At 44.2% G+C, this 68081-nt stretch overlaps 7 non-coding genes across 7 annotated transcripts; 2 read left to right on the plus strand and 5 right to left on the minus strand.

Moving 5' to 3' along the window:
• The first annotated feature begins 1502 nt into the window (after positions 1 to 1502).
• trnaq-uug (transfer RNA glutamine (anticodon UUG)) lies at positions 1503 to 1574 on the plus strand. Its single transcript has one exon. It is a non-coding gene; the product is annotated as a tRNA-Gln (tRNA).
• Positions 1575 to 5583: 4009 nt separating this feature from the next.
• Positions 5584 to 5655, plus strand: trnap-agg (transfer RNA proline (anticodon AGG)). The gene has a single exon. It is a non-coding gene; the product is annotated as a tRNA-Pro (tRNA).
• Positions 5656 to 8211: 2556 nt separating this feature from the next.
• Positions 8212 to 8284, minus strand: trnar-ucg (transfer RNA arginine (anticodon UCG)). Its single transcript has one exon. It is a non-coding gene; the product is annotated as a tRNA-Arg (tRNA).
• Positions 8285 to 38462: 30178 nt separating this feature from the next.
• Positions 38463 to 38545, minus strand: trnal-cag (transfer RNA leucine (anticodon CAG)). The gene has a single exon. It is a non-coding gene; the product is annotated as a tRNA-Leu (tRNA).
• Positions 38546 to 39067: 522 nt separating this feature from the next.
• Positions 39068 to 39149, minus strand: trnas-aga (transfer RNA serine (anticodon AGA)). The gene has a single exon. It is a non-coding gene; the product is annotated as a tRNA-Ser (tRNA).
• A 1405-nt stretch (positions 39150 to 40554) lies between these two features.
• Positions 40555 to 40637, minus strand: trnal-cag (transfer RNA leucine (anticodon CAG)). The gene has a single exon. It is a non-coding gene; the product is annotated as a tRNA-Leu (tRNA).
• A 15351-nt stretch (positions 40638 to 55988) lies between these two features.
• On the minus strand, positions 55989 to 56060 carry trnap-ugg (transfer RNA proline (anticodon UGG)). Its single transcript has one exon. It is a non-coding gene; the product is annotated as a tRNA-Pro (tRNA).
• Positions 56061 to 68081: the final 12021 nt, after the last annotated feature.

Raw genomic sequence — 68081 nt, forward strand, 5'->3', positions numbered from 1 at the left:
ATATTGGGCAGTATAATGAACGCCTGGCATCAAACCGTGTTTCTGCAGACATTAAATCACCTGCCAGCTACACCTGTGTGCAATGCCCTTTTGTTCAACACCAGCCAGGAGAGCAGAAGGACCCTGTGAATGCAAGGGTTTACTCCAGTGTTTATTCAAACCAGGGGTTGCATGGTGACTGTAACGGCCGAATAAGTCTGAGGAGCGTTTTTGTTAGACAGAAAAAACAAAGGCACTGATGATGCAGAGTGACATGACAGTTAAATCTTCATAAATTAATGAGTGTTTCATTAGAATTGTAGTGTGTGTGATCCTGGCTTCGATTGATGTAAAATGTGTCTTTTGGCATGTACATTTTTTTCTGTTTTCCAGAAATGTATTTAAGTTACAATCATCAATTTCACTGTGACTGAGTCTGGCCTGGAGGACCAACTGCTCAGGTAGACACAAGACAGATATTGAATTCTGACCAAACTTTAAGACTCTCACAACCTTACCCAAGCAGCTTCATCAGAACTGATGAAGCTGCTTGGATGAGCAGCGAAACGTCTTCTAGAAAACTCTACAAGTCCAGACGCCTTGCTTCAACCTTCTCTATCGTTTTCCTAATTGTAATTGAAACTTTTTGTTGTTCTTGTTCTAGTTGTCATGCTCCTCTTTCACTTCTTTTGTCTGTTTTTTCTCCACTATCTCCAGGTGACATCAGAGGCCATAAAGCATCACCTGAAGGAGGCAGAGGGGGACTCCTTCCTTGTGTATCTTGGGGAGTCCATACAGGCGTGGAGTGGCTTCCCCAGGATACAGTCGGAAGTAGAGCTTGCGGTTGATGATTTGGTCTCAGTTCTACAATGATTGCTGCTGGGAGTTTGAGCAGACAGCTGTTTACAGGGTCTAAGTTGGAATAAAGATTAATCCTGTAAATGCAAACATCCAATCTACTGAAGTTCAAAGATGTGGGCTCGTCCGGGATTTGAAAACAGGACCTGTGAGGAACTGGAACCACTTCTTCATCTGAACCATGGGGATGCCAATTTATAACACCTGAAACCACCTCCACTGTCTGCACACACAGGAAGTTCACCCTGAATCAATGCTCTCTGTTTCAGTTAACCTGTCTGCACAGAATTATTCTCTGTAACAACATGTAGAGCCCGGATAGTTCAGGCTAATTTTCATATCTGTCCAATGAGAGACAATTATAAGAGGAGAGGTTCTGCTTCTCAGGAGGGTCACACCCTAATACAAGACCACTTCCTGTTATGCAACAAATAAACTTTATGATTCAATGTTGAGCTAATGCCACAGCCACAAAAAGACATTTCTCCCAGCTGCTAGACAGCAAGCCTTATCTAGACATGGAGGACAGCCTCCTCATGGAGGACAGTGATATGCAAAGTGTTCAGTCTTTGTTGACACAAAGAAATCTTTGCACGTATCTTTACCAATGTCAAACTGCTGACAGTCGGCTGGGTAGAGGAGGAGAAGAAGACCCATGAGAAGCAGGTTCCATGGTGTAATGGTTAGCTCTCTGGACTTTGACTCCAGTGATCTGAGTTCAAATCTCAGTGGAACCTTTAGTTTAGTTTGGACAGTAATACTGGTGTCCTTTCTACTTTCTCTAAAAATTCAGGGCTCATTTTGCAGATTTCCAGTCAGCATGTTGTAACTGAATAACAGAGTGTATCAGAAGGAGAAGTTACATAAAGATATAATTTAAATCTCTCTCCTAAATGACACCTTAATCTGGGATTAATAATGAGTATAAAAGTAGCTGAAGACATAATTTAGTATTATAACACATACCTCCTTTATAGGGCTGTCTTGATAACTGCCTCTCATTTCCACCTGTTGTCTGCTCCATTTGCACAACAGCAGCTGAAACTGATCCACAATCAGTGTTGATCCTAACTGGACAGGCTGGTTTCACACAAGTGTGACTGACTTTTTGGGGCAATATTATAACAAATACTTATGAGACAAGATATATAAAAAGAAAGGTCAGTGCATCATGACTTCAGCTCCATTCAAAGCTTTAGGAGGCTTCATGGCCTCCATCACTCCATAAGACTGTTCCATCTGTTCTGCATCTCTGATATGTGCTGGGAGGTGGTGGCTTGGATGTTTCACTGCAGCTCATCTAGTAATAATGTGTAACACATATACACTCAACAAAAATATAAACGCAACACTTTTGTTTTTGCTCCCATGTTTCATGAGATGGACTTGAAGATCTAAACTTCATTCCAGATACACAATATTACCATTCCTCTCAAACATTGTTCACAAATCTGTCTAAATGTGTGATAGTGAGCACTTCTGCTTTGCTGAGATAATCCATCCCACCTCACAGGTGTGCCACATCAAGATGCTGATCTGACATCATGATTAGTGCACAGGTGTACCTCAAACTGCCCACAATAAAAGGCCACCCTGAGCTGTGACAGAAACAAGTTCTTCTTCAAAGATACACAACTCCAACATCTTTGTGAAGTTTGTGGACGACACAACTGTGGTGGGTCTCATCTCCGGTGGAGATGAAACAAACTACAGGAAGATGTTGATGAAGATTCTCAGTCATCCAGGTCATCATACGTAGAGAAGATTGAAGCAAGGCGTCTACAGGAATGAGGTGCACCTTCTGGCCGAGTGGTGCAGAGACCACAACCTCTCCCTGAATGTGGAGAAGACAAAGGAGATGGTTGTGGACTACAGGAGAGCACACAGTCAGCACACCCCTCTGACCATCGACGGGGTTCTTGGGTGTGCACATCACTGAGGACCTCTCCTGGACTAACAACACTGCATCCCTGACCAAGAAGGCACAGCAGCGCCTCTACTTCCTCTGCAAGCTCAAAAGAGCCAGAGCCCCTCCCTCCATCCTGTGCACCTTCTACAGAGGGGCTGTTGAGAGCATCCTGTCCAGCTGCATCACTGTGGTACGGAGCCTGCACCACCACCTGCAGGAAGACGCTTCATCGCATAGTGCTGCTCATAGCTGAGAGGATCATCAGCGTCCCTCTCCCCTCCCTCCAAGACCTCTACGACAGCCGTCTCATCCGAAAGGCCCTCCGCATCACAGGAGACCCCACCCACCCTTTACACCGCTTCTTTAGTCTGCTGCCATCAGGAAAGAGACTGCGCAGCCTCCGGGCCAGGACCAGCAGACTGAGGGACAGCTTCATCCACCAGGCTGTCAGGAAGCTGAACTCTCTCCCTGCTGTGCCCCACTTTCTCCCCCTTCCCTCTACAAAAGAACCCCCCCAAGTTAGGAACTCTGTGCACCAGCCACTTTTCCCTGTGCATTCTCTTGCACCCTAGTCATGTCATCCAGTCTCATATAAGCTGCTTAAACCATTCCTGGACTGTTTACATTATGCCAACTGCACTGTCTTGCACTATACATCTTCTGCACTCTTACTGCATTGTGCCTTCATTTTGTGCCTTGTATTTTGTGTGTGCCTCATTGTAGGTACATTTTTTTACACTTACACAAGTTTTTAGTTATATGTTATATATGGAGTGAAGAGTAACGCAATTTCGATTCTCTGTATGTCCAGCACATATAGCAGATTTGACAATAAAGCTGACTTTGAATTAAAACAAGTGAGTTGTAAAAAAAAAATTCACCCCCCATACAATTGACACTAGAAGAGAACCTATCATTTGAGACCAGAATGTTTTTTTGTACCAGGCTGTAAACATGTTCATTTCTACTGTGAAGTTGGACATTTTAACATGGGAGTCTATGGGTAATAACACACGTGAATTACAATTTTTCACACATGTCGTAAACATTCCAGACTAGTGGTTAAGACCTTCAAAACTCAGTGTGTAACATTGTTGGTAAAAACTGTTTGCTTTGGCATGTTTGTAGAGAAGATTGAAGCAAGGTGTCTGGACTTGTAGAGTTTTCCTGAAGAGGTTTCGCTGCTCATCCAAGCAGCTTCATCAGTTGTTGATCTGTTGGTGGGGAAACATGGTTTATATGTGGTTGCAGACCTCAGTGGGTGGTCTGGATAAAACTCACAAACAATAGCACTAAATGTTTCCATAGTTACCTGTGATGATCTGGCTGCCTGTGCCAGGTGTGTCTAATGACTGGCTAACGACTATGAGACTGCTGGTAGACAGCCCATTGTTCTTGCTGTTAGCATGTGACTTGGAGTGAAACCTCCTGGGAATGGATGAAATAACTGCTTTGTATGTGGTAAAAAGATGAGGCCACCACCTCGAGAAGGTTTTACCAGCTTAACATAGATGGCTTCCTTGACTTCCTCTCTGTCTAAAATGTGAACATTGTTGTTCTCAAAGGAGTGTCCTTTGTCTTTGAGGTGGAGGTGAACAGCTGAGTCTTGTCCTGAGGAGGTGGCTCTCCTGTGCTGAGCCATTCTCCTGTGGAGTGGTTGTTTAGTTTCTCCAGTGTACAGATCAGAGCATTCCTCACTGCACTGGACTGCATATATGATATTGCTGTGTTTCTCCCTGGGAGTTTTATCCTTTGGGTGTACCAGTTTCTGTCTCAGGATTGTCCTCCAGTGGAGACTGCAACTTTAACACAGCGCCTTGGACGAAAAGCAGACTTGCAGAATGAAAGGCAGCATTTCGGAATGAAAAGCATTCCAGAATGAAATTCAAATTTCCGGAATGAAAGGCAGTAATCCAGAATAAGTGGCAGCATTCCAGAATAGACATCAGTATTCTGGAATGATAGGCAGAATTCCCGAATAACACTCTGTATAGTGGAACAGAAGTCAGCAAGACATCATTCTGGAATGAAAAGCATCCCAGAATGGAAGAAAGCATTCCCAAATGAAAGGCAGAAATCTAGAATGAGAGCATCCTGGAATAGACATCCATCCACCCACTCCAGAATGATAGGCAGGATTCTGGAATGGTAGACAAAATTCTGGGATTAAACCCCTAACCCGACAGCGGCCTGTGATGTCATGGAAGCGTGCGTTCCAAAATGGAAGGCAACATTCCAGGACAAAAGTCAGCATAACAGAATGAAAAGCAGATTTGCGGAATGAAAGACACCATTCCAGAATGAAAAGCAGTCCATAATGAAAGACAAAATTTTGGAACGAAATGCAGAAATCGAGAATAAACAGTAGCATTCCAGTATAGACATCAGTATTCCGGAATGATAGGCAGAATTCCCGAATAACATCATAACATCATTTAATCAATAGGGCTCGACCGATTAGCTCGATCCCCATACGGCCAATCTGTGTTTTCATTGTTGAAGCGTGGACATGCCTGTTTCACTTACTGTGTGCTGGTTGGTACATTGGACTCAAGGATTGGTTTTTGAAGACACTCCTCCAAGTGGTGTCTTCAGTTCTGCTACTATTCTGGTTGGGAATCTGAGTTTTATGTGTTCAGGATCTCTGTGGGTGGATCTTGCAGGAAATCAGACTTTTAATCTGAGGGCCCAGGGTTCAAGTCCCTCTTCAGGAGCAACACTATATATTCCTAACCAGAAATCTTTGTACATATCTTTACCAATGTCAAACTAAGAAAAACATGTGCTTTGTGTTGTTCTTCCACCAACTGAAACATGAAAAGCAAGAAGTCACATGTGGCTCGTTGGTCTAGGGGTATGATTCTCGCTTAGGGTGCGAGAGGTCCCGGGTTCAAATCCCGGACGAGCCCTTATCTTTGAAATTCTGTAGATTAGATAGTCTGTCTCATGTTTACATTTACAGGAATAATCTTCAACCCAAATAGGTTCATATTCCAATTTAGACCCTGTAAACAGCAGTCTGCTCAAACTCCTAGAAGCAATCATTCTAGAAGCAAGGCGTCTGGACTTGTAGAGTTTTCTAGAAAGCTTGCTTCAATCTTCTGTACGTATGATGACCTGGATGACTGAGAATATTCATCAACATCATTCTAGAACTGATATTGTTTCTTCAAGAGAAAAGTCTTTGCACTGAGGACTAACGTCGGAAGTAAAGGCTGCACGTAGACATTTTAAGCCAATGATCCCCTCGGCAATAATAAGGAATGTCAACTCACTACTGAATAAGATGGATGAGCTGTTTGCGCTGAACAATCAACAGAGTTACCGTGAGTGCAGCTTATACATCTTCACAGAGATGTGGCTCACTGATATGAGACTGGATGCTAACGTGGATCTACCAGGCTTTACTGCTGTGAGAGCCGACAGAGACATGAACGCTTGCGGGAAGAGCAGAGGTTCATCATATATGTGAATGAACGCCCAGGACATGTCTCAGTGAAAAAGGTACTGTGTTGTCAGGACTTGGAACTGTTAGCCTGCGGCCATATTACTTGCCGAGGGAGCTAAGTCACGTGATCGTGCTCTGTGTTTACGCCCCACCGAGCGCGGATGCATCAGCTGCCTATGAGAAGATACACACAGTAACAGCAAGACTGCAGACAAAGCACCCCGAGGCGTTTATGGTTCTGGTTCACCTGCAGCCACAGTACACCCCCTGGTCAAAAGGATGTCTAAAACCACACGTTCAATCAGGAAGTGGTCACCTGAGGCAGAGGATGGTCTGAGGGACTGCTTTGACACCACTGACTGGGATGTAATGCTAAAAACACATGTTGAGGACATAGGGGAGCAGACTCACTGCACTCAAAAAACTGATTCAAGCCCCTCTTAGAGGTGAAACATTATTATTTTGTTTGTCTTATGAAAATGTTATTCATTCCAACAATACCCAAATGTGTTTAGCAGATGTAACATAAATATATATTTGCTTTGACTCCCGTGGCCCTCTCAAACCGAATGAGTTCAACTAGCAGAGCAAGAGCATGAGCAGGAGATCAGCCTCTGTCCTACCCGCCATCTGCCTCTGCTTGAAACTACTGTTGGTAAGTTTTCTGTCTTCTATTCAATAAGTTTATTATCTTTATGTGAAACAATGTGCATGCCTTAAGATAAATGGACCTTGAGTTTAGGAAGAAATGTCAGTCATTGTTCATGTGAGCTACCCAAGGTCCCCACTGTCTCATGTTTGTATATTTGACTCATTTTCACAGCACTTCATTAGTTTGTTATCATAATCAGCCACCATGTACAGGTGCACCATGTACAGGTGCAGGGAGCTTGGAAATTGGTTAAAACCGAGGGGTCTAGGCCTTTCTTTTTTTTAAAGAGGCTGCACCGTGGCATGTTTAAAAGAGGATGGAACAGATCCAGAGCTCAGACACAGATTTATAAATTGTAAGCTAAAAGTGTCAACTGTGCAGAAGACCTCTTTAAAAAGACGGGATGGAATGCTGTCAGATTGGCAAGTGGCAGGCCGTAAATTTTTAACAATCTCAGTGAGGTGAGATAGTGAGACAGGCTCAAATTTGTCAAAGACAGCAGAGCTGGGAGAAGAGCTGAGGGGTCCTGGGCAGACTGCGAGAGCGGGTGTCTAAATGCTAAAATTTTACCAATACAAAATTCATTAAAAGCCTTGCACAGAGTAGGAGACGGCTCAATACAGACAGCATCACATGGATTCACCAGAGAATCAAACACATTAAAAAGAACCTGAGGCTTATGAGCATTTGCAGACACAAGTGGGGAGAAATATTCTGTCTTTGCAGCTTTAACAGCCTGCTGGTATGATGTGAGATTGTTTTGGAGGAGATCCCACAAAATTTTAGGTTTGTCCTTTTTCCATCTCCTCTCTGCCTGCCTAGATGCGCGTCTGAGCACACGAGTGGACTCGTTGAGCCAAGGCTCTTTCTGCAGCTTGTTGCAGTTTGTTATCGTAATCAGCCACCATGTACAGGTGCATCTCCATAAATGAGAATATTGTGGAAAAGTTCAATATTATAAACTAATGATGTCACACTGTGATCAGATGATGAACTCAAAACACCTGCAAAGCAGACACAATCATGGGGAAGACTGCCGACTGGACAGATGTTGAATAAATAAAAAATAGTCAGCATGGTTATCCTTAGGAGCAATAATGGGAATATGACTCCCATCCATCCCCCTGCACACTGAGGGAACCCATCAAGACAGACAGTTATCAGGACCGTTACCTGGATCAGAGCCTCAATCTCACAGGTGACTGTGCCAAAGAAAAGAGGAGGAAGATGGTCTCAGGTTCTGAGGGCGACTCCAAACTGGCGTAGTAGTGTAGTAGTAGACCCACTAAAGGTTCTAGCAGTGGAAGTGAGTTGTAGATAAACTACAGATACAGGTTGGTGAAGAGGTTTCATACCTGTATACCTCAACCACGAAGGGACTCGAACCCTCAATCTTCTGATCCGAAGTCAGACGCCTTATCCATTAGGCCACGTGGTCTAGCATGTCACACAAAATTTTCTTGGCAGGTCCTGTAGAAACTGTTGTCTCTTCAAATTAAATGTACTGAATGTCGATCTATAGGAGCCAACTACCAAAGTCTTTATGTGTGGAGACATTTACAGACAGCAAAGGATAAGTTAGGAAAGATATATTCATGATTGTGACGGCCACAGGGCCTAGTGCTTGTTGTGTTTGTTCCACTCTGGTTGCAGGGTTCCATCAGGGTGGAGCTGTGTTGATTGCAGAGGCAGAACCCCTGGCCAGTGTTCTGAATGAAGTATTTAGCTCCACCTGATCCTGCACTGCAGTCTCTTCTCTTCTCCTGCATTCACCACCTGCCTCCTGTGTGCTCGGCCGTCTCAGTGTTCGTTTTGGTTGTTTTGCTTTGGTCAAATAAATGAATTGCTTTATTTAATTTAATAGCATGTGTCCGACTATTATTGTGATCAGAACGAGCGGGTCATAACACTGATAAAATAAATTCAGCTTCGATTCAGCTCAGTGTCTGGATCTAGCCCAGATCTCTCCTGGTTGGAGGAGTGCTAGGAGGCTCCTGCAGCCCCCCCCCCCCCCATTGCCTACACACGTTTGACTTCAATTATTTTTTGGGATTTTCCTTCCTGTTTGTTTCCTGTGCACCTAGCATCAGGGCCACCAGTGTGTTTACAAGCATGGACAATTGAAACAGTGTTTATTATTGAACTGCAGTATGATCATGATGGATATGAACGGCCATTTATAATAGTGGGGTTTTGTTAACTGTTTGTCTTTTGTCTGTGTCATTTAAATATATATGGTACTTCAGCAAATCTTCATCTCCCTGTCTCTATTTGACTCACTCCCAGAGCTGCTCCTACACTTCTGAGCCACTAGTCCAACTCAATACTTCCAGATTTGTAGAGATCATATACATGCTACACAACTCAATGTGTGAGTAATCCAAGTATTCATTTTTCCAGCCTCATAATGTGTTTTTTTATGCACATTTTTGTTCAGGCTGTGGGTCATGTTTCCTGTTGATGAAGATTCTCAGTCATCCAGGTCATCATTCATAGAGAAGATTGAAGCAAGGACTTGTAGAGTTTTCGTTCAAAGTCCGCACTGCGCACTGCAAAGTCCGCACTGCAGAGTCCGCACTGCAAAGTCCGCACTGCGCACTGCAAAGTCCGCACTCAAAGTCCGCACTGCGCACTGCAAAGTCCGCACTGCAAAGTCCGCACTGCACACTGCAAAGGCTGCACTGGTCCGCACTGCGCAGTGCAAAGTCCGCACTGCGCACTGCAGAGGCCGTACTGCGCACTGCAAAGTCCGCACTGCACACTGCAAAGGCTGCACTGGTCCGCACTGAGCACTGCAAAGGCAGCACTGCGCACTGCAGAGGCCCCACCAGGGCACACAGTGCAGAGCTGGAGGAGGTGTGTGTAAGAAGGCCACCCCTTCACCCCGAACAAGGGTGTGTAAAAACTGCTCTGGATTGGGATGAGTCTGAATAGAACTTTGTTAGCTTTGTAAAGCTATGCAAAGTCCGCACTGCGCACTGCAAAGTCCGCACTGCGCACTGCAAAGGGTGCACTGCAAAGGCCGCACTGCACACTGCAAAGGCTGCACTGCAAAGTTAGTGCAGCCTTTGCAGTGTGCAGTGAATTTTCCTCCTTAGTCTTTGAAGGAGATCTTGTTTCTGTCACAGCATTTGCCTTAAACATAAGCATCTTGTTTGAAGACAAACTTTGACAAACATTGAAGGCCAGTTTTTGGAGTAGTTGTTTGGTTTCTCCATTGTACAGAACAGAGCATGCCTCACTGCACTGGACTGCATATATCCAGGGGTGGCAGTAAAAAAAAAGCAGCTTCCCTGAGGGGAAACTCAGTGATGCTGTAACCTCTGTTATGCTGACTTTAAAAAAAAAAAAAATAAATACTTTAAAGCCACTGCTTTGTGGCTTTGGTGCACAATGGATAGCGCATTGGACTTCTAGTTAAACACAGGAGAAGTGATTCAAAGGTTGTCGGTTTTGAGTCCCACCAGAAGTGCTTTTTAACTTCCTGTGGCGCCGTCCTTCAGGGTGGATACCTGTTGAAGCAGCTCTCGTCCTGAGAGCTAGAAAAAAAATGAAATGTTCCTTTCAGTTGGATGAATCGACAGAGCAGAGCATCTCCAGTGCTGCTCAGTTTATAGTTTTGGTGTGCTATCCCTGGAAAGGCGATATTTTGGAAGACTTTCTGTTCTGCAAGTTATTGCGCAGATAAAGTCTGTCAATCCAGAGATTAAAGCTGCTCACTGTATGCTGCTGAACATGAGGCACTGCTGGATCACTCTGAGGTGCGATAGGTGTTGCAATGGCTGCAGCACAGCGCTCAATCAGAGGGGAAGAAGAAGGAGCAACATCACTGGAGAGCAGACTGGAGAAGAAGGCAGCGTGGTCAGAGCAGTCAGAAACAGGTGCTGCAGGGTTTCAGCCTTTCTCTGACACACAGGACACAACCAGGTTCAGACCATGTGCTTCATCTGGTGCAGAATGATACAGCTGTAAATCCCTCTGTGCCTCATCTTGAAATCTGTGTCAACACGTGCTGTCTCAACAAGTCTTTAGACCGAGGTGACATTCATGATCAGTATTGAGTATTGTGGTGTATGAGATGAGGGTAATATGTTAAGCTAGTTGTGTAACGACTGTTTAGAAGCTGTGTTCAGCAGTGTCCTCAATCAGCTGTGGATCAGCCATGGTCACAGACATTCACATGTTGTCATCAACTAAATTAGCTGTCAGTGTTCCAGCAGCTCTTTGATGCTAAGTGAGTGCTCTACCATTTGAGCTAATCCCCCTTGCTGGCACGTGCCAATGCCAAACATTGCGCCTTGTCCTGCTGCAATATGGAGCCAAATCTGGGTCATACATTGTCAGCCATGCTGCTACAGTCCTTGTGTGGTGCACCCAAATATGTGCAACCACATTTGGTATTTTGAGAATCAAAAAGCAGGTAAAAACTTGATTTTGTTGATACTTTAACAGTGCTGTAATACTTTAATAAGTAATAAGATCATTATTTTGCATTTATAAAAGGTATGCCTGTGCGAATATGAGTGAATTAAGTGTTATAATGGTAAGTGGAACCTTTGGCATTGTCATTGTCACTCCTCAGTTGTCTACTGCGGACCAACTTCCTGTTTCCTGTTAGAAGCGACCCGGAGAACGAAGCGAGTGCTACAGTGTTTCTTTTGGTAACATTCTATTATTCTCAGGTCAGTGTTTGGTTAAAAATGGTCACGAATGAAAGCCTTAAGCTTCGTATTGATTCTGTATTTGCTGACAGTGATTTCATAATGATTTGGGTAACTTTGAGTAACTTTAAAAATAGTTTGTAGAAGCTAACGATGCAGCTAATTGGAAGGTAGCAGTGGTATAGCCGAGCTGTGGGTAATCTCGCGCTACTTCGAGTAATTATCGCGCTGAAATGCTCCGCTGTAATTTGTATCAAGTATATGTATATAGCACACTTACGTCGCTCCAATTGAATGTATAAGTCTCCTGATGTGTTGATGTGTGATTATAAGATAGAGTTGCATTATTTGTTCAGTGTTAAATGTAATGTTTGATGAAAGAATGAAATATTATTGGGTTTATTTTGGTGCAATGTCCAAGTCTGTATAAACTTGTATGTTTATTTAGTGAGAAATACTGTTATACTGTTTGGTGGGGAAACATGGTTTATATGTGGTTACAGACCTGCTGGAAAAACGGAGGTGGTGGCCTCAGACATCATCTTTCTACCACATACAATGCAGTGATTTCATCCATTCCAGGAAGTTTGCACATACTCACAGCAAGAACAAAGGGCTGTCAACCAGTCCCCCTCCGGCAGTCTCACAGTGGTTAGCCAGTCGTTAGACACACCTGGCCCAGGCAGCCAGAACATCACAGGTAACTATGGAAACATTTAGTGCTATTGTTTTACCCAGACCCACCGACTGAGGTCCTCCACCACATATAAACCATGTTTCCCACCAACAGGTAGAACTGATGAAGCTGCTTGGATGAGCAGCGAAACGTCTTCACGAAAACTCTACAAGTCCAGACGCCTTGCTTCAATCTTCTCTACGTATGATGACCTGGATGACTGAGAATCTTCATCAACAGGAAACATGACCCACAGCCTGAACAAAATGTGCTTAAAAATACACATTATGAGGCTGGAAAAAGAGAAAGACTTCATGAGGATGTTTTAATGGAGATGTATCTCACCCAGTCTCTCATGAAGGAATGTGATTTTAAGTTTCACAAGGTGCCTGGATATATACAGCATTACCAGGTTGATCCATTTGGAGTACATATGTACACAGAGACTGGAGTAAGCATCCTCATGCGGGAAAAAAATGTGGCTGTATATCTAGATGCTACAGGGAATGTGGTATCCAAGGTCCCTAATCAAAGTAAACGACTGCTATACTATGCCCTAACCCTTCCAGGTTGTGGTCAAAATGCACCCCCCTCCCAGTCTGTGAAATGATGACCAATGAACACTCCATCCTACTTTCTGGCTACAGTAGGATGGAGTGAAAAGTATCACAATACACTCAGAAAAGTATCACAATACACAACCCTGGACGTAAAACAGGTTGAAACAGATAACAGTTGGGCACTACTGCAGAGTGTGCTGTTATCATTCAATGGGGAGAGCAGTGACAGCTATTTAGACAGAGCTTTTGCAATGTGTTCTAAATGGAAGACAGAGAAGGACATACAAACATTCACAGTCTTGTGCATATGCTCTGCACATGTGATTAAAGCTGTCAGTAAGGCAATTGGGAAAAAAAACTGCAGATAAGAACTTGAAAAGTTTTGCCACATTTGCATTTGCTAGGTTGCAAAACAGTACTTAAATGGCTGCAGCACTCACCATCTTCCGTTCTCTCTGCCGTGTGTTAAAAGCCAAACACAAGAGCAGTTGTGTCCAGAAACATCTTGAGACATTGCATGACTTGATTAAAACAAACATCATTCCAGACATGGAACAAACAGGAAATGCTGACACACCCCTAGCTCTGGAAGATGACAAACAAAGAAGAAATGTCAACACCATTGTTGGAGGATCTCCCTTTACACATGTGTTTAAGAGCATCTTGGAGGAAGTACAGACAGAAATGGAAGAGGATTCAGAGACCTCACTTCCTGAAGACATTCCCTACTTCTGTCCTGCAGTCCTTGATGCTCTCTTTGACAACTGCCTTGGCATATTTCCCCTTTGGAGTGGTCTCATGTTGAGACATGTGAAAAGGGATGCATGTGACCAAACAACAAATCACAACCAAAACCAGAGACACAAACTGCCACATGGAGAGATGGTTTGGAATAGTTAAACACTGTATTTTGAAAAAGCAGAGGTGCCTGAGGCCAGCAGCATTTGTTAGAATAATGTATGGGTCCTTACAGGGAAGATACAGAGAGCATATCATGTATCATAACTCTGAAAACCTGCTCATTGAAACTATGCTCAATTATGCTATGCTTATATATCATAGCATAAAACACAGGACAGGAGAAGAGCAAGCAGAGCAGAGAGCAGCAACAGAGAATTTGGGTGTAGCTGTTTTTCCTCTGTCCCCTTGGAGCTGTGACTTGTGCAATATGTCACACTAAATAAAGACATTTTTGTGACTGTATTTATGTATTTGTTTCTATTTGTTGTATAAATGTTGTACATTATATACATAAGCTGCATATACACAATACACCCAGTAGGCATATTATGTCAGATTTGGACAAACTTACGTTTGTATTTAAACATCTTTGTTTTCTAACCAGTCCAGTGTACATGAGCACCTCACCTATGGATACAGGGATAGGCTCCAGCCCCCAGTGACCCTGACGAAGCAGGTTCAGATGATGGATAGATGGATGTTGTCCACCAGGAATTAATCGTGGAAGGATGCTGGTGAAATTATTAATAGTCTGACACACTCAAACCAATAATTCAGACTATTAGATATAAAACGAGTCCAGTGTTACCATATATTGCTTTGCAGCAATCAAACTAATAAGATAATGATGTCACGTTGATACAAAGTCAGGCACAAGATTCAAAGGTAAGTAAAGGATCCTATGGAGAGGCTCCTTCCATGCCAACTGTCAGCAGCCAAGCTAGTCGGCCTATATAGGCTGCTTGTTTCTGAGTCTCTTCTGCCACCTGCTGGTCATATAGAATAACAGCATCATTTCTTTAGTTTAATCGTCACAATTTAGTGCATGTATTTGTAAAATGTTTAAGACACTTCAGGTTATTACTTTGATGATTATAAAAAGAAGAAGCAAACATGGTGTCCGTTAGGACAGCATGTGTAAAGACTGACTTGATGTTTCTATAGTTTAGCCTAATTAAAGTTACAGTACATGGTATTATTTGGCTGATGATACATTGTTGTCAAATCTGCAGATCAGATCTGATGCCAGGTGTCACACAGGTGTCTTAATTAGGGCTTAATTAGGCAGCCAGGGCTGTTACCATGGTGACAAGCTGACACACAGAGGCATACAAACTATATACTACTAAACTACTACTACTACTTTTCCACATTCAAATCACACAGTCTGTGTTTTTTATAGTCTTATGGTTTTATTCCAGCCTCTGACCTTTCATATGGTTTATTCACAGACTATTCTTTAAGGTCATGACTTCATACTGCTCTTGTCATTCAGCTGTTTGTTTTTCATTAGTGGGCCAATGCACTAGAGCCCTGTCGCACTGTTCTAGTGCATTGTTCCACTATTGTTATTGCTCATACTTCTTTATTATTCTCCTTCTTCCAGACACATTTTCGGCGCGTAACTAGCCCCACAGCTTTGACGTGAGCGACCTGAAACTTTTACAGGACGTCCGGCTATATCGGGACACCTGTGCTATTTTTCCCAATTCGACGTACGGTTTTCGCATAATTTGTAAAAAACACATGGGCGAATGACATAGACGGTGACTGGGAGAGAGAGAGAGAAATGCAAAAATCACAAAAAGCGCAGGTGGAGTCCTGCTCTCTGTGACTTATGACTTAAATGTAACGCCACTCCAAGTGGAAAAAAAACGCGCGACAGGGTGGAATGTACCATATTCCAAGAGGGGGAGGGGCACTAAGCCTAAATACGTTTAATTTGCATTTTTACAAATTATATTCACGTAAATAAGGTCATATTGCTTCATAATATATCGGCATATCTGGATAATTGATAAATAGTAAGTGGTTTCTGTTGTTATAAGACATGGAATTGTGGTACGTACCTTCATCATGACGTGTCAGCAGGTCGGCTTCATGCAGAGCAGGCAGCTAGCTGCTAGCTAAGGCTAAAAACAGGGAATGATTTGGCGCTGTGTTATCTGCTTTGTGTTTGTAGCTCTCACTCTCAAGTCTTCATTGAGTCATATAAATACTGCTCATAGTCGTAGTCCGGACTTTGTTTGTGGAATTGATGGATGCACCAAAGAATATGGAGTCTACAACTCACTATGGTCACATTCGAAGAAACCACCGCGAACACCTTGAACATGGCAGCAACCATTCACAGGGAGAGAAGACAACAGCAGCTTCATCAGGTGAACAGAACCGTGTGGGCATACAGTCCAGCTGAGCGACGGGGGAAACCAGTGAGCGAACGGATGAAGCAGTGCTGGAAACAGGGTCATGTCTTCCTGTAGACTCTCTGCATCAAGTCAGTCAGAGGTGAGTCCTGTCCAGTTTAATAACAGCATCATGTTTTGTGTGGAGGAACAGTGATTTTCTTTTTAAGGAGGACATCAGGTGTAACCGTCTGACCAGACAAGCTACTGCTGTTATGTTGACTGCAAGAGAAAGCACCATCTTTCACAGGTCTGTCTACATACAACATTATTACATCTGTTTTGATTTGTGGCTCTGTTGATTATCTGCATGTCAAGGACAAGCCTAACTCTCACTGAATGGTGCACATCTGGGCTGATGCCTGCAATTGAAAACATTGTGTTTCAAATATTGTGTATATATATTGAAAATAAAATATACATTTACAGTGACCCTATTAGTCAATGAGCTGCAGCATATTTCTCTATGAGATGTGATGTTTAATAATTCCTTGTATTTGCTCTCTGCTATCTAATTAGGATTTGAATGTACTTTGAATGCCTTAATAATGAGTTAAATAGCATCATTGTTTGGATGTTAATATAATACACTTTGTAATAGAGATTGCATGCTAATAAATTAAAAACATGGACTGCTTGTATTTAATTTGCTCTTATTTCTTGTCTGTTCTGCAGAGGTGTGAATGATGTCTTGGCAGCAATGCAGCAATATCAAGCTCTGTTGGTGACTAGTCTGAGGAGTCAGCTACAAACTGTATTTCAACATCAGGGAAGTGAACTTGAAAAGGAAGCGTTGGCAGTATTGGACCGGATTGAGGATCCATTCACATCTGTTTGGACAGCATACAGGCAGGACAATGTGATTAAGAACAATGTCAAGTGTGTGGAGTCAGAGGAGCTTTCTGTTGGCTATACCGCCTGCTGCAGAAAAAAGGGACAAAAAGGGTTCTTGCCACAGTTCCTGAATGTTTTCATTACATACCTCTGATTACAAGTTCAGAACAGTTATTGTCCCATCCAAAAGTGTTAGAACTGATAGATGAGCCACAAAAATACAGAAGTGGCTCTCTCTATGACATCATAGATGGAGAGCTCATGAAATCACAGCCTTTATTTTCAGCCCCACCTTCTGCTTTACAGATCATTATTTGAAATCTGCAATGCACTTGGATCTCATGCTTCCCAGAATAAGTTGCTGATGTTTTATTATACATTAGGAAACATTCATCCAAAATATGGATCAAAACCTGCTGCAATCCGTCTACTGGCTGTTGCAAAGAAGAGTGAGTTGTCTGATTGTGGAGTGGATGGAATTTTGGGCAGGTTGTATGAGGACTTGAAAATGCTATATGATGGTGTTTATATTCAGACTGCAGCTGGTGAACGTGAAATATCTGGAGCATTAGTGTCGATATGTGGAGACAACATGAGCTTTGTGGATTTAAAGAGGCTGTTGGTTCAGCCTAGAGTAAGTGCCGGCAGTGTGAATGTTCATTTAAGGACACGCAAATGTATTTTGACCAAGACAACTTTGAACTAAGGACACTAGAAAGACATGTTCGGCAGTGCAGTGACATTGAGAAGCAAATACAGAGGATCTTAGGAACAGTTTAAAGACTACATTTGGCATCAACAGGAAGAGCAAGCTGGTAGAATTTCCAGCCTTTAACTTGATTGAACAAACACCTCAGGATATGATGCATGTAATTCTTGAAGGCATTGCTCCATCAGAAATAAAGTGTGTGTTAAACATTCAGTTCTTTTAGGTCAACTAGACTTGGATGCCCTCAATACTGCATTAACTGGATTTCCCTACTCTCCGCTTGATGTCAGAGACAAACCAAGCCCTATAGCTTACAGCACATTAGCTTCAAGTGACAGTAAACTGAAGCAATCCTCAGGCCAAATGACTGTTCATTTATTATTGATACAGCTAAAGATACTGAGTTCTACAAATTCATCCTTGAACTCATAGAAAGTGTTCAGATGGTGTTTGCTCCTGTCATTGGTCTACAGACAATTAGCAGGTTAAAGAAGACTGAACAGCATTTAAAACATCTGAAATGTCTTTTCCCTGATAACAATATTTATATCTGATTCATGCTCCATCGCAGATAGGACTCCTGGGACCGATGGTCCGTCACATGTGCATGAGGTTTGAATCAATACATTGTTTTTTCAAACAGTGGGCTGCAAAGGTCTTTAGTAAGGCATAATCAAATGTATGAGTGTTGTCAAAATGTAAGTCATCCTGAACACCCAATGTTTTTCAATGAGTGTGCATCGGGACCAACTTCAGAAATACGCAGCATGTCATATTTGAAAGAAAAACAAGGGCTTTCCTCGGAAATGATGACACAAACAATGCAGTGTCTGTTGAATGGATTCATCTAAATGGTAATAAATATGTACGGAGAAGACATTACTTGTAACTGCTGTTAATTCCAGTGATTTACCTGAGTTTGGACTCGTGAGCAACATCTATGTAATTAACTGGTCGTTATATTGTTTTGAGCTGCAGCAGCATAATACTGTCTGCTATGATAATAATAAAAAGTTCATTGTTCTTGTTTAGTTTTTCTTAAATTGAGGAGTTGTGTGAATGGTCTTACTCTTATAATAAGTCTTGTTGCTCCACTGGGATTTATTATAAAACATGTTTTCATCTGTTTCTGGTTCTTTTTACCTCAAAATTAGCTGAAATATCAAGAAAAACTTACCATACCTTCCTAAAATGAGATATAAAATCTAATGTAGAACAAGCTTGATGAGATTAATATTCTTTCTGGACAAACATTAAGACTCATTTCCTTGATACAAGGCTTTTTTTACTTTCCTGAAATTCCTTTTTTGCAGTGTAAGAAGGTATATATACTATATATATATATATATATATATATATATATATATATATATATATATAGGGTATAGCTGTATACAGAACACAATATGGCTGCATGAATATAAGATTGGGACGACATGTTGCCACACAAGTGGCTGGCATAGATGTAAGTATTTACCATAACTCAACAACACGCTTCATACCGATGAAGTGTGATGGGATCATTCCACACGGCACACCTGATGAAGGGTTCAGAGCTCCAGTGAACAGCTACCAAATGTAAATGTAGCACTCAGAACCACCTCCAGGACTTTGATCTGCTGGATTAGTCATGGAGGAACCAGGAACAGGACTCACCTGGACATGCAGCTGCTTGTCAGCCCTTTGTTCCATTATATATGAGCCAGCAGAAATGTGTGTGTATGAAAATGTCTACAGCTCCCGAATGGTTAATGCCACACTTTTGTCCAAACACTTGAATTAAAGCAGAAAGTCTGGACTTCACTCACATCTTGACTGTTTCATTTCAGCTTCAATCAGGAGGACTTCTCTGGCCTCCAGAGCTCAGCTCTGGTCCTCTGGTTCCAGCCTTGGTCCTCCACTCACTGTGATCCTTTGTTGTACCAGGTGTAGTTTTGGTGGCTACACATGTGTTCAGAAACTGTTCTGTTGTAGCAGCTGAGCTTTACTCCAATCCACCGTCACCACAAACACTTCCCCCTCTCTGTTCTTCTTCTTCCTCTGCCTCTTCTTCTTCTTCTGTGGTGTTTTCTGGCAGCTGACATCCACACAGTGACATTTCTGCCTCCTCCTGTCTTCAGTCAGACTGTTTCTCTCACAGTCTGTAGAGAGAAGCTGACATTGTTGCACTGATTAACCTCAACCACACACACCTGTGTGAGCCGCACCATCATTCTAACAGTTCCATTGTTACACTGAGTGACAGCAAAGCAGGGAGCCCCCTGCTGGTGATCAGCTGCATGTACCAGAAGCAGACAGAGATTTCTGATATGATGTTAAAGGTGTCACAGAGGAGGATCCGACTGTCTGACCTCTGATTCTTCTGTCAGCATCAGACACATCACAGTTTGATCAGTTTTCAGATCACACACAGCAGCATCAGTAACACTGAGCAGACATTACACACTCCATCAAACACACACACACACTGCTCACTTATAACAGGGATAATAAGTAAAGTTCTTTACAATAAATTCACATTCACATGTTATTATCACTTCACACATGGCACAGTATATATGGCAGAGAGTTAAAGGTGGAATATGTAGTCAGAGTTAATACCAAATATTGACACTAGGTGGCAGCACTTCAGCCTCCATCCACTGCTGCACTACCAGCACCACTCTCAGTGCTTTTTGTTTCCATTGACTGTACAACATGATTCAATCCATGTTATTTATATGACAAACTATGTGTAGTGTTTCTATGTGTGTAGCTGACATGTTGCTCAGCTTCCATTGGACACATATACTAGATGGAAGCTGCAGCAGGATTGGCTGATGACTGATCACAGGTGTGAACAATCAGCCGGTGACGAGTGGAGCAGGAGCAGCTGCCCATGCTGCAGAGACACAAACAGCAGCAGCACTCTGTGACCCATGTCCACTCTGTGTCCTCCAGACAGTCTGGAAACGAGAGGAGACAGAACATTATCATACATGTTGCATAAGTAAAGTCACATGACACTGCCACTGTAAATAAAGGAAATCACATATTTTTAAGACACTTAGAGCATAGAGCCCAAGAAATAATATAATCTAAAGCTCACAAGACACAAGACGAACAGAACAGAACAGAACAAATACTTTATTTATCCCAAACTGGGAAATGTTTTCTATTGCAGCAGCAATGTACAGGGTCAGTATCATCCTATCTGCTGGTAAAAGTCTTTCTCCCCGTCAGGGAATCGAACCCCGGTCTTCCGCAGGACAGGCGGAGATACTATCCACTATACTAACGAGGAATGCTGACAACCACGATCTGTCATAGCAGCAGCCACCTGGTGCGGTCATGTGTCAGCTGGGGTGTGACGGAGTGGCTATGTCAGTAACTGTGGGCAGACTGCAGGTGTGTGTGCACCCAGACACACACAGGTCCCAGCTGAGAGCAGCCGGACCTTCCTGTCCTCCTGTCCATCGCTGTCCAAGGTGAACCGACACCACCAGACCACAGGGCCATTATTTATTTAGCAGGAAAGAAGAAGATGCTCTGCAGCATTCAGGTGTGTTAACACAGTGCAGAGAGAGGAAGACATGAACAATGGTGTCAGAGCAGCAGCTGTTGCTGCATCAACCTGGAAATCAAACTGTTTATATATATGCACAAACTGTACGTTCATAAGTCACATGACATGCACACTGTAAATAAAAAGGAAACCACATATTTTTAAGACTCTTAGAACACAGACAGAAGTATGAATTATATATGGTTACAATCAAAAATAATTGAATGCAAATAAATGATTTTGTGGAATTTAAATCAAAACCTAAAAACACCAGAATCAGCAAATCACATGTTTGCATTACAGTGGTCCCTCCTATAACCAGTTCACCTCTCACCTTGTTTTTCTCTTACAGCTCATTGAGTTCTGGTCCGGATAGTCCATAGACCAGTGTCAGTCCATCTCCAGAATGCAGAATGCTGCTCAAAACAGGTTTGATCTTTGGTTTCATTCTGTAATACTGGACTTATTTCCTACGAAGGTTTGAACTCTGACAGTGTTTAAACAGAGAGAACGGAGTTTAAAGTGTGCAGTGAGGGGTTCACAGCCTTAAAGCATCTAGAATAATCAAACATGGAGCTGACTACTTCCAGAGCTCCGCTGTCATGGCTCTGCAGGAGGCCAGCACCTGGTCGGCCTGTTCGAGGACACCAACCTGTGCGCCATCCACGCCATGAGGCTCACCATCACGCCCAAAGACATCCAGCTGGCCCGCTGCATCCACGGAGAGAGAGCTTGAAGTGTCCGCGGCTCCTCAAACCGTGGACCAGAGAAGTAATGAGCGTCAGTGCTGTTACGGCGAGACTCAACTGGTGAAAACACCGAATACGGCGCAATATGGCAGAGAAATTACCAGTGAGTCGGAAAAGCCACAACCAGAAAATGTCTTGATGCAGAAAGATGTGAGACAAGAGTGGTTATCGGTACGACTTCACCTGGCGACGACTGGCCGAGCAGAAGCGGCTACATGCTACGCTGCGGTGGCCACAGTACTTCCAGACAGGTAGGCTGATCACGTATGAGTTTTTTATTATTAGTATGTTTCATCACTGCGTAGCCAGTTTACTCAGCGTTCAGTTACTTGTTGAGCTGAATGTTTTGCCAGTAGGAGAAGACGCCGTCAGCTTTCACCAGGCTACGTTTGCTAACGTGATGCTAACGTGATGCTAACAGGCTCTGGTCGGCAGCTTTCTGCGTTTTATGCAGGTTTTATTCCATTTACCAGTTTTTCTGAGTGTCTGTTTAATTGGTAATCAAACGAACTTGACGTGGATACTCTGTTGGTAAATATGAAAATAATTATTGAAATGAAACCTGATTGAACCTTATTCAAAAGAATTTCAAAGTTGATTCAAAAAGAATTTTGAACTGAAAAAAATCAACATCAAAACATAAATGTTCAGTTTCAAATTTTAGTGTTTGAATGAATTTTATTTTTTCAGGTGAACAAAACTTATGACCCCGATTTGGCGCCATAGGAGGCGGTCCTTGAACACACCATGAGAACCGCGGAGACTCAATCCAAGGCAGCTCCTCTGCAGGCTGAATGTTCCGCTCGTGTTTTCTGTGTGTGGATGAAAGAGTCCAGATGAGTGTGGGAGCAGCGCTGCAGGCCGACAGTGAAGGAGCTGCTAGCGGACTGTGTCTCTTCATGTTCAGCTCATGTGGAGCTCTGATGATCTCTGCACTTTGCTGCTGGAGAGAGTCCGCGCGCTGCGCAGCGGCTTCTCCCTCTTCTTCCTCTCAGAGATGAAGTCAGACTATCAGAGCTCCATCAGAAGCTGTTTTCCAGCTGAGCCGCATGTTGCTTCAGAGACTCAGAGGACAACCCGACATCTGCTGACGTCACTTTGTCCCAGAGTCCGGCTGTTGCAGCAGCATCAACAGACGCCTCGCTTCAGTCTTCTCCATGACTAAAGCAGGTTGGTATAACTCTACACTCTACTAGAATTCCAAGTGTAGCAGTATTTCAGGGCCTTTCTGATATGAAGTCTCATGTTTTGCCTCGTGGTGGCGTGTTTTATTTTTATTAGGAAGAGTTAACGGAACAGACGAAGAGAGACGACCTTCATCAAGTGTTGGCCCACAGATATGTCAAGGTAAGGGCTAGTTGTATTTGTATTCAATAATTGGGTGTTTTATTTATTATTATTATTTCAATATTTCCTGTGTGTTTTTCAAGATCACAGAGAAAAGAGCAAAACTGGAAACTGCTGCCCTCTGCAACATAAAGGCTGAACACAGTCTTGGTGAGGAGACCATACAGCAGTGGGTTTCCCATGTCAAGCAGCAGTTCTGGGTGAAACGTACAATACTTCACATCTATATGAAGTAAATGAGACTGTCATTGATTGTAGTTCTTGTCTAGTTGTTTTGTTTGACCCATTTAGAGAGAGTCTACTCTCCAGGGTGTATGAAGACCTGAGAGCTGACACTGAGAGCCTCACTGTAACCTGCTTAAAAAGCAAAGCCTACATGGCCACCATGGTGTGCTGGCATACCTAGTTATTTAAACAAAGAAAGAAATATGGCACATGTGTCTTTGTGTTTTCAGATAGCAGGCAGGCAAGACAAACCAAAAGAAAGACAATAACAGAGCTGAAGAAGAAGCTGCATGAAAAGGTCTTACAGTACAACACCCTACTGACCGTTGATCCAGTTGATGTGGACTTCGCTTGTAGTCTGACAGAAGGCTACATCCTGCCTTGGGAGAGACCAGGAGAAGGTATAACTGGTATACACCAACTCCCTATTTTATTTTTAATGTCTATAATGATAAAATAAACATTTTTATTGTAAAGGCAACACCTTCAGGTTGGAGCGGTCCGTCTTTGACCAGGTAATGCTGCTGAAGCGTTGGAGGAGGAGCAAATGATCCTGGTGAAGGAGATGTCTCAGCAGCTCCAGTCCCTCCTCAAGGAAGTGCAACAAGTGGAGTGGCTCAAAGGACAGACTTTGGAAAGCATCACAACTATCAATGGGTCATAATGACTGTATTATGAATTGTGATTTGCAAACATTAGGTGTTTGTATTATATAAAAATATAGTTCACTCATTTCTATTTATGAACACATTAGTTAACGTGCCCAAGCACTTTCATCTTGTGTGATGTATCACTATTTTGTTTTCCTAGGGATCTGGGGGACCTGACAGAGGATGCTGTTCGTGGATTCAATGGTGTCCTTAATCGGAGGTGGCATTCACTTAAGCATCGAGAGGAACAAGCAGCAAATGCACACAGAGGTGCAGCTGCTATTGATGGTGACTGCAGATGCGAGCCACCAGAGGACTTTGAGGACATGGATGACCGTGGGTTCAGTAGCCCGGAGTCTGATGAGGAGGACATGTAATGGACACTGCTAAACTAATGTCTGATGTAGATACACATATGAGCCATGACATTCTATCATTTGATTTCTGACACCTTTTCAGAGCAAGCAGGAACTATTTCTGCACGTTTAAATGATATTTGATGCAGTGCTTTCATTAATAAAGCACATTGATTTGCATGTGTTTGTGTGTTTCTTGTCAGATTCATATGACTAAAATAACATAAAGGTACTTTTCTTATTGGTATTAAATCATTATTATTCAAATATTCAGTACCTTATACTTGCACAGAATGTACCTAATCCATACATACAGTATACAGTACTTATAGATACAGGAAGTATATACAGTAATTACACATTATTCATTGACTTTACACTATTATTCTGGAGATGAAGCAGAGTGACACTGAAAAAGTGTTGTTGGAGGATGAACTAACTTTACCCCAAGAGACATGCAGCTCCCTGTTTCAGATGATGACCCTGACATGAAAATACCATCTCTGCCATTTTTGGGGGCACAGCCTAAACTGAGGCATCTACAAGGTCTTGATGAGCTGAGTAAATGTACATGTGAACCAACACTCTCCTCCTATTCTAAGCCAAGTTAGAGAGCCCCAAACTCACCTTGACCTTTTGACCTCTGGAATCTAAATGGCCATAACTCTGGAATACAGGTGGTCAGCAACAGTGTTCTTGACAGCTCTTGAAGGATTCTATTACATATGTCAGAACCAGATATGTGGCTCTTTCTTTTCGGGTCAAAAAGTGCATAGATGCTTACTGCCTGCATCATTCCCTGCTGTCCTTTGCTGTTATAATTATTATTTATTAACTGATGATATATGGGATTAGAATCCTGCCATAATCTGAACCTGAAAAAAGGTTTTGAAACCTTGAATAATTTTTTGAAAGGCTGAAAAAAAGTTTAGAATCTCTGCAAATATAATTTTGTATTTGAATTTGTATTTTTCATAAGTGCAACATGCTTATTACAGAGTTTTATCATCACATCTGCAGAGATTCCAACAGCACTCACTGCACAAAACATCACATCCTCTCCCACTGACCAGGTATGTTCCCTGTCCCGAGCCAGCGTGAAGACATCTCTCAGCCAGATCAACGCACGCAAAGCTCCTGGTCCTGACAACATACCTGGCCGTGTGCTCAGAGACTGTGCTGAGGAGCTCGCTGAGGTGTTTACAGACATCTTCAACATCTCACTGAGCCAGGCTGTTGTCCCCACCTGCTTCAAAGCCACCACAATCATCCCTGTGCCGAAGAAGTCCACCCCCGCCTGCTTCAATGACTACCGTCCAGTAGCACTCACACCCATCATCATGAAGTGCTTTGAACGGTTAGTCATGAAACACATCAAGACAGCCCTTCCTCCCTCCCTGGACCCCTTCCAGTTTGCATATCGGCCCAACCGGTCAACCAGTGATGCTGTTTCCACAGCACTCCACACAGCTCTCACCCACCTGGAAAATAAAGACTCATACGTTCGAATGCTGTTCATAGACTTCAGCTCAGCATTCAACACCATCATCCCGCAGCAGCTCATCAACAAACTGGACCAGCTGGGGCTGAACTCCTTGCTGTGCAACTGGCTGCTGGACTTCCTCACCGGGAGACCTCAGACAGTGCGGGTCGGCAAAAACACATCCAGCACCATCACAATGAACACCGGGGCTCCCCAAGGATGTGTGCTGAGCCCCCTCCTCTTCACTCTGCTGACCCATGACTGCATGCCAACACACAACTCCAACATCTTTGTGAAGTTTGCGGACGACACAACTGTGGTGGGTCTCATCTCCGGTGGAGATGAAACAAACTACAGGAATGAGGTGAACCTTCTGGCCGAGTGGTGCAGAGACCACAACCTATCCCTGAATGTGGAGAAGACAAAGGAGATGGTTGTGGACTACAGGAGAGCACACAGTCAGCACACCCCTCTGACCATCGACGGTGCTGCTGTGGAGCAGGTGAGCAGCACCAAGTTCCTGGGTGTGCACATCACTGAGGACCTCTCCTGGACTAACAACACTGCATCCCTGACCAAGAAGGCACAGCAGCACCTCTACTTCCTCCGCAAGCTCAAAAGAGCCAGAGCCCCTCCCTCCATCCTGTGCACCTTCTACAGAGGGGCTGTTGAGAGCATCCTGTCCAGCTGCATCACTGTGGTACGGAGCCTGCACCGCCACCTGCAGGAAGACGCTTCATCGCATAGTGAGAGCAGCTGAGAGGATCATCGGCATCCCTCTCCCCTCCCTCCAAGACCTCTACGACAGCCGTCTCACCCGAAAGGCCCTCTGCATCACAGGAGACCCCACCCACCCTTCACACCGCTTCTTTAGTCTGCTGCCATCAGGAAAGATGAGGGACAGCTTCATCCACCAGGCTGTCAGGAAGCTGAACTCTCTCCCTGCTGTGCCCCACTCTCTCCCCCTTCCCTGACACCACTGCACTCTCACTGCATTGTGCCTTCATTTTGTGTGTGCCTTTTTACACTTTATATATATCTTTAGTTTTTAGTTATATGTTATATGTTTCAGAGTGAAGAGTACAATTTCGATTCTCTGTATGTCCAGCACATATAGCAGATTTGACAATAAAGCTGACTTTGACTTTGATTGCGTGTAACGATCAAAGGCACCAAATGCACCACAATAATAATGTGCATATGCATGGTGTCTAGGGACATCTAGGGACCTCAAAGAATATATTTCCAGTATTAAAAATCCATGACAGATGTGATCCTGAGGCCGTCCCCCTTCTGTCCCCTCTGTTTGACCTTGGCTTCATCTTTACCTTGATAGACATAAAAATTCAATGTGTAGCCAGTTTTAGAGTCTGCCAATACAAATAATTTGTAGCCAAATTTTGTTGGTTTGTCCTTCATGTATTGTCTGAATCCAATTCTAGCCTTGCTTGCCACCATACTCTCGTCAATTGTTATGTTCTGCTGAGGCTGGAAAAGAGAATTACAGGCATTCAGTCAAACTGGGGTGTTCCTCTCTTTCTTTCATTCTCTTCATCTTCTGTGACATCAGAAAGATGAAGAGACCAAAAAATGGCCTCAGCATTATGAAGAGCTAACTAACTAACAAGCTAGAAACTCTGCTCTGACACTCAGTGCCACTTACTGTCACGCAAAGGTACTCACTGACACTCACAGGCACTCACAGGAACTAAATATCACTGAAACTCACCAAGTTTCATCAACCAACTACTACCTCCACAAAAGTCGACGCCCACCCACGTTAGCTAGCTAGCGTTGGCGTCATCGCTCGGTTTGTGTCATCACAGGGCAGCTTTCCAACTAGAAATGAACTGAACTGGCTTTCCATACAACACTGTCATGAGGTCCACATTGTCCTGTAATGGAATCCAGAGTCTGAGAGTGTATGACTGGCAACAAATAACAATTTCACTTTGTAGATTAAAGCAACATGTGCTTACACCAGAATCGGTCCTGTCAGCTGATAATAACAGGACTTCCTCCTCCTCCTCAGGTTCAGACAATATGTAGAAGTCCTCTATAAAAACACATAAATTCATTAAGTATGCATGTATCTGTATAGGACCACTGTCCCCTATGGACTAGCAGATGTGAGCATATGAGGAACTGGAACCACTTCTTCATCTGAACCATGGGGATGCCAATTTATAACACCTGAACCCCCTCCACTGTCTGCACACACAGGAAGTTCACCCTGAATCAATGCTCTCTGTTTCAGTTAACCTGTCCGCACAGAATTAGTCTCTGAAACAACATGTAGAGCCCAGATAGCTCAGTCGGAAGAGCATCAGACTTTTAATCTGAGGGTCCAGGGTTCAAGTCCCTGTTCGGGTGGAAAGCCTTGTACTACTAGGATGGCCATGTAGCAGCTCAACTTTACAAGTAGGAGACAGAGTTGGATGTACCCTCTATGTATGTATGTATGTACTTTACAAGTAGGAGACAGAGTTTGATGTACCCTCTATGTAGATGATTTTTTTAGCAAGCACATAACAAACATCAATAAATGTACCCACATGCTGGGAACCACAGGCAGCATGTGGTCCTGACAGCACACAACAGAAAAACCACCATACATACAAAATGGCCGCCTTAAATAGCTGCTGCCACACCTGGAGTCCTCTCCCATCCCCAGATAGGTGATCTCCTTCTCCCTCCATTTTACACTTACCCCACCATACACCTCACACCAAATACAACACATATGTACAATAAATACATGGAATTCCTTCTTATTAAAGGCTAAAAGCTGGTTTAAAACTCATAACTATAATTGCCCTTCAATAAAACGATACCCTCCCCCCCTGCACCTATTTCCTGAGTGGACTGGTCCGGAACTATAAATGCCTGCTTGTTCCAAGAGGGACTCTTTTGACTGTCACCCCTGGCCACAACACAAGGTAAGAGCTCACACACCATCACACATTAGCCCTTAAACATTCAAGTCACATTAACCAACCCACAATCCGATCATTGTATAGTTAATTCAGCATCTGTTTCTTGTGTCTTACAGATAATACCTACAGCTAGTGATGGGTTTTCAAGGCTTTGTTGAAGCTTCGACACCTGATTCAAGAAAAAGGTTCATTACTCGAGGCTTCAATGACACAGTGCTGGAGTAGGACATCTAGTGGTGAATAAAATGAATTGCGGTGTGTGTTATTGGTTCATGGATTGTTTGGGATTTGAATCTCTGTGCACATGCACACTAGTGTAGTCTCGTTCGACCACACTACATGGTTGATGTGCATCCTTTCTTCCCTCCCTCCCTCCCTATCCCTAGCCCAGTAAAACCAGCGCCTAACTGCTGCTGTGATGTCTGCATCCGTGGCAGCAGTGCAGGTGGGGTTTCTTCTCACAGCATCTGAAAGTGACAACACACAAAGACAAAACAAACTGAATTACTCAATTTGTTATATAAGTAGCTACAACACCATCCCGAATTAGCGGCACACTTGTTTAAAAAAGATATAAAGTGGAAGTAAACATAAGGGTGTACTAAATGCCTGAAACACTGGTGATCTTGAGGTGCACTACTGATAAAGTGTCCTAGAAATGTTCACAGACCAACTAGGACAATGGACCTAGGGTTCAGTAATAATACAGTAATGAACCTACATTGTGTGTTAAATATCCTCCCAGATACTAGCAAAATATCTTCTGAGTTTATCTTAGTCCCACAATTTAAATATAATTATATCATTCAAGGTAAGCAAATTAATTTGGGGAGAAAAATGCACTGTAAGGGAAAAATATTTTAACAAAATATGCCATAACTATTGGGACCCCTAAAATATTAGGAATAAAAGGTAATCAAATCTTTTTTTAATTCATATTTTTTATGCAACAGTGACTATAGTCTTTGAAGAAGTATTTTACAACTCCATGCTTCTTTGAGCTATAAACAGTATGTGGCAGTAACAGTATGTCATTTTTCAGCATTTGAAAGACGAGACAAGTGTATTCTGGAAAACGACTTGACCACAACAACTAGGACTAGGAATACCTGGAATCAGATTTCAGTCAGAAAGAGAATTTGGTGTAAGGGGGCTTCAAAAAAGAAAGAGCATCAGAGTGCAGGGCAGCAGTGAAACTATTACAGTGATGAAACGTACCAATGATAACGGCTTTCAGCTGAAGTTTTTCAAATGCAGTCTTGCCATTAGCCCCCCTCCAGCTGACCATTTTGGCAAGGTCATTTTTCATGGCCCCTTTTTAAAATTTGAAAAACTGTGTCTTTGAGGCTGGCACCCCCAACCAACCCAAGGGTTGTAGCCTAAGGAGAGCAATGGAAAATTACTATAATTATTTTGAAATCACACATTATTGCATTACTTCACCTTAAAGAGCTCAAGCCTAACTCACCAATTCGGTCTGTATTTGTGGACAGGTGTCCACAAATACAGACAGTGTCCATTTTCCTCTCCAGGGCCATTAAGGCCTCCACATTCTGCAGAGGGAAATGGGCACTATGTTTTTCTGCTGCTCCATTATGATCTCCTGCTTCACTAGTATGTCATGCAGAACAGCTGAAACATATCAGACAGAAACAAACAAAACACATAAGCCACGAGTCATAGGTTTGTTCATGTATGTGTGTGTATTTATTTATATATTTATTGACTGATCCATTGAGTGAAACCTCCTATGTATTTCAATAATTCTTACATCCACACATTCCACTACACACTGGCCCTGCTGCTGTAGTGGCCCTGACAGCTCTCTCACATTTCCCTGGCCTATCTGCCTCAATCGCCCTGCCATCAGCTCCCTGTCAATGTGTGCTTCTGGGAAATGTGGTGTATTGAAGATCCCAGGGAACTGCCATGCTAAGAGTCAAATATACAAGTCATGATATAAATCCTTTTATCTGATTGGTTTTAAACTCTGACAACTGATATTCCTTTTCATATAAAATCATGTAAAACACTCCGGCATTATATGTATCCCAGGTGTTATGGGGCTCCTCCATGTTTTTGACAGCTTTGTTGATACCGTCTGCCCTGTATGGAGGCCTGCCAACAGACCCCATCCTTAATCCATGAACTGGGCACCACCTCTACCTCTGCCGTGTTGTCAAAACGACAATGTGGTACATTTTCTGCAATGACAAAACAATGCCCCATTTACTTTGTTTAATCTTAATAGCAAAAAATGGTCTTTACACTGAAAGAAATGACTTGTAAGATTTACTAAAAAAAATCTGCAAGTACATTTTAATGCTGCAATAATAAGTAAGACTTACTTTGTAGATTTAAGGACAGTTTACTCAATACTGGTAAGTTTAGAACCTACTTTTGTGAAGATATTAAGTAAATGTTACGTAATTGCATTTAAGTTGATATGTTATTTTTATTCAAAAAATTGAGTATTATTTATTTGATTAATCTAATCAAAACCGTAAGTAAATTTTACCTTCTAGTTATGAAAGAACTAAGTAGAATTTATTTCTTTCTCTCTTATTTTATTAATTACAAATTCTACTCACTGTAATTAAAAAATGATGCAGGAATTTGATAAATGTAAATGACAAATCACAACACACAAACACGGCCAAACTTTTGTGTTGAACAATTAGATCTAAGCATCCATAATTGTAACAGTGGCCACAGTGGCATGACTTATATCAATTTATAAAACATTTACCCACTGATTTAGACTGGTCATAGAAAAAGGACAATGGTGCTGAAGGCTGCTGATGTTTCAGTTTCCTTGTAATAACATAAAGTTACCAAAAATAATTAGATATCACTGGTTTTGACCTCAGCATAAAGTATGAAATGGTGTGTATGACATGAGACATATCTGATTGACAACAGTAACAATACATAAGTCTATTAGTACCTTGCTTAAAGACAGTTCTGCAAGACTTCAAATGTGTAGGGGAGAAGGCTCCACCTGTACGTAGGAGACGTGGACGCCGTGGAAAACGCAGCGGAAGGATGGTGAAGCTGAAGGCCAGCTTGTCACTCTCTCGTGCGGAGAATATCGTGATGATTCCACCGTCAGATCGCCGTTTTGTGCCCTGGCGCACCCGAGACCCGATCAAATCTAGCCTCTTCCCAGTGGTCGGCTTGGATGGAGGGCCAGTGAATCGCCGTCTTCCCTGTCGCCTGGTCCGGCGCGGGGTGAACCTCCACTACCTGCGGCCTCTTCCTCGTGCTCCACCGGCAGCAGCAGCACTGGAGCCTGCCGCTGTCAGGGTGGCCCTCGTGAATGCTAGATCGCTAGCCAACAAGACTTTCATTTTAAAGGATTTCTTTACTACAAATGTGCTGGACTTCCTCTGCATCACGGAGACCTGGATGTCTGTCGGTGAGTCGAGCGCACTCTGCGAACTTTTACCGTCCGACTGCACATTCTTCAACTCCCCTCGGACAACTGGCCGCGGGGGCGGCATAGCGACTGTATACAAAGATAAATATATCTGTAAACAACTCACTCCGACATCGTCTTACTCCAGCTTTGAAGTCGATGTGTTTGAGCTGGGCCCGTCTCTCCCAGTGCTATGCGCTGTTATTTACAGACCACCAAAATACAGCAAAGACTTCTTGGGAGATTTCTCTGATTTCTTGGCTGAAATTATGCCAAATTACGACCGTGTTTTAATTCTTGGTGATTTTAATATTCATGTCTGCTGTCCGGACAAACCACTGGCCAAAGACTTTTTAAATATCATTGACTCTTTTAATCTTGTACAGCGTGTCGTTGGCCCCACTCAAGAGCACGGACACACTCTGGACTTAGTGCTGACTCATGGTTTTTCTGTTGCAAACTTAGAGGTGTACGATGCATCGTTTTCAGATCATATGCCTGTGGTCTTTGACTTTCTGCTCCCATGTCCTGTGGTCAAAAAGCCGTGCGCTCCTGCGCAGCGCCACCGGGTCGTTACATCCTCCACTGCTTCTCAATTCTCCGCTTCTTTCAGTCAAACCTCCGCTGCCGATCCTTGTGCCGCAGACGTAGAGGCACTCTTTTCTTGTTTTAATTCTAAATGCCTGTCTATTTTAGACTCTGTGGCTCCGGTGAAAACTAGGCATGCAAAACCTAGTCCTGAGCCCTGGCTGAATGACGTCACACGCACAGCCAGGCGTGAATGTAGAAAAGCGGAGAGAAAGTGGAAAAAGGACAGGCTACAGGTGTCTTTTCAAATTTTAAAAGACAGCTGGCGCAACTATCAGAAAACTGTAAAAACTGAAAGAACTAAATATTTCTCTGACATTATTGCTTCCAACTGTAATAATCCCCGTGTTCTGTTTAAAACCATCAACAATGTTATTAATGCTCCCAAAACAGCCTGCTTGGAAGCTTCTGATGAACTATGCGAGGCATTTTTGCACTTTTTTATTAGCAAGGTTGAGAGCACCAGAGCCCTCATACACCCCCCTTTATCTAACCCATCAAACCCGATCACGCACCCTGCTGTATTTGACCAATTTGAGCCTGTTGGTCTGCCTCTGTTAAAGAACATTGTGGGTCATATGAAGCCCTCTGGTTCCCCTAAGGATCTCCTTCCACCCCGTCTCTTTAAAGAGGTTTTTCCAACAGTAGCTCCAGATGTGCTCAATATTATTAACAGCAGTCTGATAAATGGTACGGTCCCTGATGGTTTTAAGCATGCCGTGGTGCAGCCTTTAATCAAGAAGCCTGGTCTGGACATTTCTGTCCTCTCAAATTTTAGGCCGATTTCAAAACTCCCTTTTATCTCAAAGATTTTAGAAAAAGTTGTTTTTAGTCAGTTGAATGGGTTTTTAGATGAACAAAAAATCTTTGAGGTGTTCCAGTCAGGTTTTAAAACTCAGCACAGCACAGAAACTGCACTACTGAAGGTTTTTAATGATGTTCTTTTAGCCACAGACTCTGGCCACTGTGTCATCCTGGTCCTGCTCGACCTCACTGCGGCCTTCGACACAGTGGACCATGACATCCTCCTGTCTCGATTGAAAGACTGTGTGGGAATCCAGGGCAGTGCGTTACAGTGGTTTAGGTCATACCTGACAGGGAGAAGTTTTAATGTCCGTGTGGGGTCTGCTGAGTCCTCTGCTGCCCCTCTCACCTGTGGAGTGGCCCAAGGCTCTATTCTGGCCCCACTCCTCTTCTCCCTATACCTCCTTCCTCTCGGGTCCATTCTCCGTAAACATGGTGTCTCTTTCCATTTTTATGCGGACGATTCTCAAATCTACATGCCCTTAAAACAAAACCAAACTCATTCTGTTCAAAAACTCTTAGACTGTGTTGAGGAAATTAAATCCTGGCTGTCAGCAAATCTGCTTCATTTTAACGACACTAAGACAGAGGTCATACTGTTTGGGCCCAGTGATGTCTCTGCTGCTGATATAGATTTGGGTGTCCTGACACAATATCAAAAGTCCACAGTGACAAATCTGGGTGTAAAATTGGATTCCAACCTGAAACTTGATGCTCAGGTCAGTGCAGCTGTCAAAGCGAGCTTTTTTCAATTGAGGCAACTGGCCAAAGCCAAACCGTTCCTTTCTCGGCATCACTTTGAGATTTTAATTCATGCTTTTATTACGAATCGGTTAGATTACTGCAACGCACTTTATTATGGGCTCAGCCAGGCTTCACTTGCACGACTGCAGCTTGTACAGAATGCTGCTGCATGGCTTTTAACTGGGGCTAAGAAACGTGAGCACATTACTCCGATTTTAAAGTCATTGCACTGGCTCCCGATTCCTTTTCGCATTGATTTTAAAATTCTCTTATTTGTTTTTAAATCCCTTCATGGTCTCGCCCCTCAGTACATGTCAGACATGCTCCAGCCCCACTGCCCTGCTCGCTCTCTAAGGTCAGCTGACCAGTCTCTCCTGGTCGTCCCAAAAACACAGAGAAAACGCAGGGGGGACCGTTCCTTCTCTGTCGCAGGTCCGAAACTGTGGAACAAACTGCCTTTGCACCTTAGACAGACGGATTCTTTTATGGTTTTTAAGTCATCACTTAAAACATATCTTTTTACTCTGGCTTTTAACTCTGTTTGAGTTGTTGACTTTTACTTGTTTTATTGTTCTTACCCCTGACTGGTGCTTTTATTGTATGGTTGTATATTCCTATGTTTTATCAACTTATATTTATTTTATTTCATTTTATTCTATTTTATTAGTCAATTATTCTATGCTTGGTAGGCTGTGTACAGCACTTTGGCTGACCCTGTTGTCTTTTAAAAGGTGCTCTATAAATAAAGATGGATTGGATGGATTGGATTGGGAGTGGTTGAGCGTAGGCAACCTTAAGTGCTTAAATAAGTCCCAATGAGGAGCACACATGCACGCCACTACACCCCTGCCTTCAAGAAGGATGGAGGCCTCCACCGGATCCTCTCCTTCCGCTTCATGGTACATGAAGATCTTCAGGATGTGTTCCATGTCTTCCACCCAGCAGCCCACCTGCATACAATGTACAACACAAATTAAAATGCATACATTTAAAAATAGAACTTATTGTTCTTCAGACAGGAACCATCCATGCATCATTGAATAAAGATTAGATCACACTAAACAAAGTCAAAATTATTTTCCAATGAGCTGGCCCTATAAAAACAGAACATCTTGATACACAACACCATTGGAGGGTGTTTGGATCAAGGATGCAGATCTCTTGCACATTACAAAAGATACGTGTGGAAAAATGTTAATACAGCTATTACAAAGAGTTGGGGAAAAATTGCAAACAGCTGGACATTGATGAGATTAGAAGATTTCTATGTAACTAAGATTGTACTTGCACCCAAAATAAAACAGCTTTTGAAAATCATGTCTGACAGTTTGGGAACATTAAACACTTTACTTACCAGGCAATCTTTAAAAAGTTCCTCTTCTTTTACACCAGGGTACAGTCTGAGGTCCCAGAGAGCAGAGTCATGTCTCATCTCAATCCTCTGGGGCTGTGAACAGACGTTTGTGTCAATACTAAACCATTATTTATATGCCATGAACTGTCAAATGTGAAGAGAAGAGCATACATTTGCAAAGATCAGTAAGACCACTGCAGACACCAGAAACCAGTCAGCCTGTCCTCCCAAGACCTCAGCTGTCCACTGCCTGGGCTTGTGTTAGAAAAGACATCATCTTGTAAATGAACAAACACCACATGTGTGTTTTAACAATATTACAAACACAAGCCGATTTCCACCTACCTGAATGACAATGTTTTACAAAAGGGTGCTATTCAGCTCTCTGTTGACACAAACACAGATTACAGATTAAATTAGTGCTGTCAATAGATTAAAGAAAATCTCAAATTAATTACAAGTTTAAAAATTAATTAATATTTTTTTAAATACTATTCATAAGACCAAATTCTTTTGGCTAGCAGCTAGCTTGTGCTAACATTCAAGTGATACTTAATCACGTCAACAGAGCTGGTGCGCATGGGGTGGGGTGGCACGTTATTGTCAGAGGCAATAACGTAACGTAGTAGTTTTTTAACACGTTGGCTCCTTCGTTTTAATCTGCAGTACTAATCTTTATGCTTCTCACTGACATGTTTTACTGTGCAGTCTCAGTGTGGACGGGGCTAGTCATACCTTGGGCGCCTTCCAGTGACCGCACATAACGTCCACAACACGGGCTGTACCACACTCGCTGTCGCAGCGGTGCGACGTGGCTCGGTTGCCACACTACGTAATGATACTTGATTATGTGCAAACTAGCTTTAACATATTGCTCGCTGCGCAATATTAAAAAGAAATATTAAGGACTCAGTGTGTTTCAAGCTCACCGTGTGCACCTAGCTAGTTGTCAACCTAGGCTGCATATGTTTTAAACTCATGAGAACTGTCGCTGCCAAAATGCCTCTGGTTGATCTGACCAGAAGATTATTTTCCACAATGAGCATGCTCGGATTCAAACTACACTTCTGGATTAAAGATTGCTCAATATTTATGGTATATGTGCAGTCATTCTATGCACAAATACACAATAAAACGTACTCTTTTCATACAGTTCGATTGTTACATGATAAAAATGAGTCAATATTTATGTTTTTACTTAGGAAATTCTAGTATTCTCTTGATTTTAATATTATTAAGTCGAAAATGTTACAGGTAATTTAGTAAATTTTAGAGTTCGTTTTTTCAGTGTATAAAGGGTCAATCGCAAGTCAATCAGGACTCACTGCACTACATGAAGTGTACTAGTGAAGTATTAGAAGCATCAGACTTTTAATCTGAGGGTCCAGGTTCAAGTCCCTGTTTGGCAGAACACTTTGTACGCCCTATTGCTTGTACACCCACTCCACCACCTCCATGCCTCATCAACGGGCATCCAGCCCAACACTGTTCGCCGACTTCTGGATGGCAGGGGGCTCCAGGGCACGTGATCGTGCTCTGTGTTTAAAAACTGATTCAAGCCCCTCTTAGAGGTGAAACATTATTATTTTGTTTGTCTTATGAAAATGTTATTCATTCCAACAATACCCAAATATGTTTAGCAGATGTAACATAAATATATATTTGCTTTGACTCCCGTGGCCCTCTCAAACCGAATGAGTTCAACTAGCAGAGCAAGAGCATGCGCAGGAGATCAGCCTCTGTCCTACCTGCCATCCGCCTCTGCTTGAAACTACTGTTGGTAAGTTTTCTGTCTTCTATTTAAAGTTTATTATCTTTATGTGAAACAATGTGCATGCCTTAAGATAAATGGACCTTGAGTTTAAGAAGAAGTGTCAGTCATTGTTCACATTGGGGTAGACAGGCTACAAGCACCACATAATGAATCATTCTATTGTGATGCCTTGAGATGAGGTCCAGTATTCTGGAATGGAAGTTACCATTCCAGAATGGAAGGCAATATTCCGGGACAAACATCGGCATAACAGAATGAAGAGCACATTTGCAGAATGAAAGACAGCATTCCGGAATGAAAGTCAAAATTCCGCAATGAAAGGCAGAAATCTAGAATAAGTGGCAGCATACCAGAATAGACATCAGTATTCCGGAAGGATAGGCAGAATTCCCGAATAACAGTCAGTATTCTGGAACAGATGTCAGTATTCCGTAACAGAAGTCAGCAAGACAGCATTCTGGAATGAAAAGCATTCCAGTATAAAAGAAAGTATTCCCAAATGAAAGGCAGAAATCTAGAATGAGTGGCAGCATACCATAATAGACATCCACCCACTCCAGAATAATAGGCAGGATTCCGGAATGGTAGACAAAATTCCGGAATTAAACCCCTAACCCGACAGCGGCCTGTGACGTCATGGAAGTCAGCATTCCGACATTGAAGGCAACATTCCGGGACAAAAGTCAGCAAGACAGCATTCTGGAATGAAAAGCATTCCAGATTGAAAGGCAGAAATCTAGAACGAGCGGCAGCATACCAGAATAGACATCCATCCATGCCAGAATGGTAGACAGGATTCCAGAATGGTAGACAAAATTCCGGACTTAAATCCCTAACCTGACAGCAGCCTGTGACGTCATCCAATCAGAGCCAGAGACTGAACCTCCTTAAGGGCAACAGTGGCAAGAAAAAACAGGAAGAACCCCTGTAGGTTTGGTGTAATGTCTCATCATATCAGATGAAATCATCCAATTGGCTTCTGTGGTCTGGGTTAGAATCTAAGTCAGTCAATGTCTTAAATGATTATTTATTTCCCCTCCAGAGGAAATAAACAGAACTGTCAGGAGTGGGATTTGAACCCACGCCTCCAGTGGAGACTGCGACCTGAACGCAGCACCTTGGACCGCTTGGCCATCCTGACATGAAAAGCGTGCTGTCCACAACAAGTTTGGAAAAGCTCAAGGATGAACACTTAATAAACAATCTGAAATCTTCACTGACACTGATGTGGACAGACTCAGAGTGTGTCTGTCTATGCTATCTCAACAAGTCTTGAGCCAGAGATGAGATTTTTCATCTGGTCACCACATGATGAATCATTCTGCCTATTGTAGTACCTTGAGATCTGCCTTTCCCAGGTGTTTTGTCCTTAAGGTGAAGCAGTCTCTGCCTCAGGGTGAAACTGGGTTTGAAATGTGCTGGGACGTTTTATCCTTTGCCTCCTCACTGCACACCAGTTGCTCTCGGTCCAGCGTTTTTAAAATGATAGTTTTTGGAAGTGTCAGATGGACTGTGCCAGGGTTTGGTCCTCAGACAGTCAATATAAATGGCAGCACTCTGACTGGTCAAGATGACCTTTTTCATAGAGCTTGTTGTTAACACATCAGACTTGTTAAGTGTAAACGATGGAGGGGCATAAAGTGATCTTGGAGATGAAAAGAACCGTTGTTGGCAGGATTTGAACCTGCGCGGGGAAACCCCAATGGATTTCTAGTCCATCGCCTTAACCACTCGGCCACAACAACCGGCAAAAGGTAACGATGAAGAGTCTGACGACCCAGGTTGGTTCTGTCCATGAGTGCATGGTCTTGTCCAGTTTGTCCTGTCCAGTTTGGTGTTGGTGCTCCTTTACTTGTTTTCCATTTCATTCGCAGGTAAATCTGTGCCGACCCAAGTCTCCGTTTGACAGACAGCTATCACAGAAAGTTGCCGACAGCTGAGCAAGTACTCACGTGCCAACATGGCACAAGTTGAATTGCTTCCAAGCCGGCTGTGTTCACGATCACATGGTCGTTTGAGACTACAAGCCTTCACTGTCCATTCTACGCTGTTTACTTTATTAGGAAGGTGCTCTACAATTGTCCCAACAAGCAGGGGCAGCACTGAACATAAAACTCTCTTTCTCACATGTTATTGTCATGTGTTTTTGTGAAAGATAAGGCTGACTTGTTTTCTTGCTTCTCTATTTAAACAATCTGAAATCTTCACTGACACTGATGTGGACAGACTGAGAGTGTCTCTGTGCTATCTCAACAAGTCTTGAGCCAGAGATGAGAGTTTTCATCTGCATTCATGGTCACCACATAATGAATCATTCTGACTATTGTGATGCCCTGAGATGAGGTCCAGTATTCTGGAATGGAAGTTACCATTCCAGAATGGAAGGCAACATTCCGGGACAAACATCGGCATAACAGAATTCCCGAATAACAGTCAGTATTCTGGAACAGAGGTCAGTATTCCGTAACAGAAGTCAGCAAGACAGCATTCTGGAATGAAAAGTATTCCAGAATAAAAGAAAGTATTCCCAAATGAAAGGCAGAAATCTAGAATGAGTGGCAGCATACCATAATAGACATCCACCCACTCCAGAATAATAGGCAGGATTCCGGAATGGTAGACAAAATTCCGGAATTAAACCCCTAACCCGACAGCGGCCTGTGACGTCATGGAAGTCAGCATTCCGACATGGAAGGCAACATTCCGGGACAAAAGTCAGCAAGACAGCATTCTGGAATGAAAAGCATTCCAGATTGAAAGAAATCATTCCAGATTGAAAGGCAGAAATCTAGAACGAGCGGCAGCATACCAGAATAGACATCCATCCATGCCAGAATGGTAGACAGGATTCCAGAATGGTAGACAAAATTCCGGACTTAAATCCCTAACCTGACAGCAGCCTGTGACGTCATCCAATCAGAGCCAGAGACTGAACCTCCTTAAGGGCAACAGTGGCAAAAAAAAACAGGAAGAACCCCTGTAGGTTTGATTTAATGTCTCATCATATCAGATGAAATCATCCAATTGGCTTCTGTGGTCTGGGTTAGAATCTAAGTCAGTCAATGTCTTAAATGATTAGTTATTTCCCCTCCAGAGGATAAATTATTTAAATGATTACTTATTTTTCCCTCCAGATGAAATGAACAGAACTGTCAGGAGTGGGATTTGAACCCACGCCTCCAGTGGAGACTGCGACCTGAACACAGCGCCTTGGACCGCTCGGCCATCCTGACACGAAAAGTGTGCTGTCCACAACAAGTTTGGAAAAGCTCAAGGATGAACACTTAATAAACGATCTGAAATCTTCACTGACACTGATGTGGACAGACTCAGAGTGTGTCTGTCTATGCTATCTCAACAAGTCTTGAGCCAGAGATGAGACTTTTCATCTGGTCACCACATGATGAATCATTCTGACTATTGTAGTACCTTGAGATCTGCCTTTCCCAGGTGTTTTGTCCTTAAGGTGAAGCAGTCTCTGCCTCAGGGTGAAACTGGGTTTGAAATGTGCTGGGACGTTTTATCCTTTGCCTCCTCAGAAGAAAGCGGTCTTGGAGACCTGCTTAATATGAGAGACAAACGACATGTCTTGATCAAAGATAACTCCAAGGTTCCTCACAGTCGTACTGGAGGCCAGAGTAATTCCATCCAGAGAGAAAGTATTATCTGATAAACTAGTTCTGAGATGTTTCGGTCCAAAAACAATGACCTCAGTCTTGTCCGAGTTTAATAGTAAAAGTAGTAAAAATAGGACCAGTGCAGCCTTTGCAGTGCGGACTTTGCAGTGCACAGTGCGGACCAGTGCAGCCTTTGCAGTGTGCAGTGCGGACTTTGCAGTGCGCAGTGCGGACTCAGTAAATAAGTGCGTGTGAGAAAAATGTGCGGGCCGCACTAACTCCACCACAAAATATCGGCTCGTGCAGTGCGGACCAGTGCAGCCTTTGCAGTGTGCAGTGCGGCCTTTGCAGTGCGCAGTGCGTGTTATGTGACGTGTGGGGTAGGACCCAGGCGCAGACAAAAATAATGTTCAACAAAAGGAGCTTTATTCAAAGCTAAATAACAAAAGCAGTCCAGAGGAGCAGGTAAACGAAAGGAGGGCTACTGGAAACAGTGCCAGACAAAAGGTAAAAAGTACAAAATAAACACAAAAGAATAAACCAAACCAAACCTGAGGATGATCGGGGAAACATGAGGAAACACGGAGGAAGAAGAAGGACGAAGAGGTGGATCACGAGGTGGATCACAAGGGAGTACACACAGGGGTGCACACGGGGAATCACAAGGGAAGAACTGACAAAGACCAAGGGAAGGCACAGGGCTTAAAAAGAGGAGAGACGACACAGGTGAACACAATTAGGGAGGAGCTGATAATCAGGGAGGAGGCTAGAGGAGGAGAGAGGGAAGGACTGAGGAGCAGAGAACAGGAGGGAGGAGGAACAGAAGGAGAGAGGGAAGGACTGAGGAGGAGTAGAGAAAGAGGAGGGAGGAAGAGAAGGAGAGAGGGAAGGACTGAGGAGGAGCAGAGAAAGAGGACAAACACTGAAAACTAAATAACAAAATAAACAATATAATAAAAGACAATGAGCCAAGACCCTGGCTCATGACAGTGCGGACTTTGCATGTGCAGTGCACCCTTTGCAGTCTGCACTGCAAAGGGTGCACTGCAAAGTCCGCACTGCGCACTGCAAAGGGTACACTGCAAAGTCCGCACTGCGCACTGCAAAGGCCGCACTGCACACTGCAGAGTCCGCACTGCAAAGGCCGCACTGCACACTGCAAAGGCTGCACTGGTCCGCACTGTGCACTGCAAAGTCCGCACTGCAAAGTCTGCACTGCGCACTGCAAAGGGTTTGATTGTTGTCACCTGTGTCTTGTTAACTCTTGAACAGAGCCATTGCTTGACACTATAGGGGCCCTAGGCGAGAAGGTAACACTGGGGCCCTACGGGCTACTAGATTCTATAGAAATGCCGCCCCAAACACAAAGACATGTACAGTGATGATTATATAAGCAACCTTTTATTTAAATAATGTGGAACACACATATGAAAATATTATCTTAAGGAAATATAAAAAACCTGTACAACACAATCAAAATTCATCATAGAAATATGTACTCTCTAAAGACTGTCCACAGTGGTGGAAAGTAACTAAGTATTTGTACTTTGTTACTGTACTTGGGTAATTTTTCACGTATATGTAAAAAACAATCCTTGAGTCCAATTGTCTCGATTTAAACTCTTGGAAATTGAAAGTAAGTACTTGAGACTTTGGTTAAGTAGGCTCATTGATGTAGCACATCTACAGTACATGCACTAAATTGTGACGATTAAACTAAAGAAATGATGCTGTTATCGAACCGTTTTTCCCCACTCGGCGACACACCCGCTGAGAAGCCGACCCTGGTTATTGGCGACTCTGTTCTGCGGCATGTAAAGCCGACACCAGCGGCTATAGGTAAGTGCATCCCGGGGGCCAGAGCGGGCGACATAGAGGGTAGCCTGAAGCTGCTGGCGAGAGATAAGCATAAATACAGTAGGATTATAATTCACGTCGGTGTTAATGACACCCGGCTTCGCCAGTCAGAGGTCACTAAAGTTAATATTGAGTCGGTGTGTAATTTAGCTAAAACCATGTCGGACTCCGTAGCGTTCTCTGGTCCCCTCCCGAATCTGACCAGTGATGACATGTTTAGCCGCATGTCCTCGCTCCGTCGCTGGCTGTCATGGTGGTGTCCAGAAAATAACGTGGCCTTTATAGATAACTGGGAAACTTTCTGGGGGAAACCTGGCCTTATTAGGAGAGACGGCATCCATCCCACCCAGGGTGGTGCAGCTCTGATTTCTAGCAACATAGCCAAGTTTATTAGACCAACCTGACAACCCAGGGTCGAGGCCAGGAGGCAGAGTCGCTGTCCTACACACCTCTCTGCTGCTTCTGGAGGACTGCCGCCCTCAGTTAGAAACACATTAAACACAAATACACATAGAAACACTAAGCTTAATAATGTTATTGAAGTGGTGACGGTCACACGTCCTCCCACAGTTCATCAAGCACACAAGTTAAGATATATTAATCATAATAACCTCATAAAAATACACACTAACACACACAAACACATAGAACAAGGTAACAGAACACTCAGGTGTGGATTGTTTAACATACGATCCCTCCACTCTAAGTCGCTCTTAGTTAATGATTTAATTGTTGATCATCACACTGATATACTTTGTCTCACTGAGACTTGGTTACAGGATGAAGAATATGTTGCTTTAAATGAATCAACTCCGTCCTGTTATATTAACTGTCATGTTCCTAGAGTTACAGGTCGCGGAGGAGGAGTGGCAGCAATCTACCGCTCCAGTCTTCAGATGAATCCTAAACCTAAGTCTACTCATACTTCTTTTGAGAGTCTCACTCTCAGCCTGTCTCACGGAAGCTGGAAGAAGTCAGAATTTGTTTTACTCGTCGTAGTGTATCGTCCACCTGCTGCTGCTTATTCAGAGTTCCTGCCGGAGTTTTCAGACTTCTTATCAAGTTTAGTGCTTAGCACAGATAAAGTCATTATAGTGGGTGACTTTAACATTCATATGGACGTCGACTCCGACAGTCTGAAGATTGCCTTCAACTCACTCTTGGATTCAGTTGGGTTCTCTCAGTTAGTAAATGAACCCACACACTGTCACAGTCACACCCTCGACCTGGTTCTCACCTACGGCCTGGAAGCTGAGAACCTGCTAGTGTGGTCTCAAAATCCTGTTCTTTCAGATCACTCATTAATAACTTTTGACTTCTCTCTTTCAGACCTACCAGCACCTGAGGAAAAGGTCTACTACAGCAGATGTCTGTCTGAAGACGCCGTAAAGCAGTTTAGGACAGCAATCCTACCAGTACTCCCCACAGTCCCAAGTACTGACGGGGGTACCAACTTAAATGTTACTCCTGCAGAGCTGGACCGCTTTGTCAACAACACTGCAGACACACTACACTCAGTCTTAAACAGGATTGCTCCACTGAAGAAGAAGAAAACTACAAACCAGAAGAGGCTAGCTCCGTGGTACAACTCAAACATCCGATCACTGAAACGGATTACACGTAGGATGGAGAGGATGTGGCAGTCCTCTAAATCAGATGACTCCCGGAGGATCTGGAGAGACAGTCTGCTGACGTATAAGAAGGCCCTTCGTAAAGCCAGGACAGCCTACTATTCATCACTAATAGAAGAAAACAAGAACAACCCGCGCTTTCTCTTTAACGCCGTGGCCAGGCTGACAAAGAGCCACAGCTCTGTGGAGCCTCGCATTCCTGCAGCTCTTAGTAGTGAAGACTTCATGAGCTTCTTCACTGATAAAATCACCACTATTAGAGGACAAATCAACCACAATCTCTCTGTGACCGCTGAGGATACACCGCCACTTCTGGAAATGGATCCTGATCTAACTCTGGACTGCTTCGCGCCCATCGGCCTCCCTGAGCTGACCACCAGCATCAGCAAGTCTAAACCTACTACCTGTCTTCTGGATCCGATCCCTTCACAGCTCCTCAAGGATGCTATTCCTCTGATCGGAGACTCTATATTAGGACAGATCAACTTGTCTCTGGAAACAGGATATGTACCACAGGCTTTTAAAACTGCTGTGATCATTCCGATACTTAAAAAACCTTCACTGGACCCGGACGTCCTAGGAAACTACAGACCGATCTCCAACCTCACCTTTATCTCCAAACTACTCGAAAGAGCTGTTGTAAGTCAGCTAAACGACCACCTGTGTAGTAACAGTCTGTTTGATGCTTTCCAGTCTGGTTTCAGAGCCCATCACAGCACAGAAACAGCACTGCTTAAAGTCACCAATGACCTCCTCATGGCATCGGACCGGGGTCTCGTCTCTGTACTCGTTCTACTGGATCTCAGTGCTGCCTTCGACACCGTAGACCATCGCATCCTGCTACACAGATTGGAACACGAGATCAGGATTACAGGAACAGCACTGCGCTGGTTTAAATCATATTTATCTGACAGATTTCATTTTGTTCACACTAACGATGTGTCTTCCACAGGTACAAGGGTTAACCACGGTGTTCCACAGGGTTCTGTGCTCGGACCGATCCTGTTCACCCTCTACATGCTCCCTCTAGGATACATCATCCAGAAGCACGGCATAAACTTTCATTGTTATGCTGATGATACCCAGCTGTATTTATCCATGAAGCCTGAAGAAACGGAGCCGCTAGTCAGACTACAGGCGTGTCTAAAGGACATAAAGGACTGGATGTCCTCCAACTTTTTACTATTAAACTCGGACAAGACTGAGGTCATTGTTTTTGGACCGAAACATCTCAGAACTAGTTTATCAGATAATACTCTCTCCCTGGATGGAATTACTCTGGCCTCCAGTACGACTGTGAGGAACCTTGGAGTTATCTTTGATCAAGACATGTCGTTTGTCTCTCATATTAAGCAGGTCTCCAGGACCGCTTTCTTTCACCTGCGTAATATTACTAAGATCAGGAGCATCCTCTCTCAGAGTGATGCTGAAAAGCTCATCCATGCTTTTGTCACTTCAAGACTGGACTACTGCAACTCTTTATTGTCAGGATGTCCACATTACTCCATCAACAGTCTGCAGCTGATCCAGAACGCAGCAGCTAGAGTTCTGACAGGAAGCAGCCAAAGGGATCATATCTCTCCTGTCCTAGCGTCTCTTCACTGGCTCCCACTGGACTCAAGAATACACTTCAAGATCCTTCTTCTAACCTACAAGGCTCTTCATGGACTTGCTCCGTTGTATCTGCAGGACCTGATTGTACCATATGTTCCTAATAGGACACTCAGATCTCTGAGTGCAGGTTTACTAGTAGTTCCTAGGATTCATAAAAGTAGAATGGGAGGACGAGCTTTCAGCTATCAGGCACCGCTATTATGGAACCAGTTACCAATCTGGGTCCGAGAGGCAGACACTGCCTCCACCTTTAAGACTAGACTTAAAACTTTTCTGTTTAGTAAGGCGTACAGTTAGCCTTAGACCTAGTGTGTAGCACAGCTATGCTGCTCTAGGCCTACGTTGTCGGGGGGCACAAACATGATCCACTGAGCAGTTTCCCTCTCACCCTCTAACCTCTCCTTTTCTCTCCTTAGTCTGGCTCACACTGGTCTCAAGACCTGGATGATGACCTGCAGTCCGGCCCGTGAAGTCTCTCTTGCTCTACGTTGTCGGGGGGCACAAACACGATCCTCTGAACACCCTCTGACCTCTCCTCCACTCTCCTTAGTCTGGATCATACTGGGTAATATCGTCTCATAATCTGTGTTAACTGTCTTCCTTGTAGTTCTGTGCCTCGCTCTCGCTCTCTCTCTTTGCAGGTCTCAAGACCTGCATACTGACCTGCAGTCTCTCCTGTGCTCATCGACTTCACTAGCCCCTGCTGCTCATCTTTACTATCAAATTACTATTCCTACTTATGGACCGACGATATATATAGATCCATCCATCCATCCATCTTCCACCGCTTATCCGGGGCCGGGTCGCGGGGGCAGCAGTCTAAGCAGGGACACCCAGACTTCCCTCCCACCAGACACTTCCTCCAGCTCCTCTGGGGGAATCCCGAGGCGTTCCCAGGCCAGCCGAGAGACATAGTCTCTCCACCGCGTCCTGGGTCTTCCCCGGGGCCTCCTCCCAGTGGGACATGCCCGGAACACCTCCCCAGGGAGGCATCCAGGAGGCATCCGAACCAGATGCCCGAGCCACCTCAGCTGGCTCCTCTCGATGTGGAGGAGCAGCGGCTCTACTCCGAGCTCCTCTCGGGTGACTGAGCTTCTCACCCTATCTCTAAGGGAGCGCCCAGCCACCCTTCGAAGGAAACTCATTTCGGCCGCCTGTATTCGCGATCTCATTCTTTCGGTCACTACCCAAAGCTCATGACCATAGGTGAGGGTAGGAACGTAGATTGACCGGTAAATCGAGAGCTTCGCCTTCCGGCTCAGCTCCTTCTTCACCACAACAGACCGGTACAGCGACCGCATTACTGCGGAAGCTGCACCGATCCGTCTGTCAATCTCCCGCTCCATTTTTCCCTCACTCGTGAACGAGACCCCGAGATACACAAACTCCTCCACTTGGGGCAGGAGCTCTCCTCCCACCCAGAGAGGACAAACTACCTTTTTCCGGTCGAGAACCATGGCCTCAGACTTGGAGGTGCTGATTCTCATCCCAGCCGCTTCACACTCGGCTGCAAACCGTCCCAGTGCACACTGGAGGTCCCGGCTCGATGAAGCCAACAGGACAACATCATCCGCAAAAAGCAGAGATGAAATCCTATGGTTCCCGAACCAGATCCCCTCCGGTCCCTCGCTGCGCCTAGAAATTCTGTCCATAAAAATTATGAACAGAACCGGTGACAAAGGGCAGCCCTGCCGGAGTCCAACATGCACTGGGAACAGGTCTGACTTACTGCCGGCAATGCGAACCAGACTCCTGCTCCGGTCATACAGGGACCTAACAGCCCTCAGCAGAGGGCCACGGACCCCATACTCCCAGAGCACCTCCCACAAGATGCCGCGAGGGACACGGTCGAACGCCTTCTCCAAGTCCACAAAACACATGTGGACTGGTTGGGCGAACTCCCATGAACCCTCCAGCACCCTGCGGAGGGTATAGAGCTGGTCCAGCGTTCCACGGCCAGGACGAAAACCACATTGCTCCTCCTTAATCCGAGGTTCGACTATGGGTCTAATTCTCCTCTCCAGTACCCTGGCGTAGACTTTCCCAGGGAGGCTGAGGAGTGTGATCCCCCTGTAGTTGGAGCACACCCTCCGGTCCCCCTTTTTAAAAAGAGGGACCACCACCCCGGTCTGCCAGTCCAGCGGCACTGCCCCCGATTGCCACGCGATGTTGCAGAGGCGTGTCAACCAAGACAGCCCCACAACATCCAGAGACTTAAGGTACCCAGGGCGAATCTCATCCACCCCCGGTGCCTTGCCACCGGGGAGCTTTTTGGCTACCTCGGCAACTTCAGCACAGGTGATGAACGAGTCCACCACTGAGTCATCAGCCTCCGCTTCCATAATAGAAGGCGTGTTGGTGGGATTGAGGAGACCCTCAAAGTACTCTTTCCACCGTCCAACCACCCCCTCAGTCGAGGTCAACAGCTCCCCACCCCCACTGAATACAGTGTTGGCAGAGTACTGCTTCCCCCTCCTGAGGCGCCGGACGGTTTGCCAGAATCTCTTTGAGGCTGACCGATAGTCCTCCTCCATGGCCTCCCCAAACTCCTCCCAGGCCCGAGTTTTTGCCTCTACAACTGCCTTCGCTGCAGCACGCTTGGCCTGCCGATACCTATCAGCTGCCTCAGGAGTCCCACAAGCCAACCAGGCCCGATAGGACTCCTTCTTCAGCTTGACGGCATCCCTGACCTCCGGTGTCCACCACCGGGTCCGGGGATTGCCGCCACGACAGGCACCAGAGGCCTTGCGGCCGCAGCTTTGGACAGCTGCATCGACAATGGAGGTGGAAAACATGGTCCACTCCGACTCAATGTCTCCAGCCTCCCTCGGAATCTGGGTGAAGCTCTCCCGGAGGTGGGAGTTGAAGATCTCCTTAGCGGCGGGTTCGGCCAAACGCTCCCAACAGACCCGCACAGTACGTTTGGGCCTGCCGGGCCTGTCCAGCCTCTTCCCCCGCCAACGGATCCAACTCACCACCAGGTAGTGATCAGTTGACAGCTCAGCCCCTCTCTTCACCCGAGTGTCCAAAACACAAGGCCGAAGGTCAGCTGACACGATTACAAAATCGATCATTGACCTCCGGCCTAGGGTGTCCTGGTGCCAGGTGCACCGATGGACAACCTTGTGCTCGAACATGGTGTTCGTTATGGACAAACCATGCCCAGCACAGAAGTCCAATAACAAAACACCACTCGGGTTCAGATCGGGGAGGCCGTTCCTCCCAATCACGCCTCTCCAGGTGTTACTGTCACTGCCCACGTGGGCGTTGAAGTCTCCCAGCAAGATGACAGAGTCCCCGGTTGGGGTGCCATCCAGCACCCCTCCCAGAGACTGTAAGAAGGTCAAGTACTCTACACTGCTGTTCGGCGCATACGCCGAAACCACAGTGAGAGACCTCTCCCCAACCCGAAGGCGCAGGGAGGCGACCCTCTCACATACTGGGGAAAACTCCAACACATGGCAGCTAAGCTGTGGGGCTATAAGCAAGCCCACACCAGCCCGCCGCCTCTCACCATGGGCAACTCCAGAATAGAAGAGAGTCCAACCCCTCTCAAGGAGTTGGGTTCCAGAACCCGAGCTGTGCGTGGAGGCGAGCCCGACTATATCTAGTCGGTACCGCTCAGCCTCCCGCACAAGCTCAGGCTCCTTCCCCCCCAGCGAGGTGACATTCCATGTCCCCAGAGCCAGTTTCTGTGTCCAGTGATCAGGTCGCCGAGGCCCCCGCCTTCGACTGCCACCCAATCCACTCTGCACCGGCCCCTTACGGTTCCTCCCACCGGTGGTGGGCCCATGGGAGGTCGGCCCCACGTCGCTCCTTCGGGCTAAGCCCGGCCGGGCCCCGTGGGGAAAGGCCCGGCCACCAGGCGCTCGCATTCGAGCCCCAACCCCGGGCCTGGCTCCAGGGTGGGGCCCCGGCTGCGCCATACCGGGCGACGTCACGGTCCTTGTTCTTCTTTCCATCATAAGGGGTATTTGGACCGCTCTTAGTCTGGCCCATCACCCAGGACCTGTTTGCCTTGGGAGACCCTGCTGGGGGCATTAAGCCCCCGACAACATAGCTCCTAGGATCATCTGGGCACTCAAACCCCTCCACCACAGTAAGGTGGCGGTCCACGGAGGGGATATATATAGATATCTATTACAATATAATCACCGTTTCATCTTGCTGTCATGTTTGCTCTGTACTGTATCATGTTTGTATCATGTTTGCTCCTCTCTCCCTCTCTCTCTTTCTCCTTCATCCTCTCTCTCTCTCTCTCTCTCTCTCTCCCTCATCCTCTCTGACTAGCAGCAGGACTGGTTCCCCCTTAAGTTGACGGGTCCTGCTCAAGGTTTCTTCCTCTTAAAGGGAGTTTTTCCTTGCCACAGTGCTCTTAGGGGGGTTCCTGTGAAGCGCTTTGAGACAATGTCTGATTGTAATATGCGCTATATAAATAAAACTGAATTGAATTGAATTGAATTGTTATTCTATATGACCAGCAGGTGGCAGAAGAGACTCAGAAACAAGCAGCCTATAGGCCGACTAGCTTGGCTGCTGACAGTTGGCATGGAGGGAGCCTCTCCATAGGATCCTTTACTTACCTTTGAATCTTGTGCCTGACTTTGTATCAACGTGACATCATTATCTTATTAGTTTGATTGCTGCAAAGCAATACATGGTAACACTGGACTCATTTTATATCTAATAGTCTGAATTATTGGTGTGAGTGTGTCAGACTATTAATAATTTCACCATCCTTCCACGATTAATTCGTGGTGGACAACATCCATCTATCCATCATCTGAACCTGCTTCGTCAGGGTCACTGGGGGCTGGAGCCTATCCCTGTATCCATAGGTGAGGTGCTCATGTACACTGGACTGGTTAGAAAACAAAGATGTTTAAATACAAACGTAAGTTTGTCCAAATCTGACATAATATGCCTACTGGGTGTATTGTGTATATGCAGCTTATGTATATAATGTACAACATTTATACAACAAATAGAAACAAATACATAAATACAGTCACAAAAATGTCTTTATTTAGTGTGACATATTGCACAAGTCACAGCTCCAAGGGGACAGAGGAAAAACAGCTACACCCAAATTCTCTGTTGCTGCTCTCTGCTCTGCTTGCTCTTCTCCTGTCCTGTGTTTTATGCTATGATATATAAGCATAGCATAATTGAGCATAGTTTCAATGAGCAGGTTTTCAGAGTTATGATACATGATATGCTCTCTGTATCTTCCCTGTAAGGACCCATACATTATTCTAACAAATGCTGCTGGCCTCAGGCACCTCTGCTTTTTCAAAATACAATGTTTAACTATTCCAAACCATCTCTGCACGTGCCAGTTTGTCTCTCTGGTTTTGGTTGTGATTTGTTGTTTGGTCACATGCATCCCTTTTCACACGTCTCAACATGAGACCACTCCAAAGGGGAAATATGCCAAGGCAGTTGTCAAAGAGAACATCAAGCACGGCAGGACAGAAGTAGGGAATGTCTTCAGGAAGTGAGGTCTCTGAATCCTCTTCCATTTCTGTCTGTACTTCCTCCAAGATGCTCTTAAACACATGTGTAAAGGGAGATCCTCCAACAATGGTGTTGACATTTCTTCTTTGTTTGTCATCTTCCAGAGCTAGGGGTGTGTCAGCATTTCCTGTTTGTTCCATGTCTGGAATGATGTTTGTTTTAATCAAGTCATGCAATGTCTCAAGATGTTTCTGGACACAACTGCTCTTGTGTTTGGCTTTTAACACACGGCAGAGAGAACGGAAGATGGTGAGTACTGCAGCCATTGAAGTACTGTTTTGCAACCTAGCAAATGCAAATGTGGCAAAACTTTTCAAGTTCTTATCTGCAGTTTTTTTTTCCCAATTGCCTTACTGACAGCTTTAATCACATGTGCAGAGCATATGCACAAGACTGTGAATGTTTGTATGTCCTTCTCTGTCTTCCATTTAGAACACATTGCAAAAGCTCTGTCTAAATAGCTGTCAATGCTCTCCCTCTCTGTTTCAACCTGTTTTACTTTCAGGGTTGTGTATTGTGATACTTTTCTGAGTGTATTGTGATACTTTTCACTCCATCCTACTGTAGCCAGAAAGTAGGATGGAGTGTTCATTGGTCATCATTTCACAGACTGGGAGGGGGGTGCATTTTGACCACAACCTGGAAGGGTTAGGGCATAGTATAGCAGTCGTTTACTTTGATTAGGGACCTTGGATACCACATTCCCTGTAGCATCTAGATATACAGCCACATTTTTTCCCACATGAGGATGCTTACTCCAGTCTCTGTGTACATATGTACTCCAAATGGATCAACCTGGTAATGCTGTATATATCCAGGCACCTTGTGAAACTTAAAATCACATTCCTTCATGAGAGACTGGGTGAGATACATCTCCATTAAAACATCCTCATGAAGTCTTTCTCTTTTTCCAGCCTCATAATGTGTATTTTTAAGCACATTTTGTTCAGGCTGTGGGTCATGTTTCCTGTTGATGAAGATTCTCAGTCATCCAGGTCATCATACGTAGAGAAGATTGAAGCAAGGCGTCTGGACTTGTAGAGTTTTCGTGAAGACGTTTCGCTGCTCATCCAAGCAGCTTCATCAGTTCTAACTGTTTGGTGGGAAACATGGTTTATATGTGGTGGAGGACCTCAGTGGGTGGGTCTGGGTAAAACTTAAAAAAACAATAGCACTAAATGTTTCCATAGTTACCTGTGATGTTCTGGCTGCCTGGGCCAGGTGTGTCTAACGACTGGCTAACCACTGTGAGACTGCTGGAGGGGGACTGGTTGACAGTCCTTCTTCTGGTTGACACAGTTCTTGCTGTGAGTATGTGCAAACTTCCTGGAATGGATGGAACCACTGCATTGTATGTGGTAGAAAGATGATGTCTGAGGCCACCACCTCCGTTTTTCCAGCAGGTCTGTAACCACATATAAACCATGTTTCCCCACCAAACAGTATAACAGTATTTCTCACTAAATAAACATACAAGTTTACACAGACTTGGACATTGCACCAAAATAAACCCAATAATATTTGCATTCTTTCATCAAACATTACATATAACACTGAACAAATAATGCAGCTCTATCTTATAATCACACATCAACACATCAGGAGACATACATTCAATTGGAGCGACATAAGTGTGCTATATACATATACTTGATACAAATTACAGCGGAGCATTTCAGCGCGATAATTACTCGAAGTAGCGCGAGATTACCCACAGCTCGGCTATACCGCTACTACCTTCCAATTAGCTCCATCGTTAGCTTCTACTAACTACTTTTAAAGTTACTCAAAGTTACCCAAATCATTATGAAATCACTGTCAGCGAATACAGAAACAATACGAAGCTTAAGGCTTTCATTCGTGACCATTTTTAACCAAATACTGACCTGAGAATAATAGAATGTTAGCAAAAGAAACACAGTAGCACTCGCTTCGTTCTCCGGGTTGCTTCTAACAGGAAACAGGAAGTTGGTCCGCAGTACACAACTGAGGAGTGACAATCACAATGCCAAAGGTTCCACTTACCATTATAACACTTAATTCACTCATATTCGCACAGGCATACCTTTTATACATGCAAAATAATGATCTTATTACTTATTAAAGTATTACAGCACTGTTAAAGTATCAACAAAATAAAATTTTTACCTGCTTTTTGATTCTCAAAATACCAAATGTGGTTGCACATATTTGGGTGCACCACACAAGGACTGTAGCAGCATGGCTGACAATGTATGACCCAGATTTGGCTCCATATTGCAGCAGGACAAGGCGCAATGTTTGGCATTGGCATGTACCAGCAAGGGGGATTAGCTCAAATGGTAGAGCACTCACTTAGCATCAAAGAGCTGCTGGAACACTGACAGCTAATTTAGTTGATGACAACATGTGAGTGTCTGTGACCATGGCTGATCCACAGTTGATTGAGGACACTGCTGAACACAGCTTCTAAACAGACGTTACACAACTAGCTTAACATATTACCCTCATCTCATACACCACAATACTCAATACTGATCATGAATGTCACCTCGGTCTAAAGACTTGTTGAGACAGCACGTGTTGACACAGATTTCAAGATGAGGCACAGAGGGATTTACAGCTGTATCATTCTGCACCAGATGAAGCACATGGTCTGAACCAGGTCGTGTCCTGTGTGTCAGAGAAAGGCTGAAACCCTGCAGCACCTGTTTCTGACTGCTCTGACCACGCTGCCTTCTTCTCCAGTCTGCTCTCCAGTGATGTTGCTTCTTGTGCTCCCCTCTGATTGAGCGCTGTGCTGCAGCCATTGCAACACCTATCGCACCTCAGAGTGATCCAGCAGTGCCTCATGTTCAGCAGCATACAGTGAGCAGCTTTAATCTCTGGATTGACAGACTTTATCTGCGCAATAACTTGCAGAACAGAAAGTCTTCCAAAATATCGCCTTTCCAGGGATAGCACACCAAAACTATCAACTGAGCAGCACTGGAGATGCTCTGCTCTGTCGATTCATCCAACTGAAAGGAACATTTCATTTTTTTTCTAGCTCTCAGGACGAGAGCTGCTGCAACAGGTATCCACCCTGAAGGACAGCGCCACAGGAAGTTAAAAAGCACTTCTGGTGGGACTCAAAACCGACAACCTTTGAATCACTTCTCCTGTGTTTAACTAGAAGTCCAATGCGCTATCCATTGTGCACCAAAGCCACAAAGCAGTGGCTTTAAAGTATTTTTTTTTTTTTTAAAAAAAGTCAGCATAACAGAGGTTACAGCATCACTGAGTTTCCCCTCAGGGAAGCTGCTGTTTTTTTACTGCCACCCCTGGATATATGCAGTCCAGTGCAGTGAGGCATGCTCTGTTCTGTACAATGGCACTGCAAAGTCTGCACTGCAAAGTCCGCACTGCACACTGCAAAGGCCGCACTGCAGAGGCCGCACTGCACACTGCAAAGGCTGCACTGCAGAGGCCGCACTGCACATGCAAAGGCCGCACTGCACACTGCAAAGGCTGCACTGCAGAGGCCGCACTGCACACTGCAATGGCCGCACTGCACACTGCAAAGGCTGAACTGCAGAGGCCGCACTGCACACTGCAAAGTCCGCACTGCACAATGCAAAGGCTGCACTGCAAAGGCAGCACTGCGCACTGCAGAGGCCGCACCAGGGCACACAGTGCAGAGCAGCTCAGATGATGTGAAGACACATTTACAGCATAGTCACGTAGCATTGTTAAAGTGTAGACAGCATGACTGTGTCTCTCCAAGAGTAGATGGGTTGGGAAGATGTTATCGTAATGTGATGAGCCACTCGGCAGAACTGAGGATGCTACTCGGGGGAGTGGCCAAACTCAATGTATTAAAAAGAAAAAGTGAAATATGACATGGTCCCAAGTATTCAGAGCCTTTGCTGTGACACTTATATTGTTGTAGCCATTTTTTGATTAATTTGGCACTGTACAATATTGTTTTTGGTTATTTAGTATAACAAGTCTACATTTAGTGTTTAGTTAGGGTTTTTACAGGAAGAGGAGGGTGGAAGAAGGTGGCAAACAGTTTCTTGACCACCTTTGGCCAAGCATTATTAATTTTGAGTGATTTTCATTTGAGTTAAATTATTTTGTATTTTTTTTAAGACCTTTGTTCAGCTTTGAATAAACACGAAATGGAATGTAAAAGATGTGGCGGAGGTGTGTGTAAGACGGCCACCCATTCACCCAGCCCGAACAAGGGTGTGTAACAACTGCTCTGGATTGGGATGAGTCTGAATAGAACTTTGTTAGCTTTGTAAAGCTATGTAGTAGTTGGAAAGGAACTGAAAAGAGTTCAACAAAAAGGAGTTGGTCTCCAATGGAATAAAGTTAAACATCAGGGCTCGTCCGGGATTTGAACCCGGGACCTCTCGCACCCAAAGCGAGAATCATACCCCTAGACCAACGAGCCATGTGTGACCTCTTATTTTTCATGTCTCAGTCGGTGGGAGAACAACACAAAGCACATGTTCTTCTTAGTTTGACATTGGTAAAGATATGAACAAAGATTTCTTCTAACTGTGTCAACAAAGATTGAACACTTTGCATATCACTGTCCTCCATGAGGAGACTGTCCTCCATGAGGAGAGGAGACTGTCCTCCATGAGGAGACTGTTGTCCTCCATGAGGAGAGGAGACTGTCCTCCATGAGGAGAGGAGACTGTCCTCCATGTCTAGATAAGGCTTGCTGTCTAGCAGCTGGGAGAAATGTCTTTTTGTGGCTGTGGCATTAGCTCAACATTGAATCATAAAGTGTATTTGTTGCATAACAGGAAGTGGTCTTGTATTAGGGTGTGACCCTCCTGAGAAGCAGAACCTCTCCTTTATAGGGGCTGTCTTGATAACTGCCTCTCATTTCCACCTGTTGTCTGTTCCATTTGCACAACAGCAGCTGAAACTGATCCACAATCAGTGTTGATCCTAACTGGAGTTTGTGGCCAAGTGTGGCCAGATCAACCTGTCTCTGGCAACAGAGTAAGTACCACAGGCTTCTGAACTGCTGTGATCTCCAACCTCACCTTTATTTCTAAGATATTTCAAAGGGTGGCTGCAAGTCAGTCCACCTACAGCACCGGTCTGTTTGAAGTGTTCCAGGATTCAACAATAATCTGTTAAATATCACAGACCAGAGTGAAATCAAGTCCTTTTGAGGCAGAAATAAGCCCCTGGACTTACTGTGGGGCCACAGTCACTTTTTGATGAAAACACCAGTTTTTGAGGTTTATTATTTTAAAGGGGTCTTCATGTGCTGGCTGCATCATAAGTTCTTGTTATTTAATGATAGTTAATTATAACTTCCTGGACCTGCAGACTCTTTGTCTTCATATGGCCTGAATGAAGGGAGGCTAGCACAGATTTGACATGTGTGACTTCCACATGCTTTCCTACCATGAATGGAACCAGTCAAGCAGCACATGATGTGTTTGTGTAACACTGGAGATGTTAGCTGTACATGTGCAGAACAAAGACATGACCCACAGCAGACCATCATGTTTAAGGAGCAGCAGGACGTCCTCTTCTTAGTAACATTTAGGTGAATGGGACGGCACATTTGATGTTTGACTTCATCTATGAACACATGTCTGCAGCATGTTTACTGCATTTGAACTGTTACTAATGTCATGATGCCAGCTGTGTCAGCTTTGTTTCCCTTTAAGTCCTCCATCTTCCTGCTTCATGTACTTTGTTGTTTTGTTGGATATCCTGTTTTATTGTGAAAGGACTCTTTCCTTCCTCTTGTGTTTCCCTCCTTGTTGGTCAGCTGCTCCGCCATGATTGTTGTCACCTGTGTCTTGTTAACTCTTGAACACTATGCTCAGGGCTCTTGGTACTTGCTGCTTCTTCTCCTGTGCTCCTCCAGACACTCCCAGTCCTCCTCTCTGACTGAGCTCACCTGCTTCCACTTGCTGATCAGGAGACAAAGTACAAAGGAGGGAAGATGAGACCCAGAGGGACATTTGTCCTTTTGTTAGTAGGGCTGCTGCTTGTTGTTGCTCCTTTAGAAAACCTGATGTGTTTTCTTGTTCCTTTAGTAGAAAATAATGAGCTTTTGCTTCTTTGTCTCCTAGTTCAGCTTTTGTTCCTCTCCTTGTCCTCTGACCTGCTGAGTCTGTTCCATTCTGTGTGTCCTCTTTGTTCCTGTCTTACTCTGCGTGTCTTCATTCATTCTGTTTTCACAGTTTGTTGCTGTTTAATTTCTTTAATTTGTATTTTTTAGTTCAGTTACTCTTTTCGTTTGTTGTAAATGTTTCAGGAGATACAGATGTGATAATCATATTGGCCTCAACAAAACTGCAACAGCAAATAAACAGATTGAAGTCTTAGCTGTGGGTATTTGAAATCAGTAGAGTTCCTTCAGGTGTCCCAGTGTCCTCAGGGGTCCACAGAAACACATGTTGTGAATTAAACCATGTTCCTGGATGGATTGACCTGATGTGACAGTCCACCCAGTGATGTCCAGGATGTCCCTCCATTTTCCAGTCTTGCAGATGAACACCCATCCATCACCTTCAGCTCCAGAGCTGCTCTCCCCACATGCCCTGCACAGCTCAGACAGGTCCTCTGGAAGACAGAAACAATGGGGGCACATAATGCACATGTAAGCATGTTTAATACAGATGCATTCATGGTCTTTAACCCTCAGGCGTCACTTTAATTCACTACCCTTTTGTGTCATTAGGGGACAAAACGTCCACTTCCAAAAAACTGCTATAAAAAATTAACAGATTAATATTTTTTCTTACTTTTTTTTCTGCATAAATATGTTAAACAACTTCAGCCCTGCTCAAAACTACCAAACATTAAATCATTGTGGGGAATTTAACCCTTTAAATGCCAGTTTGATTACTTGATGTCACAGTAATTTTTTATGAAGATACACAAAAAATGAGTTATTTTCCACAAAACAAAAGTTAGGTGGCTGAGGCATTATATTTATATCTGTCATGGATATGTCAAAGATTAGCCAAAATATTGAGTTCGATGGATTATTGGTTTTTGTGTAGCAGCAGTTTAAAATGGTATTTTCCACTTAGGTCCCATATAACAATATATAACCATGCATTTCTTGATGTAAGGGTTTATATTGCATTATATTGCATTAACGTACTTGTTTTGAGTTGGGGCTACCAGTATTTATTGGATGGAAAACCTCAATTTAATTGAGTTCATCCAATGAGTATAGGTTAAAAAAATGAATGATATTTAATCACAATAATTATACAGCAACGCAGTGATTAATGTGATTAATATTTTAAATCATGTGACGGCACTAGTTCAAACGTTTGAGTTCAAAGAACAGATGACCTACCAGTGGATGTCATGGTCATGGTTTTCTGCAGAAAGTCTCGTTTGTTTTCTAACATGGCAACCTTCTCCTTTAGAGTTTTGATTTCTGTCAACAGGCTCTTGTTCGGACTTTTGCAACCCAATGTCTGTGGCTGAAAGAGCCACTCAAGGTCCTGTGAAGTATACAAGGTTATTTACGCAATGACATGATACAGACCACGTATGTATTTGATTATATAAGCTTACACTTAGAGAAAAACACATCTATAACTCTTACAGAGAGTTAGGGAGGAACTCTTTGATGCGGTGAAGACCGAAGCACTAGGAGGCATGGACTAAGATAAATCATCCAACATAGAAGGGACAAAGGGTTTCATAGTCATAAATATGTTAGACCAATTATGATAATTAGTAGGTGGAGATAAAGGGGCAACATGTCCCAATATGGGAATACCAACGAGGGTCTTGAAGAACTGTTTATCTATTATGCAAATGTACCTCAACTTCCAATAAAACAAGCCTGTGTCCAGGGGAGGGGCAGAACACGTATGGACGAAAGACTGAAAGGCCTGTGTTCACTGTGTTCTCCCTTTTGCAAAAGGCGAAACTACAAAACCCAGGGTATTCTTCTTTCACTCAATGTTCTGAATACAGGAGACGGAATCTGACAATCCGGGGTGACCAGGGAAGGTCACGACATTTCCCACTGTCTCATGTTTTTATATTTTACTCATTTTCACATTTCACAGCACATTACAGGCAAGTGTCCCTGATCAGATGGCGGGTCCGGGGACATTCCCTTACTGTCCCTAGCTGTCCTGAGGGTAAGCCAGTTCATCATCAGATTAGGGTCACTTCTACAATGGTGGTCCGTCAAATTGGCATGCTAACTGACATGCTAACATTTATTGGCTTGCAGCATGTTCCATCAACTGCACACAAGTGAGTTACCTTGGCTGGGCGCTCCTCTGCCTCAGGAGATGACTCCCTGGCCCTCTTCAGTCCAGAGGTGGATGGGGAGTCATCTCCGTCTTTTAGTTCTTCCACGGAGGCCTGCCTTACGGACAGCCGCACAAATACCTCCCTGAGGGACTTTGCCCGGCTGAGGTTTTTGTGTAAGGCGTAAAAACGCTCCTGTGTATCAATGTTATGACCCATGAAGGAGGACACTGCCTCCTTCATGGTCAGATTGTTGTCCTCAAAGTTCTGTGGAAAAAAGACAAGCAAAAGGCGACATCAGTATGGATCATAGGGCATTCAGGGAAACCAGGAGAGTATCTGAAACTTACGTAGGTAGCCACAGCACTGCGGATATCCAGAAGGGTGGGCCAATATTTTGTCATGTTTTTTGCTTCCCCCCTCCCCCTTTTAACTCGTTGAGTTAAAAAACAACGAGTTTGTGGCAACCGCCCGGCCATGGAGCCTCAGCCAGCGCCTGAACCACTGAAATTTGGCAAAAACCTAGGCCTGGCCGAATTTACAGCATGTTTTGTGGTCCAGGACCTGCAAGAAGAGCAGACACACAAAGACAGACCATTAGTTCTTTCTGAGGCTTTAAACTCATGGTAAACTCTTTTGCAGGCATCTTGAATTTACACTGACGAGGTAGCCCGTACTATAATCCCACACTGCCCTTTCCACCTCCCTGACCCGCATATGGGTGAGGACCCCGGTCCTGTGTCCATATATGCAGGTCAGGAAGGCGGCCATGTACCCAAAGAACCGGTATCTTGTCACCGGATCGTTGGGTGCGGCCTTCTCCACATCGTCTGTGAAAAGAAGAGAGAGAGATGCATTAGTAAGGCTAACTTTCAGTTCATACGATTAGACTGATGAAGTATGTGTAGTATGTGAAGCTGGGATTGTGTGTGCGGAGTCTAGCATTACCCAGCAGTGAGGGAATCCTGTCTCTGGCCAGGCGGATGCAGGTCCCGAGCGCCTCCTGGCTCACCAGCTGCTGTTGTTTCCGAGCCTTCACAATCTGGTGCCCCAGGATCGTCCTGTTCAGGTCCCTGTACATTTTTTTGAGGTACCTGAACAGGACGACCACATCCTGTGCCTTGAGCCGGCTGTGCTGCGGAGGGGTGTCTCGCAAGCACTCCACAAAGCCAGTGGCCTGGCCGATGTAGAGTGCCACGGTCACTGGCGACATGGCCATCCTCCGCACCACAGCCGGGTAACTGTGAAAAATATAAGCAAAAGAAAATTGATTTAGCTGGAGTTACACTGCAAAAGTAGTACTATGTTTACACTAGAAGAAATTCAAGCTCACGCAGCAAGGTGCGCCAGGTTGCCCAGAAACTCCCACATCCAGGTGTTCTTGCTCGACCAGCCCAGGGCCATAAATGAGCAGAACGCCCTGGTTCTGCTCATCTTCGATACTGCGTTTTCCTGCATTTTTGGGGTGCCCTCCGGACAGAATATATACATAGAATATGACTCTATGTAGCTCTCTGTGAAGACACACAGGAAAAAAATGTGTAGAGCAGCAGTAATGTCTCTTATCTTATGCCACAGCTTTTGCTACTCACCAATTGAGCTCGGGAATGTCAAATGCCGGAGGGCTGACCCCTTGCTGCGGCCTTTAAAGATGCTGGCCAGGCACAAGGTTGAAGCGAGGCATCTGACGTGTGCCACACCTCCAGATGCCTCGCTTTTTCCTGTGCTTCGCTTCAACCTTCTGAAATGTACACTGTGAGCTGTGCAGTGAGCTCACTCACCCTTTCCTCCCTGTCCTCCACTATGAGCTGGGCCAGGAATGCCGGCAGGCTTGCCCTGTCGTCACCGGCTTTGGGCTTCCTGGCCTGCTCCTATTCCTTGAACTCACCATCATGAAACTCAGGCACCTCCACCTCGACCTCTGCCGGCACCGCCACACCTCATAGATGATGGCTGAGGCTGTAAAAGAAACATTAGATCAGAGCCTGGTGTTTTACTGCCGGTGACAGTGAAATTCTTGCTGGGGAACAACTTGCCTCAGTGGCTGGAGCAGAGGGTTGGGTTTTAAGGAGGCATGGCTCCGCCTCCTCACACCCTGCCTCCACCTCCCGCTGCACCTCATCCTGCCACCCCTCCTCTACAATAGAATCCTCACAACAGCTGGATGAAGACTGAGTCTGTAAAAGAAACATTAGATCAGAGCCTGGCATTTTCCTGCCGCTGAAAGTGAAATTCTTGCTTGGGAACAACTTGCCTCAGTGGCTGGAGCAGTAGGTTTATTTTTGGGGCCTACTTTTCCAGCCCCCTGCAGTTTTCTCTGTAGAGAGAGAAGAAGAAGTGCATCGTATGTGAGTACAATTTATGTAGAAGTGAAGCCGTACTGTTACCATTCACTCACCTCCAGCTGTGCCACCTTCTTGCGAAGGGCCCGGTTTTTGGCTGCCATTTCGCGGCAGTTGGTGCAGGTCGTCCCCGCCTCATCCTCCCTGGCCTGCAGGTCCAGCTCTGACACCATAGGCGGTTGTGGGTTGGTCGCCCTCAGTGCCGAGAGCTTCAAATCAAATCAAATTAAACAACTTTATTTATCCGGGGGGGGGGGGGGGGATTATACATGGCAGAATAGGCATGAAAAAAACAACTAAGAATAGAATCAAGCATCTCAGTACCTTCTCCACCACCTTCGCCCTCACAAGCCGGTGTATCAGGGCTTCATGCAGTCTACACTTGTCAATGTGCTGCCTGGAAAGGTTGTGTTTTATGTCTTTCACCAGCTGTGTGCAGCCAGCCACGGGACACTGCACACAGCCGATTGATATATGGCCTGTGGCCAGGCCATTAAGCAAGTTTCGCTCCTGTGGGTTTAGTATGTGGTGGGCCTTGATGAGGTGCCTGGACACATACCAAAAGTTCCCACCCACATACAGGACAGGTGAGCATTTGCTTTGGCTTTGTCATCTGAAAGAAAAAAGGGGTTCAAGATTCATTCAGCATTAATATATCTATCATCATATATTATCATCATATATTATCATCATACCATAGCTCATATGTCTGCTTCTACTTGATACTGTTGACATCAGACAAAAACTGGGAGAAAGGTTGCAATCTGAAATTATGAATGCAGCAATGCAGGTGGCCTAGATTGAATCATTTGAGTTTGTATGTTTGGCACCAGTGGGCCAAGGGAGCTGGCAAGGACCTGGACTCGGTCGGGGCTACCAAACAAGACAACCTCAGTTTTGTTTTTCGTTTAATTTTAGAAAGTTTAGGTCCATCCATTTCTTAATATCACTCATGCAGTTTAGCAGTGATTGGAGGGAATCTTTGGCAGAAACTCTAAGCGGGCAAATACACTGCAACATCGTCAGCAAACAATGGAAGGGGATGCTGTGCTTCCTGAATATGGACCCCAGGGTAGCATGTAGAGAGAGAACAACAGCGGGCCCAGAACCGACCCCCTGGGCACCCCGCAGGTCAGAGGGGCCACTGAAGAAGAAAACTGCCCTATCTGAACTGAAAAGGATCTGTCTGTTAGATACGATTCAAACCACTTTAGGGCAGTGCCTTTTATTGCCAACACGGTGCTCCTAAGCGAGCCAAGAGATGGCACAGTTGCCAGAGTCACGGGTGAGCAAGAGATCATTAAAACTTTTAAAAGAGCAGTTTCAGTGCTGTGGAGAGGCCTCTACAACCAGATTTGAAACGGTTCACAGACATTTGCTGTTTTTAAAAATTCTTGGATTTGAGTAAGAACAGCTTTCTCTAAAACCTTTGAGATAAAAGGGAGCTTGGAAATTGGTCTAAATTGGGTTAGACCAAAATGGCCTTTCTTTTTTTAAAGAGGCTGCACCGTGGCATGTTTAAAGAGGATGGAACAGATCCAGAGCTCAGACACAGATTTATAAATTGTAAGCTAAAAGTGTCAACTGTGCAGAAGACCTCTTTAAAAAGACGGGATGGAATGCTGTCAGATTGGCAAGTGGCAGGCCGTAAATTTTAACAATCTCAGTGAGGTGAGATAGTGAGACAGGCTCAAATTTGTCAAAGACAGCGGAGCTGGGAGAAGAGCTGAGGGGTCCTGGGCAGACTGCGAGAGCGGGTGTCTAAATGCTAAATTTTACCAATACAAAATTCATTAAAAGCCTTGCACAGAGTAGGAGACGGCTCAATACAGACAGCATCACATGGATTCACCAGAGAATCAAAACATTAAAAAGAACCTGAGGCTTATGAGCATTTGCAGACACAGTGGGGAGAAATATTCTGTCTTTGCAGCTTTAACAGCCTGCTGGTATGATGTGAGATCGTTTTGGAGGAGATCCCACAAAATTTTAGGTTTGTCCTTTTTCCATCTCCTCTCTGCTGCCTAGATGCGCGTCTGAGCGCCACGAGTGGACTCGTTGAGCCAAGGCTCTTTCTGCAGCCTACAGGCTTGAGAGTCATGGACACGATTGAATCCAAAATCACGTCCCCACTGTCTCATGTTTGTATATTTTACTCTTTTTCACCAGCACTTCATTCAGTTTGTTATCGTAATCAGCACCATGTACAGGTGCATCTCCATAAATGAGAATATTGTGGAAAAGTTCAATATTATAAACTAATGATGTCACACTGTGATCAGATGATGAACTCAAACACCTGCAAAGCAGACACAATCATGGGGAAGACTGCTGACTGGACAGATGTTGAATAAATAAATAAATAGTCAGGTCTCAGGTGGAAGTGAGTTGCGGATAAACCACAGATAGAAGTTGGCTGGTTTCCTACCTGTATAAAACCTCAACCACAAAGGGACTCGAACCCTCAATCTTCTGATCCGAAGTCAGACGCCTTTTCCAATGCCCACGCGGTCTAGTGTGTTTGTCCCATAGACCATGCCAATAACATTCTTTGTCAGAATGTTATTGGCATAGTGTTTTGATAAGAGTTTTTGTTGGTGCAGTAGCCAATAATTTGTGTGGTTAAAAATGATGATCTCTTAATTTAACTAGAATGGCAGTTCCTGAAGAAACTGCGAGTGTGATTGCAGAGCTGTTTGCTGCAGCTAGCAGCACATACAGCATGCTGCAGATGAAGCTTTAAAAGAGCTGCAGCACGCTGAGTAGCTGAGAACCAGAAGCACGGGCACATCACAAAGCATGAGGCAGTACAGAGGCTGTAAAGCTTTATAGTGTTGGGTTGGGATATCAGCTATTACAGGCGACCATTTCACACCAGAAAGCTGGGCTGTTGAAGTCATATCAGGTATTTCACAGAAGCATTTGAAAAACAGGATGGATTTATGTTGAGTAATACATGTTTTCACTATAGCGCCCCCAGTGGCCAAACCGCAACACTTGGTACACTAAATCTTAGTACTAGCCTACAAATTTGGCAGCTATATGTTACAGTATGCATCAGTTATAGTACATTAAGTACACATGGCCACGCCCACAAAAGTTTATTAGCCAATAGAAATGAAACGCTATTAGATATTCCAAAATAAAAAATCTTACACTATTTAAAGTTGTCCACTACTGTTTTGTCCGATGTTTTTGACACTTTATATCTCACCACATGGTGGCGCTATGACTACAGTTTTAACTATATTTAAGTAAATACATCTTTTAAAATATGTTCAAAGTTTCAGCTGTATAGCATGGCTACTTTCTGAGTTGCACATTTTTAATTACAATGTTGTCAGATTGTCCCAAAGTCACAGCAAGGGTGTCATCACATTTAGACACTTTAGTTTTGAAAGCATGTTTGTAGCTTTAAAGCTGTAGGAGGAGCGTTCTGTCATCATTACGTTTTTTTTCCTGTTTCTTTAAGTAGAATAACATTGATGTGATGCAGTCAGTTGGAACAGTCTGGACAGGTTTGACTGAATGTTTTATAGCGTCCTCTGTAGTAAACAGGGACTGATCGCTGCATTCACTCGCTTAAAATTGTAACCCGGGTGAAAAACTCCAGCTACTGCTCCCATATATTGTATTGTGGGCCGTGTTGTATTTCTACGTAATGACGTCCGACTCAGACCAATCGCATCACTGTAACCTGGCAGTGCCAGTCTAGATGCGAATTAACAAACCTTTATTAGTCCCACAATGGGGAAATTGCATTTTTGCAACAGCAGATACAGACAGCAAAGGATAAGTTAGGAAAGATATATATATATATATATATATTTATTTATTGTACACTGTGGTGTGTGAATATTGCTCCTATCAGAAGTGGTTATTATACAGTCTGACAGCAGCAGGAAGGAAAGACCTTCTGTATCTCTCCTTCACACACCGAGGGTGGAGCAGTCTGCCACTGAAGCTGCTCTGCAGAGCTGACAGGGTGTCCTGCAGGGGGTGGACTCATTGTCCAGCATCAGAATCAGAATCAGAATCAGAATTACTTTATTTATCACCGAGGGGAAATTATGTTTTGTTACAGACATTAGAAATTAAAGATACATTGAAATATATATAAATATCTAAATACCTAGATAGCATTTAAATCCCTGAGTTGTATCTAAAGAACATATTCACTACTGTATAAAACCTTCCCATAGTAAAGAGCAGGACATGAATGCACCAGTATGAATGTACAGTGTCTGAGTGACACTTCTACTCTTATACTCTGTACTTAACTGCATTTAATGTAACTTGATACCTCCGGCACAGGAATTTCCTTCAGGATTAATAAAGTCTTGTCTTGTCTTATCTTCCAGTTCAGAGTTCAGTAGTTTGATTGAGACAGGCAGGAATGACTTCCTGTGTCTCAGTGGTGCATCATGGGAGTCAGTTTTGTCAGGACCCTCCTGTCACCCACCTCCTGCACTGAGTCCAGAAAAAAGCCAGGTCTCTCTGACTATCCTTAACTGTGCTACATTGAATCAATGTGAGAGGTCTGTAAAGTATTTCTCTCTGACCTTTAATGTTTGATCATGTTTGATATTGCTACACTAGCAGAATTGATATTAAATATAGCAAACATTTATTTCCCAATTTGACTAATAGAATATATTTGTATGTATATATTTGATGATATGAGAACTCTAATTTAGAACTATGTATGATACGATTTGGTACTGTATTATTAGATAGATGGACTGTGTGCACATTAATTGGTCCTGTGCTGTGTGCAGGCCAGGGTTGATGGCGAGCTAGGATTGAGCTCTGCTTAGGCTCGAAGAATACGATTCAGCTCAACGTCTGGATCTGGCCCAGATCTCTTCTGGTTGGAGGAGTGGTAGAGGCTCTGCAGCCCCCTTTATTTTGAACTTTTGTCCCCTCGCTGCGTGTGGCCCCCCCATTGCTGGGTTTGTTAACTGTGTGTCATTTAAATATATATGGTACTTCAGCAAATCTTCATCGCCCTGTCTCTCTTTTACTCATTCCCAGAGCTGCCTACACTTCTGAGCCACTACACTGAAGAAAATGGAAACACTGTGAATCTACAGAAACATACTAGTATATCCAACACAAAATCATTCATATTCCTCTGTTAACAAACACACAAGTAATCTCCATGTATTTGCACACATTGTTAAATGTGCTAGATTACTTGTGTTGACTGAAAGTGATTCAATTAAATAAGAAACGTGATGTATTTAAGTTTCCTCACACACGGAAATGGAATGTATTCAAAAACTGCGCCTGAAACAAAACAGCTGTTATTGGGTAATAAAAGAAGAAGAAGCCCTAATTTCAGCAGCAGCAACAGAGGAAGCCTTTCTGTCAAGAAGATTCAGCAGTCTCCTGTGGCTCTATCAAAGACCTGATTAGTGAAACAGTAAGTTTATTAATGATGATTATTCAATGATATACGCGACATTTGAACTGTATGTAATGCAACAGTCCGCGCATTTATCACGTTCCTGTTTATATAGATTCCAGACTTTTTAGCGTGCTAATCCTTGCTAACAGGCTCACAACCTCTTGCTAGCTACCATATGCTGGGGGTCATGTCGAGTTCACCGTGAGACTTCAACAGAGGTTTACTGTATGTGTATAGTTAGTCTGGGTATGGGATTTGTCTCTTCAAAAACTAAGCGAGCAAATTGATGTGTAGCTGCTTCTGAGTATATTGAATTTAAAACACTTTAGCATGCTCTCTCTCTCTCTCTGTTTCTCTCTCTCTCTCTGTTTCTCTCTCTCTCTCTCTCTGTTTCTCTCACTCTCTCTCTCTCTCTCTGTTTCTCTGTTTCTCTCTCTCTCTCTCTCTGTTTCTC

The sequence above is a fragment of the Parambassis ranga genome, unplaced genomic scaffold, assembly GCF_900634625.1.
Source record: "Parambassis ranga unplaced genomic scaffold, fParRan2.1 scaffold_24_arrow_ctg1, whole genome shotgun sequence".
NCBI lineage: Eukaryota > Metazoa > Chordata > Actinopteri > Ambassidae > Parambassis > Parambassis ranga.